The sequence below is a fragment of the Adiantum capillus-veneris genome, chromosome 12 (genome assembly GCF_014529385.1).
Source record: "Adiantum capillus-veneris isolate H3 chromosome 12, ASM1452938v2, whole genome shotgun sequence".
Taxonomy (NCBI): Eukaryota; Viridiplantae; Streptophyta; class Polypodiopsida; order Polypodiales; family Pteridaceae; genus Adiantum; species Adiantum capillus-veneris.
The window spans coordinates 30,221,242-30,293,330 of record NC_140942.1 but is presented as its reverse complement, the minus strand read 5'-3'; the positions used below and the strand labels follow the sequence as shown (position 1 = coordinate 30,293,330).

Below are 72,089 nucleotides of genomic sequence, written 5' to 3'. Positions count from 1 at the left end.
GTGATGTATGAAGTGAACCACATTTAAATACATGTCGACCAAGGTAGTGAAAAGCACAACATTGCAGCCTGAAAACAACTCTGATCTCCTTGGCCCTACCCAAGACCATTTCAAGAGAGACAACATCTCAAACAGGAAGCCCCTAAAGCACTTTCTGTGCTTTATGGAGTGCCCCACATTGGCATACATGTCAACCAAGGTAGTGCCAAGCACGACATTTTCTTTCAACAACCACTGACTAACAATATCATTGTGAATTCTTTTGCCCATATCAGCATCTTGTGTAATGCCACATGCCTTCAAGGTGCAAGTGTACGTGATTGCATTTGGAAAGATGCCCTCTCTTTGCATCTACTTAAAATAGATCTCTCTTTTCCTGACCTGATCCTGTTGGACATATCCTACAACCAATGCACTCCTTGAGACAACATTGCATCTGGAGAGATGCCCTCTCTGTGCATCAGCTGAAAATAGCCCAGAGCATATGTGTTTGCATCTAGAGAGACACCCTTGCTTTGCATTTGTTGATCCTTGACCCTGTCCAAGTTGGGCATAGCCCAAAATCAATGCATTCCAAGAGACAACATCTCAAATAGGAAGCCCCTCAAGCACTTTTTGTGCTTTATGAAGTACACCACATCTAGCATACATGTCAACCAAGGAGGTGCCAAAAGCACAATGTTTTCATTCAACAACCCTTGACTAACCATAGCAATTCTTTTGCCCATATCAACATCTTGTCTTTTGTTATGCCACATGCCTTCAAGGTGCACTTGGAGAGATGCCCTCTCTCTATATTTATGCATCCTCTTGTAGGCTCCTTTGCCATGAAGGATAGCATGTTGTTAATTGGATAATATAGTGGACATGGTAAATTGAACGAAGGCTATGGAGGTGGAGGTGGAGGAGGAGGCGATAACGTGCTGTGTGAGCTGAGAGAGGAAGAGATGGTATGGGGTAAGATGTTCATATCAGCATAAGGACATAGATAGTGGGTAGAAGACTGACAAATATCATTTGGAGAGATGCCCTCTCTCTACATATGCTAAGAACACCTCTCTTTCTTGTTGGTTGTCACCCTATTGGATATATCCTGCAATTGATTTACTCTGTGAGACAACACTGCAAAACAATTCTCTCTTCCTTACTTGACCCTATTGGACATGTCCCCTCACATTGCATCTACTAAAAGAACCTCTCTTGCTGACATGACTCTGTTGGAAATATCCATCAATCAATGCACTCCATGAGACAACATTACATCTAGAGAGACACCCTCACTTTGTATGAGTTGAAAATAGCCCAGAGCATATGTGATTGTATCTGGATGACTTTGGTGAAAGGAGCCCAAAAAGTTGAAAGGCCCAGACAAACACCATCTTCTAGGTGTTGAAGCTAGTGAAAGGAAGCCATCAGACAACTACTACTTGGCATTGATAGAGACAACTTGCAGAGCACGTGGAGGGAATTTAGGGATAGTCACAGTGAGGACTCCATCTCGGCATGCAATTGAGATGTTCTTCACATTTTCATCACTTGGAAAAGTGAATTTCCTCATGAATTTGAGAGTTCTCCGCTCCATTGATAAGTACTTCACATTCACATTTGTTTGTTCATCCTCCTCCTTCTCCTTCCGCTCCCCTAAGAGCAAGCATGCAAGTGAGATGTTCTTTACATTTGCATCACTTGGCAAATTGAATTTCCTCATGAATTTGAGAGTTCTCTGCTCCATTGATAAGTACTTCACCTGTACATCTCCTGGTTCCTCCTCTCCTTCCACTCCCATGAGAGAAGCAATACATTTCCACTCTCCACATAGTCACCTTAATGTCTGATGGATTGAGGTCAGCTATGAATTGGGGTAGTCCTTCATGTCAAAAACTATGCTAGCCATTGCATTGTGCTCATGCAAGTAAGCTCGGGTAAGCGAGGGATCAGAGCTACATATAGGCGGCCACATCTCACATGCTTCACAATAATGAAGTAATCACCTTCCATTGTATATTATGGACAACTTAATGGATTCTTTTATGCATGCTATGTAAGAGACCATATCATCACATAATTACACACACATGGCTATAACTGCAAGGTCCACATGAGCACATGCCACATACACAGTCTCTAGCATAAGCTATAGCTCTTCAAATTGCAAGTCAAGCATCTGAAAGTGCCAATATATCGTCCAAAAGTCTTGTCAAAAAATTCTCAAAATTATTAGCATCGGCTCTTGCTGTAACCTATCTTTTTTAGATTGAGCAAGCATGCAAATTGAATCATCAAGGGTGGTCTTCACATGAATGCAGCTAAGTCTAGCGATCCCACTAGCAGATTTTTCCTCAAAATGCTCTCTCTCTTAAATCCAACACTATACTTCCTATTCTCTAGAGATTTTTTCACTATACCACACATTAAAGTTGTAGTGCTTTGTTGCCCACTCATCTAGCTCCTCCCTCAATATTTTATCCTCCTCCATTTTGTTCGCAAACACCAAATGCTGGGTGAGCTGAGAGAGGAATATATGATATGGGACGAGGCAAAGATGCTCGTGCCAGCATAAGGAAGTAGACAATGGGTAGAAGATAGCGACAAATATCATTTGGAGAGATGCCATCTCTCTACATTTGCTGAAAACAACTCTCTCTCTTGCTGACCCTGACCCAGTTGGACATATCCTGCAATCAATTTACTATGTGATACAACATTGTGGACAGGGTAGACACCCTTGCATTGCATCTATTGAAAACAATTCTCTCTTCCTTACCTACCCCTGTTCGACACCATTGCAGTACATCTACTGAAAACAACTTTCTTCCTAACTTGACCCTATTGGACATGTCCGCTAATCAATGCACTCCATGAGACAATGTTGCATCTAGAGAGACACCTTTGCTTTGCATCAGCTGAAAATAGCCCAAAGCATATTTGATTGATTTTGGACAACTTTGGTTAAAGGAACCCAAAAATTTGAAGGCTTAAACGAATGCCATCTTTTGGGTGTTGAAGTTGATTAACCCTAATTCCATTTACACAATGCCTTATATACCTAGGGTAAAAATATGCAATGTTCAAGAACCCAAGACCTTTAGGGCTCTACAACTTACTAAATCTACAACCTACGCACACTAACTGACCTATTCTTTACAGCTTGGAACTCTCATTAAGCCCGTAACACATTACAATTATTACAATGGCTTGAAATAAATCGAGAATTTATAATATATAGCCATTTTGGGAAAATGTGGAAATGTTTAACCCAATCTTTATCGCTTCTTTGTATTCATCCTTGATGTGTATTTGCAAGGCTTGGGCCTTTAGTAGCTTTTGTTAATTGACATCAACTTAGTTAACATTCCCCCATTTTAATTTTAGTGCCAGTCCTCAGTTCTGTTGAGAAGTGTCCATGGAGGCTACAAGGTTGTTGATTGGTTGTTCATGGGCTGATTGTCTTCATTTGTTGATGAGGTTCATTCCACTGTAGCATCTTGAATGTCCAGGTTTGTCTCTAGTGTGAGAGATGATGTCGCATTGTCCATTGTAGCAGCATACTGGCGAGGTTTGATATTTATTTATTAAGGTATGTACAAGATAAGTAGAGAAATGAGGATCTAAATTAGGGTCTAATACCTAGATGACAAAAGAGAAAAAACCTATTGGGAAAAAAGTGCATTTGGGATATGCGCATTATTGGAGTACTTATTATGGGATGGGAAATATTAATTAAGGATTGATTATTTGCTGATGGATATAGAAATAAGAGGGTAGAAAATTAAGGATAGCATGATGGAAAGTTGGTTTTCTTGTTGTAGGCCACTCAAGGTGCATAGGTGGAAGCAAAAAAGAGTGTCTAATGCATATATCCAATGATGGGACATCCTATATGCATACATAGAAATGCATGGAAAACAATATGCTGTGAAAGAAAGATTTGTGAAGGGTTCTTAAAAAAGTAAGGTGAAGCTATAAAATCATATGATGTGGCTTTACAAGCTAGCACCCCTTTATAATGGATTTTTGCCACCGAGGATATGTGCTCTCATTGTATTGTGCATTGTGCGTGAGTGTTGGATTCTACGTCACTCCACCATGATTAAGTTAATAGACTTTGAGTCTTATGCTCATCTCATCCACAATGAGCGACACAACTTTCATATGCTCAACTCTCCTAGCTTGAGCATAAGCCTGATAACTACGACTCTTAGCACAAAGTTTATTAAGACTTGAAGCTTTGGAACTGACGCTTTACTCATTTTGTGGCTCAGCAACCCGACTGTGAGACTATGCCAAAGAGTGTTTTTTGCACCCTGGCAACTTGACTTTTTATATTCTTGTGCTTACTACAAACAGAATCCTCCAAAAAATGGATCAGTAAAGGACCAAGCTAGCATAGAATGTTCCTTTTGTCATACCATCATCTTTGAGTCTGCATTTGTGTCGATTGAGTTGTCCTTCTTTGATTTTGAAGACTCCATTGTTTGTTTGATTCTCCAGTTAGGCATGTTGTAAGGAGTCTTTAATGTTGTTGTACGCCTCTGTTGATTGTTGACATCTGACTTTTGACTAGGAGCATTGGAAGATTTAGGAATCCAAATCCTTCCATCACCTTTGTAGCTTCCTTGATGGATTTGTTTGGCACTAGGTCTGGTTGAGCTCTTGATAACTTCATGCAGTTCTGTCTCAATTGCAATTGGCTTGTGGTTGAATGGTAGCCACATCTTTATATAGCCTGTGTAGAATCCTTGTCCAAGAAGAATATTCTTTGGAGTCTATGTCTACTTTGTATCTTCTTGCAAATTGTGGTTGACTTTAGCAGCATTAGGTGTTTTCCTTTTGTATTATCTCTTCTTAGGTGTCATGGGATATTGTGGGCCTTTATTCTTGGGAGGGTCTTGATTGCATTTCATATTGCATGATCTTTGGTTTTGGTACCCATATGTGTTTATTTCCTCTATCGTACTCTTGTTCTTCTAAACTACATTGTGATGCTATCCATCCCATGTGTTTGTATTTATGTGTTGATCTTCCATCTTCAATCCACACTGGATCATTGATTGTTACTAGATTGCTTGGAACAAACACTTGTTTGAATTTCTTTTACTTTCTTGAGTACTTGGGTTGATATGTCTTTGCTTTTTTGGATAGCTCCCTAGAGGTTTTGTTTGGGTCAGCAATTGACTGGGAGTTTCTAAAGCTTGACTGGCTTGAATGAGCTGATCCATGAGGGTTCTTTGAAGTCGAGGCATATGTTGTCAATCTTTTGTGCTAGTTGGTTGTAGGTCCACTTTAGCTTTACCTTTGTCTGTAAGATGTGTCCTTGATTCTTGTTACATGTGCAACTTTGATTCCAACATTAGTGGTACTTGTAAATGTTTCTTATTACCTCTTGGGAAGGAGAGTAATAGAATTATATCTTCTCTATATGCTTTGTGTTGTCCTAACCACTGACGTCCAAGGATCACATCTACATGCATTTATTTTGAAGGCTTTACTTGAAGCTTTACATGCTCTTCATTCTTTTGGATGCTAAGGGTAGCAACTATTTCTCCTTGACATGTAGCCATCCCCATGATTTCCCTGCTATTCTGTTTGCATGGAGTGATCTTCAGGATTCTTTTAATGTTATCTAAAACCATATTGTATTTTTCTTCTTTATCCAGTAGAGTATTGCATCTAACACTTTCTTCATTTGCACTGTTGAGGATTATAGTCGTTCTCATCAGTGGCTCTATTGAAGATCCTTGTTCTTTTTTTACGATAGTCTTGTACTGATCTAGGTTGGTCTATGGAAGGTGACTTGAGACTTTGGGTTCCACTCTGACTTACATCTGTTGATTAAAATTGGCAATGAGTGCTTGGCCCTTGGACTTCATATTGCTTCTTGGTTGTCTGCAATCTTGATCTCTCTTACTTCTTGTCTTGGTAGCTCTTTCTGCTCAATAGCTTTTGTGGTTGTTGTTTCCTGTGTTGAATTGCACTTGCTCTTGCTTGATTTTCTTCAAGTTCTTTGGGTTTTTTGTTGAGTAGAGACAAATCATCTTAATAAGCTTGCTTTTGCATTTGCTCTTTGTTTGAGCTATTCCTGAGGATTTTGTGTTGTCTTCTGTGGGTGACCAGTGTTGGTCTCCATGCTTGGTTGTCTTTGAAGACTTCATCTTATTTGAACTTTGTATCTTGTCATTACACCTTTTCCTATTATCACATGGGATTGAGCTATGAGGGTGTGTGAACCTATTTGAATGGTAGTGGAAATGATTCCACAACATTCTTCTTGTTTGTTTCCATATATGTTTAAAAAATCAGGAGCATCTTCCAGCTGTGGTTGGCCACATTATTTCCAAGTGCAAAAAGACATGAGGTTCTTCTCTAGCTAAAAGTCTAGCTTTACTTTGCTTGATAGCTTTTGTTCATCTTCACTAGTAATGTTGCACTTGATCTTCTCATTATTCTTTTTGTACTGACTGCTCTTGTTGTGGTGGCATCCTTGAGTTGAACTTTTTCTACATCTTCTTTGCTTTGACTACATGCTTTAGTGGATGTTGCTTGTTTGATATTGTACCTTTTTCTTGCAATTGTGGTGCATTATCTGCCTAACCTTAGAAGATCCAATGTACTTTTTGGCAAACTCTCTGTTTGGAGGAGATTTTGGTGGTGACCTTTGTGTAAGTTTCTGAGCTCTAGCATATATTGATTTTGAGCTATCCTTCACAAGTTCTGGCATCTTGCGGTTTTGCATCAACTTGAGAGAGTCTTTGACTTTAGTTTGGCCATCCATTTGGGTTTGTACAAGGTTGTGGACTTGTTGGTATCCATTGCAATCTGCATCTCAATATGTATATGTGATCTTGGTCACATGCAATTGCTTGAACATTATGGGATTCATTGGCTTTTGACTTTGAATTATGGAAAGTAGCTGAACTTTTGTCCTTGATGATCTTCATAAAAGCATTTGTCAACAACAGATTTTGAGGGAATTTGGGTCAACTAGGAACTTCCAACAACCATATGGTATTCTAATGGTTTTTGCTTTGAAAGGTTCTAGATAGAAGTTCTAGGGCTTCTAACTAACATTGTGTTTCCTGGTACTAGAGTTGAGCTGGCTGGATTTGTAGCTCCCCCTTCCTAGGATGACCACTAATGCTTTCTCCATGAGCTGGACTCAAGACTGTTTGACCCTGGTTTGATCTCCCCTTTTGAGACTATGAAGGCACACTATGCTTAGCAACGTTAGTGTTTGGAATTTGTAAACCTTCAGCATAGTTTCATATGTAGCTCCATGAAACATGACATATGTTTCCCCAAGTCAAGCTATAAATTGCATTATCTTCACCTTGATATTGTCTATCCGGAGGGTCTCCTATGACATGATCTTCTCTGGTTTCAAGACCCAAGGCATCATAGACTTTAGACTCTTGTCTATATATACGTCCATTTCGATCAAAGTATCTGCTCGTTTGGTCACAACGTTGAAGCTTGACTTCCGATGTATGAGAGTTTGGCTTTTGACATATTTGTGGGTTCACTCGGGTAATTTCATTTAGATCTAGAGAGGATAGGCTATAATAGATTCTTTCTGTTGAGATAAACAATCCTTCCTGATCTATCACTAGTCATAATTATATGAGTTGGTATGTAGGATTCTCAAACACTGGTCAACTCTTTTTGTACAATTGCCCCTCTCAGTCTACATAGTGTGCATACAAATTATGTGTGCCATACAATGCTAGAAGCATTCACTTTGATGTATCCCTTAGACTCAAAAATGATTGCACACTATTTTTTTGTAGATGCAGAATCACTTGCAAACCTAACACTCTTTTCAATCTTCGGTGATAATTGGAGACTTTGACTAAATTCATGCAAGAATTTGTTGTTGAATGGTTTCAATTTAAGCTTTTCAAGTGCCCTTGCGTCTTCATGCAGAGAACTTGCCATGCTCTTATTGGTGTTTCTAGTGGTGATGCTGAAGAATTTGAATGCATCAAAAATGATGCGTTAGATGTACTTACATCGGAATTTCTTTTTGAGTTTGCTCTCTATCGTGCTTGGCAATTGATATGTCCCTATTTTCTAGGTTCCTTGTACAATCCTCCAAAAATTGTCCACCTTTTCTTCCATAGTCTAAGTAATACACCATTATGAGTGGTATGTCAACTGGCTTGTCCATCTCAAGCTCTTGTTCAGAAGTTTATGCCTCTGTGTTGGCAAAGTTGTCAACATTTTGTTTTAGGACACTTAGCATAAGGCTGTAAACTGCTCCGCCTTGACCTTTATACTGCCTTTGACTTGGTTCTCTAATAAGACTTTCTTCTATTGGCTACTCTGTTGGGTCTTCTATCTATGGCTCTCGACTATAGATTTGACCAATGTAATCCATGTACAATGATCCTGATTGCATATGCACCAACTGATCTAAGTTCAACACCATGTCCTTGTCCAAGTAATCATGAAGTAGTTTGTCCATCCACCCAATGTCGGTCACTTTTGATGCAAGGGTATGCCCTTTCTAGTGGTTTTTTACTACATATCTCGTATGGTCCTGTTCACTCTATGCACACCTTTCTGAGATGGAAGCATGGTTACCCAGTCATTAAGACAAAACTCTACAGGTTTCCAAGTCCATCTTCTCTTATATTGTGAAAAACACAAGAAGATGGAAAGTAGGAAGAAGCCATTGCAACTCAAAAAACATAGAGAGAAAGAGGGAAAAATATTCAAGAAAACTAAACGTTTGAAAAAATGGAGGGTAATCAAAAAGACCTCTCTAGTTTATGTTTTCTTGTTAATGGTCTAGTCTTCAATGCCTTTAGTAGAAGACTTCGCATCTTCAAGCACCATCATATCCGATGCTCAAACAATTTCTAGTCCTCAAAAATGTAAAAAGTACCTTTCCACCCAGTGCTTAAGCTTTCATGTTATCCTTAAAAAATTGTTAGTAATTTGTGCCTCATCCCACACCATGGAGCTCTCCCCTTACTCTACCTTGTCTAGATCTAGTGTATTTGCGTTGCATTAAGGTCTTTGCATAGTAAAAGATTGGATTGTTTTTTGTGTGTGTAAGTGAGTATTGTGCCCAACTTACCCTTTCGTTTTTTTAGCTTTGCATGACCTCGACCCCCTGCTAAACATGTGTGTGAGCATGTGTGTGAGCATATAATTTTCCCATATCTTTCATTTGACTCCATGCATGCCCAATTTGAGGCTCATTTGAGCTTGCCACTGTCGAGCTCATTGCTACAGTAAATTTAAAACATGTAAAGCTTAACTTCACCGACAAGAAGGTGAGATTGGCGGGCCGGCATAAGGAGGTGACTCTAATCTCGGTGGGCAGGGTTATGAGTTCAATGCGTACCCCCAATTTTGGGTGGAGCTTGGTGGCGGACGCAAGCAAGCTCTTCGAAACCACCTAAGGCTAAATCGATTCCAAAAGTGGGATTTCCCACGCCAATTTTGCTGCTTCGTTTCACATTCAAACACCGCTCCCCATCAAAAATTGCTCATAATATCTTTTGGATCTGAAAGCAAGTGTTCCCACGGGCTTCATCTCGCCCTAGCTGTGCACCAATTTCAACTCAACTAGAGGTCTCTCCCATGCTCTAAGCACTCGGTAGCCCTGCCCAGCTAAGTGGACACTCCCTAGAGATGCAGATCAAGTCTTAAACCACAATCATGTTGTGAGCAATTGGCAACAACCAACACAAGCGTGTGTTCCCACGTAGAGAAGAAGAACCTATTGACTTTGGTAGTAGGCAACTATTCCCAAAAAAGGCTTGATTACTCCCCTCTTTGTGCACATAGTAAATGAACCCTAAAAAATTTGTACCCTAATTCAAGGGATTGAATCTTGAGCCTTTAAAGTCTATACTTTGTGAAGATGTGCTCCACATAGTGGAGAGTGGCTTCACAAAGCTATCAATTTGTAAAATTGGTGTGCAAGGACTAGACACTGCCCCAAGTCAGGTAAGACCTTCCTCTCATGCACTTACAGCACACCATTCTTGGGGATACACCATGGGCAAGGATAATCTCACGGTTTTTGACGGCCAACAATTCCATACTTGGCAGATAAAAACCAAGGGGTATTTAATAAAGAAGCAAAGTGGTCCACTATCAAGCCATTGGGAGAGGGAGAGAGAGTCGAGACTAGAGGATCTCATGCACAATTCAAAGCACGAGACGAGCAAGCATTGGGGATCCTTCTCACTGCTATGGGGATAATTACATCCACTACTTAGATGAATGCACTACTTCATATGATGCATGGGTCACGCTTGAGAGACACTTTGGAGCCATAGCCAAATACTCCAAAATCCCTCTCAATATGCAGCTCTATGGTCTTACCATGGAACCAAGAGAAAATATTGCTTCTCTTGTCAACCGAATGATGAGCATATGCATCTAGTTGGTATACATAAAATGCACAATGGAGAGCAAAGACCAAGTAGCCATTCTACTCAAAGAGGTACCAGATGCAGAATATGGTCAAATTGTCACAGTATTCTTCATTGTGTGGTGTCACTTTGTTGGCTTGTGCAGATTTTTGGATAACCACTTGGGTCAATTTTTTGAACTTCTATCTGCACCTCATCTTTGAGCTTCCAATAGGTCTGGCTCCAATGAAATCTGTAAACATCTGGGGGTTTCTCAAGATTGGGCTTCACTCTGATTAGTAAAATATTGGCTCCTATGCTCCTTTTGTTGCTCACTAGATACCTATGGCCTTCTAAGTCTACATATAAGACTCCATTGTAGCCATGGAGTTGTAAGCTTTGCTATGTTGCATATGTGCATGTGTTACCAATGACTGGCTTTGGTTCATTTGAACTCTTCTCTCGACTTCAGTCAGCACTAGCTTTGTCTTTGAAAAGTTATCCTTTAGCAGATTTTGATGTCGCAAAGTCAAATTCCTAAAGTCAAATTCCTCCTGCTTGGGTTGACAAGATTGCTTATGCCAAAGCAATTTTGGCATTTGAATGCTTTCCAGACTCACAAGAGTAGGGAAACTCTAGCTCCATTGAGCCAAAGTTTACTATAGCCTTTGAAACGATGAACGCTCGGCCTCTGAATAGCCTAATTTGCAAACCAAATATGAATTGAGCACCTGGTTGTTTGATCCTAGGCTCAAATTGCAATGCAATTGCTTGCACTCGCCAATTTTTGGTCGACACAATCACTTCTAGCTTCTGGCGTTCTTTGACTTCCCAAATTTGGCTAGAACACTGATGTTTTTTACCAAAGCAATTAAGACCTAGTTGGTGATTTTACAATTTTCTAGGCTGAATGTGAAGCCCTTGCAAGTTTTACAACTCAACTTTTTCCAATTTTTTCCAAAGCGAGCTTAAATCTCAACCTCGAATTTGCAAATTTTGCTTGTAAACTCTGCCCTCACGATGACTGCATTTTACTGAAATTTAGTTTCGAATTGAGTTTTCGTGTGGTGGATTGGGTTTCAATAGTTCGATGCGTTTTTTAGAGACAGGTTCGATCTCGACTTTTTGACAAAAATTCTTCAAACCTCAACCAGCTCACGGCTCGTGTTGTCTCGACTTTTTGCTCGCTTCTTCTTTCTTTTTTCTGCCTACTTGGTGTATAACTTCCTCTGTGGGAATTCTTTTCTTTTTTGCACCTCCCCTCCTTTTTTTTGTCAAATGTTGAATTTTATAACTTTTTTGGGAATTTTGATTTCTTTTATTGTTTTTGAGTTTTTTTAGAATTTTTGTGAGCTTCTTGTGGTTTTTAATGATTTTTTGGCTTTTTTTATAGCTTTTAGGGTTTTTTTGTGTTTTTAATTTTTTGTGAGTTTTAATAAAAATTTTGGTGATTTTTTTCTCCTTTTTGACTTTTGTGTGCTTTTTTGGGTATATGAATTTTCTTTTTTTAACAAAAAAATCTCTTTTTTTTATTGTTTGTTTTTTGAAAAAAATCTTTTCTATGTTTTTAATTTTTTCTTTCTTTTCTTTTTTTATCAAATTTTTTGTGTGTTTTCCTTATTTTGGGGGGGGGGGGGGGGGGGGGGGGGGGGGGGGGATTTTGTTTTGTTGTTGATTTTCTTTGTAGTTTTTAATAAATAAAAACTAATGAAAAACTTGAAAATTGAAAATTAAATTAAACTAAAGGCTTACCTTGCTTACCTGAGGTGGCAGCCGGAATCGACGGTGTAGAAAATGACAGAGGCGGGGACAACGGGTGTAGGGCGCACTAAGAGAGAGTGAGAGAGATTGTCACGAGTCGGCGCCCACTAGAGCAAGGGAAAGGAGATAGAATAGAGAGGGCTCGGAGTCAGTGACTGCAGGCAAAGAGAATGAGAGAGAGAGTGTGTGTGTTTCTTCTCTCCCCTCCTCTCTTGCCGTGTCGGTGTGGCACTCCGCTCTAGGAGACGCATGTACACGTGCCCTTATGCTCTATCACGTGCTCTCTCTCTCTCTCTATTGGCGTATGACTTCTATTCTGTGCTCACGGTATTTTCCAGGTATGCAAATTAGTATGTTTTATGGGTTGCAATATGTTGTCTTTGGTATTTCACAGGGCCTTCCATTCATCCGTTTGTAGCAGTGGTATCAGAGCTTTGGTAGACACTTGGTAGCAAATAATCATAGAAATTCTAAACTCGATAACCAAGTGAGGTGTACAACCCAACTTGCTACTATGTGGACATATAATTCTAAGAGTACTAATAGAAGTAGAGAAGAAGCGGACGAGTAGGAGTACACAAGTCTTAATATCTTTGGAAAAATCCTCCTTTGACGATCTATTGAACAGGCCCTGAATCCAAGAGCTAATACTTCAAGACTCTCTTTTTCTATCTACTTGGTTGTAGCCAAAGCAAAGAAGGAAGCCAAGAGGCAAGTACCATAGTAGTACTAATCGTTGAGAATGCGGCAATGCAACAACATCACCTCCACCAATGATAGCATCACTGGCAGTAGTGGCTGACGGAGCAAACTAGGGTATTTGTGTCCCTGGGATATAACCCTACGAGATTCCAACTTGCGGGGCAATTTTCAAATTTTATTAATGACAACCAAAAATAGTAGCAAGACTGTAGGGTGTGAATGCCCAGTGATGAGCAATGCTATGGGAGGTGGAGGTAACAAAGGATGGAGAGAGTGCAGGCGGTCAAACCCGATAGTGACAGAGAGGGCTAGGAACTTCACATTTCCCTCATAATATTTGGTGAAAAGTGATGGTTGTTGGGGTTGTTGATTCTTAACGCGTAGTTCTTGCTATTGAGCCACCATGCAGTGGGTGGTAGTCGCATGCCTTAGTTGGTACGTTGTCGCTATGTATCTCCTCAAGGATTATGGTTGCAACCCTTTCCCAACATTGCATGGAATTTGAGACAAGGGTGGTACTGTGTATGATGCATGCACATCCCCCAAATCATCAAATGACAGCCCACCAACAAATTCTATCTCTCTCTTTCATCAACAGATAGCCAAACACACACACACACACACACACACACACACACACACCTCACCATCGTTGACTGCACATGCTAGTGGTAACCACTGCATGGACCCCTCACAACACTCCAATGTGACACCACCTTCACTTACCCCCCCTGCAACCAACGTCTCCCACCCATGCGAAGGTCGCCATGCAACTTACTCTTGCGCCACCAATACCCAAGTAGGCACAATTAGCTCACCTTGTGGTGCTGTTGCAAGCAAGATATGCACTATCCTAGGAGGGAATAAGGCTTCAACCCAGTACAAGTTTGCACTTGATTGAGTGTGCTACCATTCAGCCCTTAAAGTGGTATTAGCCATTGCACATGGCTGCAGGGGCATATTTTAGAGTGCTCACCTCGCTCTGTCTTTCTCTCTCATTCTATGGGCTAGTCGAACACCCTTTCTCTCACTCTCTAGTTCACCATCCACCATGTAGCTCTCCTCGCCTTTATGGCGGTGGTCGCATCATCACCAACAAGCAACAACAAGCTTCCCTCTCTGCCTCTCATCACGCCTTGGAAGAAGCTTGGCAAGCAAAGGAGATTGAGTAGGAGGCCGAGAAGAGAAAGTATGGAGGCGCTCATGCAGATCATCAGCAGCATGAGAATTCTCCATTAACGAGAACTAAATAGGTCAAGAAGGGAAAGGTTAGGGGTGCTAATACACAATTTTTAGACCTTTTGACACTATTTTAAGAAGCTGCCTCTCATGTCCCTTTTGAGCCGTTCTTGTGATAAACATAGCACTGGAGGATACAAATTTTTTTTAACCAAAAGCAACACTGCAGGGAGGCTCGAGCAAGAAGGACGCTAAGATATGGTGATACAATTCTCTCTCTCTCTCTCTCTCTCTCTCTCTCTCTCTCTCTCTCTCTCTCTCTCTCTCTCTCTCTCTCTCTCTCTCTCTCTCTCTCCTGTCTGCTGAATCTAAGCCCAAACAACAAGTGGCAACCCCCCCCCGAACTGCTTATAGAAGTGGACATTGACGATTTCTTCATCGACTGCTCCAATACTTTCTGTGACAACGCCCGTTTTGCAGCGCATCCTCTAGCATCGACGATGAGGATGATGATTTCTTTAGTCTTTCACTTTCCATTTTATTTGGTACCCAAACATTGTATTATATCCATAAGGATTGTATGTGTTTGGTCCATACGCATTTTACAGATGGTTAATATAACATTTCATTTCATTTCGCTATCTCTCTTCCCCCTCCCACTATGATTACTTACATCGACGAACATTGAGGAAGCTCTTCGGCGGCCAGTGCCATACTTTCTCGGACAACGTTTTAGTCTTTCCCATCTTTCACTTGACTTCATTTTATTTTTGTACCCACGCATTGGTTTACAACCACAAGGATTTGGTCTCATAGGTAATTTTGGCCTTTTGATGATTGTTAATATAACATTTCATTTCATTTCTATCTCTCTACCCCCCTTACCTTGTGGACCATGATTAATATCAATATTGCAACCAAGATGCGAACCCTACCTTTGTATTTGATTGTCCCCAACCTCGCAAGTCGATGACCTCTTGCCATTTACACACACTCACTCGTCAATTCCAATGATATACACATACACATACACACACACACACACACACACACCCACACACACACACACACACATACTCTGAGTGTTCCACATGGTCTTTCATAGCTTGGAGTTAATGTTCGAATCATTGTCAAAATAGTGCAATAATACAACAATTTTTTGCTAAGGCTTAAGTTATTAGGTTCTATCAGAGGATACTCACGATTATTTTCTTCATGTTTAAATTTTTTGTAAAGCAATAGATATAAAGTTGATAGACTAAATTCTCTTATGGTTCTTTTGGTGTCACGTGTGAGGTACTCACGTACTATGGCACTCGGATTTACGAACACATCTAGTGTAAAGTGTTCTCTCTTTTTCTCTCTCTCTCTCTATCGTTTATTATGACATCTATATCATTCATTTCAAAGAGCCACACTGACACAATCTGCACCACTCCTGTGAGTGACATCACTCTTTACAATTTATGGCTTACCATATATAGTGAAAGAAGGACACATTTTGGTCGACAATCGAAACTTCCCTCACAAATTGACAAGTCCGCTGGTCAAGGACACATGAACATGTATCGAGTTTTTTTAGTTATTCTTTGATATATTACCCACACAATATCTAAGGGCATATGTCACCTCTACATAATGAGATGTTTAAAAGCTTAAATTATACTTTTAGCATCTATGAATTGCTAAGTATATGTCATTGAAATGTATTTTCAATAACCTTAAATATTTTGTGCATAGTCAAGATGTATCAGGCCTAAGTATTCTAACAGGGATGACCATATGAGACCTTTAACTAGATACACTTCTAGCTACCAAACCTTAAAGTGACTGCTATCTCGATTACAAGAATGCAGATCCAATTATGTAAGCAACTCTATACTATAAATGAGACAATTACTCTATCATCACTATTTGTATTTTACGGCATTAATTATGTAATGTAAGATTATACCCATTAGCAGTGATGTAGTGGAATTCACTTTTCATGTGCAATTTTTGTTCCATATTACTTGATAGAGTTTCATTTATTTGCTTCTGTATGGCATCCATGCTATTGTTTCTAGAGTCTTACAAGATGACGAGCAAGTTTTTCTGAGCAACAAAAGAAATGAGCGAGTCCTTCAATAAAGTTAGTTGTGAATTAGAGAGATTTAGGGAAAAGAGATGGTCGTAGAGTATGACAAACAAATAGAGATGGTCTGTACGTAGAGATGTTCCTCTGTCCACATGTATGTGGCTACCATTCCTCTCATCCACACATGGAGCCACCTCGGACACTATGTGAAAAGACACAAGCTCAAAATTAGCTTCTTTCCTACTAGTTGTCTCAACCCAAGGTCTATACTCTCACTCTCATCAACAATAAACATGATTATCAGAATCATCAAAATCTTTGATGACAGACACTGAACTGACTTGATCATTATAGAGAGGATCATGAGTCAACAAAGCCCTTCCCCATCTTTGAGAACCATGACCAATTATTGGACTACATAATTAAATGCCCTCATTGTTTGAGTATTCAATTTCTATGTATATGAGAAATACACTTTGAACTGGCCAATAATGTGGTCATGATACTCTCGTAAACGCTAAAACACATCTAGACTTTTCTTCACTGAAACCACAACAATTTTTTTAAAGAATGTATCAAACTTGAACATAGCTATATTAAATATATAAAAAAATACCAAAATACCCTTGAAATTTGTGGAAATTCTCAAAATACCCCTAAAATTTTAGAAACTCCCAATATACCCTTGCATCATTTTGGGATGTATTTGCCCCAATTTTAACACAGTCTAATGTTTATGACAATGGAGATCTATTTATAGTGTGTTAGACAAATTTATTCACCAATAAGCCCACAAATAGAGGCATTCGCCTCCATATCTGATGAACGATTTCATCTGAAGAGGCCTCAATACCATCTTAAATCCTAAATCTATCATCTTTTATTGAGGAGAATCAATCGTCCTATACAGAATTGCGAAAAAAAAAATATTTTAGAGATGTTTGAAAGGTTAATCAGGGAATTCTGGTGGTATATTGAAAAAAAGCCTCTCATGCATGTTGGAGATGCCAGATAGAATGGGTCCACGGCACCGCAAACCAATTCTAGTAGTCGTCCAATCCCTCACATTTACCCAAAAATTCCCAAAATGTCCTTCAATTGTGCCGATTTGATATAAAACATTAAAAAAAATCTATAACAAGAGCACACGCCCCATCGCACTAGCGCTTGGATCTGCCATCACTGGCGATGGTAACTACCCATGTTGTCATAAAATCTAATATCTAATATCTAACCAACCCAAATGATTCTCTCATATTAAACTGATCACTTAATGTGGGAGAATAAACGGGAATAAGGGTTAAGATATAGACATGTGCTTATAGATCCATCTCAACACGGGGCCAATGGTAAAGGGGCCCAAATGAGAGATGGTCTATCGAAGAGCAAGGCTAACCAATGGAGCATAAGACCTTAGGGTTAGCTTCATTGAAGACCTCCAATAATGTGTGTAAGAGTCCTTTGACCTTAGGTAAGCTAGGGTTGAGCTTGAGGCGCGGGAACCCGACCCACCAGCTCGAGGTGCTTGTCCTGCTTGTCATGCTTGATGACTAAGGTGCTTGAGGTGCTTGATGATTGAGGTGCTTGAGATGCTTGACATGCTTAATGATTGAGATTCTTGAGGTGCTTGACATGCTTGAGAAGCTAGGGTTGCACTTGAGGTGAGAACCCAGCCCAAGCTTAAAGTGCTTAAGAGCCAAGCTTGTGGTGGGAATTGGGCCTATGCATGAGGGGCTTGAGGTGTCAAAAAGTCAAATATTCAATCCCTACAAGGAGGGGGGGAGCCGTACATGAGGGGGGATGAGAGAGAACACCCACACACTCACACAAGGCATGCATGGTATAAAGAAAGCAAAAGGGACACTTGTCAAGTTCCTCCTCATGTTGCCTTCATAGTGTGCCTGAAGCCTATTGGTTTGTTACCCAAGGGGTCCAATGATAATTTAGGATATTTGATTAATTGATTTTGCATTTATCAAGTCCTCTCTATCAAAGGGGAAAGGGGGACACTTGTCTCAAGGCTACCCTTGCTGCTTGTAATGCCTCCTGCTTGTGATTGGCTAGGCCTGGAGGGGTCCAATGAGCTTCAAGCGTGAGCTACAAGGGGGGGTCAACCCAAGCAATCTAGGGGGTTGCTTAGGGGTATACTCACCCACACACACTCACAAACACTCTCATTGTGTGCTATGCAAAGTGCAAGAGCTCCCTCTCCTTCTCCAAGCAAGTAGAGGTTGAGAGCCTACACCAACACTCTTGGCTATGGAGTGCAAATCCAACCAAGAGCCATGCTTCAATGCTTAATCTTGCCATCTCCTTCTTCTTCATTACTATGCTATTATGTATGCTAGCAACAAGAGTTATGATAAGTGAGAAACTAATTCTTTCTCCTACAAAATGTTTCTTCTTCCTCTTCCCTACCCTCATTCCCTGCTAGCTCTCTCCACCTTCGAAGGTGTTTGAGGTCTTGGGACTGAGGCTTGGGATAGTTAAAGCTTTCTTCAAGTTTATGTTATGTTTGTGATGCATGAAGCTTTCCATCTTCATTGCATCACCTAGGTCACAAGGAACACAAAGATTGTATTGTAACAAGTCTCTCTTAATGGGAGAAATCATAATACAAATGCCTATTGGAAGGGGGACCGGCTCCACATAAATCCGGTCCTCAACTGTTGTCATGTTCTCTAAATTCTCTCTCTTGCAAAAGTATTGTTCATGCCAAGTTAACTAATTGCTATGATTATGTTGCTATCTTCAATTATGTTCACCCGCTATGCTCACAAAGTCATTTCTCAAAAGTATTCTCATTAATTTCCGCTACTCTCAAATTAAATAGGCCAATTCCATTACATTGGTATCAGAGCATTTGGTTTCTCTTTTCTTGCTTAAGAAGAGAGGTCTTTAAGTAGCCTATAAATGGTTAATGTTGTTAATTACATTAGTGTAAGTGGAACTAAGATCTATTATCGGTTTTGTTGAGCCCACTATGTGGGGGATGGTGCACACCTCGGGAGCTTTGGACTTAATATGGAGTCTTTTTAGACTTGCCTACGGCTTTACCATTATTGAGCCATAAGAAGTCCGAAAGGAGCTAGCCCTCGTCAACTCTGCTATGTTAGACCTACTCCTCTACTCTCTATAATTAACCACCTCGAGCCGTGGGTGTAGATACTTAAGAGCTGATTTTCAAAGGCTAAGATGAGTGGCAACTAAGGTTTTGAATTGCCAAAGCATACACTAAGTACATACATAAATTTTGTTAACATGGTTGACAATAATCAAGAGAGTAGAATGAACATTGATAGCTTTGATTTTACACATGAAGGTGCTATTGATGATGCTCCCATGTTTGTGAATTATCTCGTCACTAGGTTGCAGCAAGCTATGGGCAACCCTGCTTTGCAAGCCGAAGTTACTCAACAACTTCGTGCTTAAGGAATTTCCCTTCCTCTCCAAGAGGAGTGAGAGCTTAGGAGGCCTCTTGAAGAGACCCCCAAAAGAAGACTCTCTCCCATTCGAGAGGAGGAATCCAAAGAGCAAGAAAGTAATGAAAGTTTAAGTTCCTCTAAAGATGTGGCTCCACGAAGACGGCAGTCTAGACGATCGCCCACTCCTCCCAAGAGGAAAAGATCAACACATAGTCCTTCTCCTCATCACTCTGAAAGGCAAGAGAGGAAACAAATAAAGAAAAGGGTTAGGAAGAGGTCACCCTCTTCTCCTTCTTCTTCACCTTCCTCCTCTTTCGACGAAAGTTATGGCTATTCTCCTAGAGAATACAAGAGGGGAGGACATCGCAAATCATTTCCTGCATGCTGAAGGTCACAAAAGCTAAAGAAGTTCAAGGAGGGAGGAAAGAGTATCTCTTTTCTCACCTATGATGGCACCTTTGGTGCTACCGACAAAGTGTTGGCCTTCATTCAGCAATTTGATGCGGCCTTTGGAGACGAGGGCTTCACAGAGTCCTCCAAGCTACATCATGTAGCTATGCACCTTCAAAAATCAGCTCGTCAATGGAGGGCTAGCCTTCGTGGCAATGGTGAAGCCCCAAAGACATGGAAAACTCTATGAGTTTCCATCATGAAGCAATTCCTTGCAAGCGATGCAAAAGACAAAGTGCTTACTGAATGGCGCAGCTTGAAGCTTCTCTCTCATGAGTCTATCCACAAATACGTAGACAAGTTTTGGGATTTACATCTCAAGGCTATTGTCTTTAAAAAGATAGACTTTGTCGAGCAAAGGCAGCAATTCTGTGCGGGATTACTTGAAGATATGGCCGAATACATCAACTCTCAACGGCCTGGTACTATTAGCGAAGTAATCCATCACACCATTGTTGCTTCACGCATCAATTTTCATCAAGGGGCTAGACGTAATGTCAAGCCCATGGAAAACAAAGAAAAAAATGATGCAAAGGGGAAAACCAATGTTCAAAATACTTCCCAAGTCACTTCCAACAACAACAACAATCGGTCCAAGGAGAAGGGAGTTTACAAAGGTAAAAACAAACTCTCTCCTGAAGAGCTTGAAGCTTTTCGCAAGGACTATAAGTGTTTCAAGTGTGGGGAGCAAGGACATGTCTATCGTTCTTGCCCCAAGAAGAATACTCGCAATGAGACTCCTAGGGCTTCCACCATCGAAGCTCCAAAAGAGGATGCTCATTGCAAAGGATCATCACTTTCCTATGCTTGGGGAAAGGTAAGAGAGCATGATGCCTTCATCTTGTTTGACCCTGGCTCTACTGTGAACTTCATATCAATGGAGTTGGCCACCAAGTTGGGCATTCAAGCTTTTGAGATGGGAGATATGGTAATGGCTGACGCAGCTTTCAAGGGATAGAAAGCCTCTGTTACTCCCTTGATTGGGAAGTTGAGGCTTCATGTCCAAAGCTATGTCGACAAAGAAGACTTCTTTATCTCTCCTCTCCAACATGAGGATGCCATCCTAGGGGCACCATGGTTTGATCGCATGGCTGCCAACATGAAGTTCCCTGAAAGGAGAATCTACTTCACCTACAGGGGAAAGAACATGTATATAGATGCTAGTGAGCGAGGTCACACTATTCCACTTGTAAATCCTCTTGCTTTTGATAAGTCAATGAAGAGCTCAGTTTTTGCGTACATGATTTTTGTCAAAGAGTCTCTAAAAGATACTAATGTTTCATCAAATGTAAATGGTAGGAATCAAGAAGAGTTAGATTTGTCTAATTTTCTAAAAGGATTCCAAGATGTGTTCATCGATGATATCCCCATGGACTTACCTCCAACACGAGGGGATGATGACCATCACATTGAGCTCCTTCCAGGAAGCTCACCGTCTAACAAACCTCCTTATCGAGTCTCACAAGCTCAACAAGAGGAGATCATGAGGCAAGTACAGGAATTGGTAGACAAAGGGATGGTGAGGCCTAGTTCCTCTTCCTTTTGTTCTCCAGTCCTTTTAGTGCAAAAGAAAGACGGTACATATTGTATGTGTGTGGACTATCGAGCACTAAACCATATACTATCAAAAATAGATTTCCCATGCCTCGGGTAGAAGATCTGTTTGATAAGCTACAAGGATCTACCTACTTCAGTAGTATTAACCTTAAGAGTGGCTATCATCAAATAAGGATAGTGGATGAAGATATCTTAAAGACCGCATTTTGCACAATGTTTGGTCTTTATGAATATCTAGTCATGCCTTTTGGCTTGACTAATGCACCAGCTACATTCAATTGTCTGATGAAGAAAATTTTTAGACCATACCGCAAATTCACTGGAGTGTTCTTTGATGATATCATCATCTACTCCAAGTCTTTGGAGGAACATAAGCAACATCTCCAAGTGATTTTTCAAGCATTGAGGGAGAACAAGCTTTTTCTCAACCAAAAGAAAAGCGATTTCTTCCTTCAAGAGATTCAATACCTAGGTCATATTATCTCTCACGATGGTATCCTTATGGATCCATCAAAGTTAGAGGTAATAAAAATCATGGCCTAACCCAAGAAATCTACATGAGCTAAGAAGCTTTATTGGTATGTGCGCATACTATAGACGCTTCATAGCAAAATTCTCTCAAGTAGCAGGACCACTACACGGCTTAACTAAGAAGAACGTTAAGTATGTATGGACTGCTAAGGAGCAAAATGCTTTTGATAAGATCAAAGAGAAGCTTACTTCCCAACCAATCCTCGTGCTTCTGGATCTCTCAAAGCCATTTGAGGTCCAATGTGATGCTTGTGGTGATTGCCTTGGAGCAGTTTTGCTTCAAGAAGGGCATGCCATAGCATATGAGAGCCGAAGGCTCAATACTGGTGAACGATTCTTGGGCATTTATGAGAAAGAGCTTTTAGCTGTTCTACATGCCCTAAACACATGGAAGCACTACCTATTGGGGACTTCATTTATCCTACGAACCGACCACCAAAGTCTCAAGTATTTCATGACGCAAACCAAGCTTTCCGACAAACAAATGAGGTGGGAAAATTTTCTTTCGCAATTTAATTTCCATATTGCTCACATAGCTCGTAAGCACAATCAAGTGGCCGATGCACTTTCACAATGACCAAAAGTTAATGCAGTGTCTATAGCTACTCACAATGATCTATCATCTATGATAGATGAGTATGCTACTAACCCTGACTTTAGAGACATAATGTCAGCCCTTGCTTTGGGGAAACCTTTCAGGATGGTTATCTTCTCCACGGCAATAGGCTATGCGTTACCCATTCCCTTCGAGAGAAAGTTATGTATGAATCCCATGCTCCTCCATACGCAGGGCATAGAGGTATTCAACCTACTCTCCATTGTGGTTGGAGCTAGGGAGCCATGGCGGTGCAAAGAAAGACGAGAGAGAGAGAGAGAGAGAGAGAGAGAGAGAGAGAGAGAGAGAGAGAGAGAGAGAGAGAGAGAGAGAGAGAGAGAGGAAGTCGGCACTGCAAAGAACAAAAAACACGCTATATTAAGTTTATTAAAGGAAACCTTTACATAGCCTTTGGAAGGTGATGTCTACCTCACCTTTTCAACATGCAAACTCAACTAACTAATGGTCTATACCTGCATGCCTTGAGACTTGTTCTCACGGGCTGACCAATAAGGGCTTGAACCCAACAATCCCCCCCTCAATCCCGAACTAGACAAGCAACTCATGATACCTCGAGTTTTTGGTGTACTCGTCAACTGTGAGTTTTAGGTTTTCTCACAACCAAGGATTTCTAGTGTATCCATAATCTGGTGCTAGATGAGTAACCCCCCCGCCCCCTTGAACAGATAGGGTGTAGGCCAAATATGTAGCTACCAAAAAAGAATACATAATATATTGGAGATTCAGTGTCTCCCTCAACCACATGAATTTGAGTTTTACCTTTTTGAAAGCACTTATTTGACGGATGATTTGTTTTACCACAGTGAACACAAGGATTCTTCTTGAAACAGTCTTTCGTCTGATGATTGTTGCGCCCACAAATGGCACAAGTTTTGGTTCCATTGAATGGTCGAGATGAAGCTGCTGTAGCAGCACATTTAGTGATTGCACTGGAAGTATCAGAAGAATTGGTGGGGGATACGACATTCGAGACTGTATATGCACTGGGAATGATAGTAGAATTGGTACTAGGTACCCCGCGTTCTTCTTCCTGCAATGAATTGATGATACCATCTAAGGAGGGCAGTGGATCTTTCTCTTTTAAAACAGTAACAATCTTATGAAATTTGTCAGTCAAACTTTTTAACAAAATGGCTATGAGATCTTCTTCTGGTACTAAAGCTTCGACATAAACAAGTTGAGTTCTAATACTCTTCAGTCTATTGGCTAAAGCTGCAATGTTTTCATCTTTACGCATGCGGATGGAATATAATTCCATTTTTAAACTCATTTTTGAATACTTAGCTTTGGCACCGAAAAGCTTCTCTAACTCTATCCAGGCACAGCACTTGAAGAATCAACATCGTCCAAATAATGAATAAAATCGTCTTCTAAGGAGGTTAGGATAATACCAAAAGCTTGTTCGTCTTTCCTTTGTAGCTCAACAGATAATGCCCTTTTAACTGCAGCGGATGTTCCAGATTCGTCGGCTGCGAGAGGCTTGACCACGTTCCATAAGTTTTTGCGCATCAAATAGCCTTTAACTTTGATCTGCCAAGTGTGGAAGCCGGATCCATTGAACTTGTCAACTTTTGATGCCATATTCGATATGCAAAGGATAGTTTGGTCGTGTTTGTTATGCTTGCGAAGAATGATCGTCGATCTTCGTTAATGGAATTTCGAAGTACCTTTTAACATATCAGTGGATCCGTAGCATAAAATAACCAAGAAGAAATGGCAGCACAACTGATCTTCCAAGGAGAAACTTGGACAATAGTGACATAGCCTTCAATGATTGCAATTCCGCTTTAGAGATTAAAATCGCCAAAACAAAATGCTGGAATCTTTGTGTGCACTTGGAGTTTGCTGTAATGAATCTTCAACTCCGAATTATTCGTCATGGTAGAAAACCCGCTTTCATTGTCCTTGTCGATATGAGCTTAATCGCCACCGTCGTCAAGACCTTGGTCAAGTCACACACCGTCTTGGGAAGAGTAGGATGGTCCTCTCAATTATTTTCCAAATGGTGTGAACACCCAAGAAAAGGAAAAATTATGTGTTCTCTGTAGCAGTAGTCGACGACAACGCTTGTGGACAGTTTCGCTCACAGCAGGCTCAAGAGGCCGATTTAGGAGATGATGCAATGTCGAAACTTTCTCAGACAGCCAGGGCGAACAGCCTGATGTTGTTTTTGTGTGTTTTCCAGTAGGACGATTCCGGGTCCTTCCTCTCTGCAGGTAGCGCTTCCCACAAGGCAGCTTCTTCGAGTCGAGCCGAGACCGGGGGCAGGCTCTTATGGCTTTGATACCAGTTATTGTGGTTGGAGCTAGGGAGCCATGGCGGTGCAGAGAGAGAGAGAGAGAGAGAGAGAGAGAGAGAGAGAGAGAGAGAGAGAGAGAGAGAGAGAGAGAGAGAGGGGGGGGAAGTCGACACTGCAAAGAACAAAAAACACGCTATATTAAGTTTATTAAAGGAAACCTTTACATAGCCTTTGGAAGGTGATGTCTACCTCACCTTTTCAACATGCAAACTCAACTAACTAATGGTCTATACCTGCATGCCTTGAGACTTGTTCTCACGGGCTGACCAATAAGCTAACCAATAAGGGCTTGAACCCAACACTCTCCGAGGAGTAGAGACGTACTTCTATTGGCCTACCATGAAAGTGGACATACAAGAGTATGTTTCAAAATGTGTAGTATGCCAAAAGACCAAGTATGATAGAGGGAAGCAACCTAGATTACTCCAGCCATTGCCTATCCCAAATTCACCATGGGAGAGTATATCCATGGATTTCATCTTTGGATTACCCAAGTCTATCCATGGGAATACAGGAATATGGACAATAGTCGACAGGTTTAGCAAGCAAGCACATTTTATTCCTGTCAAAAAGACTATTAAGGCACATCAAATGACAACTCTCTTCATATCTTATATTTCACCATGGGAGAGTATATCCATGGATTTCATCTTTGGATTACCCAAGTCTATCCATGGGAATACAGGAATATGGAAAATAGTCGACAGGTTTAGCAAGCAAGCACATTTTATTCCTGTCAAAAAGACTATTAAGGCACATCAAATGGCAACTCTCTTCATATCTTAGATTTTTAAGCACAATGGATTACCCATATCCATTGTGTCAGATAGAGATCCTAGAATGACCATTAATTTTTGGAAAGGTCCCTTTAAAAATCTAGGAACAAGATTGAATTTCTCTTCGGCCTATCACCCACAAACGGATGGCCAAAGTGAGATAGCAAATCTTACGATACTCGATCTACTCAAGACTTATGTTACTGAAGTAGATCAACTCTCACAATGGGAAAAGTACTTACCTCTTGTAGAGTATGCCTACAATAATACTGTACATACTTCTATAGGAAAAGCACCTTTTGAGATCATTGAGGGAAGACCTAAAATCCCTTGCTACTCAAAGTACATGGGAAGATCTTCTCCGCCAATGAGTATAGCCGTGACCTACAAGAGTCTTTTCAAAAGATTAAGGAGGCTATATCCATCTCTCAACAAAGGCAAAAAGATGATGCTGATAAGCATAGAAGAGCCTTAATGTTCAAAGAAAATGATTGGGTCTTACTCAAGTTTCCTAAGGCTCGATTAAGGCAAATGACGGGCCATCAAAAGTATTATGCTAAACTAGCAAAAAGATACTATGGTCCTTTCCAAATCTTGAAGCCCATCAATGAGACGGCTTATCAACTCAAGTAGCCCAACCATTGGCTCATACACAATGCCTTTCATGTAAGCCTACTTAAGCCCTACAAATGAGAGCCACCAACTGAACCAATTATTGAAGACCCTCCCGAAGTTGAAGACCAAGAAGAGATGCGACAACCTGAAGCTATCCTTCAGCATGAAGACAAGGTACTACGACATGGTAAGATTATCCGATGGTATCTTATTAAGTTCAAAAATTATCCTTTTGAAGATGCTAGATGGATGCAAGGAATACAGATTAAGGATAGTATGAATCTTGTCAATGCTTACAATGCTACATTAGAGTAAGCAAATGTACAAATTTCTTTTAAATGACTCATGTTTTTGTCTTATAAGACTAGTCCTCTTTTTAATTGTGCACAAATTTAACTAGTATGCATGCTTACAATCATGTTTGTGATGACGACGTCTCTCAAACACCAAGCATAATTTGTCACTCTACTTTGGGAGAATGAAATGGACTAAAGAGCAGACATGCTTGCGGAAGCTATGTCTCCCAAGCACCAAATGGATTAGTCATCCATCTTGGAAAGATGTCCTAGGGTAAAAAGGGATCCTCTACCCGCTAAGTAAAACTAACTAATGACTAAGGATTTATCTCTTCTGCCTCATAGTTGAGGATGATTATGATTTCAAGAGAGAGGTAATGTCAGAAAATCTAATATCTAATATCTAACCAACACAAATGATTGTCTCATGTTAAACTGATCACTTAATGTGGGAGAATAAACGGGAACAAGGGTTAAGATATAGACATGTGCTTATAGATCTATCTCAACACGGGGCCAATGGTAAAGGGGCCCAAATGAGAGATGGTCTATCAAAGAGCAAGGCTAACCAATGGAGCATAAGACCTTAGGGTTAGCTTCATTGAAGACTTCCAATAATGTGTGTAAAAAGTCCTTTGACCTTAGGTAAGCTAGGGTTGAGCTTGAGGTGCGGGAACCCGACCTAGCTCGAGGTGCTTGTCATGCTTGATGACTAAGGTGCTTGAGGTGCTTGATGATTGAGGTGCTTGAGATGCTTGACGTGCATAAAGATTGAGATTCTTGAGGTGCTTGACATGCTTGAGATGATAGGGTTGCACTTGAGGTGAGAATCCAGCCCAAGCTTAAAGTGCTTCAGAGCCAAGCTTGTGGTAGGAATTGGGCCTATGCATGAGGGGCTTGAGGTGTCAAAAAGTCAAATATTCAATCCCTACAAGGAGGGGGCGACCCTACATGAGGGGGGATGAGAGAAAACACCCACACACTCACACAAGACATGCATGGTACAAAGAAAGCAAAAGGGACACTTGTCAAGTTCCTCCTCATGTTGCCCTCATGGTGTGCCTCTTGCTTGTGATTGACTAGGCCTGGAGGGGTCCAATGAGCTTCAAGCATGAGCTACAAGGGGGGGTCGACCCAAGCAATCTAGGGGGTTGCTTAGGGGTATACTCACCCACACACACTCACAAACACTCTCATTGTGTGCTATGCAAAGTGCAAGAGCTCCCTCTCCTTCTCCAAGCAAGTAGAGGTTGAGAGCCTACACCAACACTCTTGGCTATGGAGTGCAAATCCAACCAAGAGCCATGCTTCAATGCTTAAGCTTGCCATCTCCTTCTTCTTCATTACTATGCTATTATGTATGCTAGCAACAAGAGTTATGATAAGTGAGGAACTAATTCTTTCTCCTACGAAATGTTTCTTCTTCCTCTTCCCTACCCTCATTCCCTGCTAGCTCTCTCCACCTTCGAAGGTGTTTGAGGTCTTGGGACTGAGGCTTGGGATAGTTAAAGCTTTCTTCAAGTTTATGTTATGTTTGTGATGCATGAAGCTTTCCATCTTCATTGCACCACCTAGGTCACAAGGAACACAAAGATTGTATTGTAAAAAGTCTCTCTTAATGGGAGAAATCATAATACAAATGCCTATTGGAGGGGGGACCGGCTCCACATAAATCCGGTCCTCAACTGTTGTCATGTTCTCTAAATTCTCTCTCTTGCAAAAGTATTGTTCATGCCAAGTTAACTAATTGTTATGATTATGTTGCTATCTTCAATTATGTTCACTTGCTATGCTCACAAAGTCATTTCTCAAAAATACTCTCATTAATTTCCGCTACTCTCAAATTAAATAGGCCAATTCCATTACACATGTTGAAACCGGTCTGCACCACCGTGAATGGTTTTGAATTATGATTATGAAGGCCATATGGACTCCTTCTGAAATTGATATTATTTAAAAAAATAAAAAAACCTTCAGAGTAGCCTGTAGGTAGCTTTGAAAAGCTACCATTGGAAACTGTTGAAACCAATCCGTGCTGGCGCGGTCTGGTTTCGACAGGTTTTAGGCAAGGTGAGTGGAAAAGCTTATTAGCGCTAAGGGCAGCCGTGAGCCCTCGTAGTGGAAGCATCGTTAATTAGCGCGAGAAAGATGCAATCCAAATATGCACACACCAGCTGATAATCGTAGCGCTCCAGCATCTGCTATCTGACCTGATTAATGGCATGCAAATGCAGGTGTGCCTCCTCACGCGAGGAAAATGGAGAAACAAACCATGCATTTGTGAAATAAACATAGCACTTCACCTCCCATGTCTTCTGCACGTAAGAAGCAGAAATACATATCCTTTCCTTGCTCCATCGTTTTCATGAGAGATAGCGGTGTGTCACTGTGTGGATTTCTACGTGCATGTGCTCTTTATGCGACTATTTCCTTGGTAGTGCTTTACTTGACAACCCAAGGCTTGTAAGAATGGGTGGCTCTACGTTCAACAGCAGAACTGAGGTTCTATACTTCGCAAGTATCGGTTGTCTCATGGGTCCTCTCGCAAGCGGAAAGAGAGAGATGGGTCCTCTCGTAGAGAGAGAGAGAGAGAGAGAGAGAGAGAGAGAGAGAGAGAGAGAGAGAGAGAGAGAGAGAGAGAGAGAGAGAGTGAAAGAGATTGCGCTCCTGCGGCACGATGCCTTCCCATAAGCCCTTTATTATCAAGAAGAAGCTCGTAAAGAAGCAGAGGAAAAACCGTCCCATCTTGCACTGGATCCGCATGCGCACCGACAACACCATCAGGTACAAGGCCAAGTGAAGAAACTAGAGAAGGACCAAGCTTGGTTTGTAGAAATGCTGCGAGCTAAGTCACAATTTTGACAAATGTAGTAATTGCTTTGTTTCAGTGGGGGAATCTGTCCTAGGGGGTTATGTTTCAGCTTGTACCTCCTGGCAGGGTTCGGCCCATGATGACTAAAAATGTATTGGGATTGAGAATACTTATGTTAGTGATTCGGCTGTCAAAAAAAAAAGAAAAGAGAGACAGAAAGAGAGAGGAGGAGAGAGAGAAAGATGGGTCCCATTGGTTGCAGGTGAAAAGAGGCGAGATCAAAGAAATTCGTTTGCAACAACTGCATTGTGTATGGAGAGAGAGAGAGAGAGAGAGAGAGAGAGAGAGAGAGAGATGGCGAAAGAGGAAGTAGGTGAAGACCTTGCAGGCGGCGTAGGCTTCGGAGTAATTCGAATTAGATATCTTACATCTTCATAAATTGGAATATGAATACAAAATGATTTCAGAAACTAGAAATTGTTATCAACAAGAGAGAGAGAGAGAGAGAGAGAGAGAGAGAGAGAGAGAGAGGGAGAAGAAGAAGAAGAGAATTTTAACGTTATATGAAACTATCCCAAGAGACCTTAAAGATCTATCTAGAGAGAGAGAGAGAGAGCTTATTTCTAATGAGGGAATTTTCACTCATTTCCTCACACCGGGATGACAGTGTCTACATTGACTTTGGTGGCTTCTTTACCCGAATGCCTCGACGTGTCCACGACCAACTGTGGGACACTAGTAGGGCCGTCATATATGCCCATTGCCTCTGCTAAGCAACTCACTTTTGACCGGCCGGTTAGGCCCTTCTTTGACTCCTACTACATACTAAACTGAGGAATACAAGAGAATAGTCTTCTTGAGGGAGTTCCATCGATGACTTTCTACTTTGCAGACAAAGATAACCACATACCTCCCCCAGAGGTCGGAGCTTTCTGGCAAGCATATCTGCATAAGCTTCACTCTAGCCAAAAGCTCCTCTCTCACTTCTATCCTTGGCAACATCCACCAACAAGGTGTTCAATTGACCTTTGACGTTGCCGATGACAGAGTGGGATTCACTATGTTAGGTGGAAATGAGATGGCAACAACTATGAGACATGATTGTTGATCCGCCGTGACTAGCACCTGGAACTTAGGTAGTGACTGAGGGCACTAAACTACATCCATCTGAAGTTGAAATGTTGCAACACAATTGGTTTGTTCTTAAAGACACTGATGTAAGCATAGAGTGCAACCGCAATGTCAGAGCTAGTGAATCTGTAATTAGTGCATTTCACCCCAAGTTCAAGGATGGTAAGGAGGTTAGATGGAGATAAAAAATAACATGAGATTTTCAAAACAAAATTGCACAGGGAATAAGCGTGCATGCCACATTGGTGCAGGAGGTAATCATGGTCCCCCATGCATCACATGTGTTCCATGTCACTATAATTGGTTCATTGGAGAAAGGGGTAGGTTTTGAAGTTTGAGATTTTGAAGCCTCTGCTGCTTTGTGGTAATTTTAGATGTGCGACTCTTTTGGGTGAGGTGCTACTTGAATCCAACATGACATGATTATCTTCTTCAATATACCTTGTGCTCACATAAATTTGTCAAGGGTGTTGTCCATATTTGCTCGGAAATCGGTTTCACTCGGTTTTATTTGCTTGTTGATTGGAAACCCCCTTGTTTCTATTACTCATATGTAGTTGATTAAGGTACACCATGATGAATATAAGGTCATATAGCTGGAATGAATTTTTATTTTATTTTTCCAATTTTATTTTGAAAATAGTCTAAACAAAAGCCCCATTATTAGTTTCTTAATTGAAACTACTATTTGACCTTTGTATTGTTATCACACAACAATAATCTCCGTTGACTCCCATCCCTACATTGTAAACAATTCTCATTACAAACTTTTAAAATGTTAATATAATTAGTGTGTGCTCTAAAAAGTTTTACTGCTTTGTCTTTGAGAATTACTATTGCAGATAAAGCTAGGTGCAATAGTTTCACATCAGAGAACCTCCAGGTATAATTTTTTACACAAACCCTTGGTCACACTACCCAGCACACTGGTTGAGACATGGTGCATTGTCAAGCAAAGATCTTATGGGTTAAACTAAATTGGAATGACAAAATTTTTACAAGAGCTCCTATGCTTGCAGAGGGTAGGACTCTCCGCTCCACATCTTGTTATGAAAACTTATGCTTAATGACACATATCTTAGAGTGCCTACATCTCATGAGGCAGGACTCTCCGCTTTGCAATAATGTTATGGAAAATTTATGGATGTCGATACATGTGTACTAGAGTGCCTACACCTGGTAAGGCAGGACTCTCCGTGGTTACATCATATGTGGAACTGGTCCACCACACTTGGTATGGATTGATATGACAGGATATGATGAATTGCTATGGCATGGTGGAAGGGTGACAGATGGTGGTCTATTTGGAACAACATTCCTTACCAATGTTGCAATCCTCACTTATGCACATTTAATTCATTTTATGCACTCCCATCACACCATACACATGTTACACAATTTTACACTTTTAAATTGATTCCTACTAATCATTGCTACTCTTTTGGTTTTTAGCTACTCATTGTGCTATGCAGACATGTACACAGCATCTTGTACCTCACATTGGACCTCACCACTCATTTACCTTGCAACTAAGGGCAATTGCTTTTTCAACCCCAGAGTATGTTATGGATAAGGGATATGTACATTTATTACTCAAGTGCTCATTACGAGCTAAGCTCATTTGTGCCGGCCATCCAATGTGTATTCATTTGAGCATTGAAGAATCTATAAATAATATACTTGCAAGAAAGAAATGCTCACTCTTGCACGGGGGGAGATTGTACCGAGTGCTTCTCTCCCCTGCTCTCTTCTCTCTTGTCGTGCCGATGTGGCACTCCACTCTAGGAGGCGCATCTGCACGTACTCTTCTGCTCTCTCACACGCCCTATCTCTCTCTGTTGGCATACGACTTCTATTCTCTGCTCATGGTATTTGCCATGTATGCAAATTAATATGTTTTATAGGTTGCAGTATGTTGTCTTTGGTATTTCGGAGGGTCTTCCACGCATCCGTTTGTAGCACAATCTGCCTATGAAAAAAAACAACAAAGTTTTTATAGGTTTTTTTGACTAGCAGAGAGTGTTGTCCACGATGCACATGTATTAGAGAGAGGAGAATCCTGTTACCTGCCACCATCACCCACACAAAAACAAGAAAAAGTTAGTTCATAAGGTGGAAGGCAAGTGTCATAAAATGCTCCTACTTGTCATGGATGTCACCTAATAAAAAACGCATGAGAAAAACAAGAAAAAGTTAGTTCATAAGGTGGAAGGCAAGTGTCATAAAATGCTCCTACTTGTCATGGATGTCACCTGGTTGAGAGGGTCCATGGGTTGTAAGCTTAGAGTTTGAGGGGGGAGCAGCTCCGTGAGATAGAGCGATTTCCTCTAGATTGAAGTCTTGTGGAGCTTCACCTTTTCATAGGTCTCTCCAATCTTGGTTCCCTCCAAAGAGTCTTTAACCATGCGAGGGAGCTAATTATTTAGAGGGGAGGTGGGGTGAGTTAGTTATGGGGTATCTCATTAAAGCCCCCCTCCTCAAGAAAAAAACTTCCACGTCCCCTATCAAGGGGGTGCACATTTTTGCTTTTTTGTTCTTTGTAGGGGGGTCCTCTAGGGGTGAGTTCCCAAGCCAAGATTTGTGGGGTGCTCTCGTTGCACAAAGGAAGGAAGGGGAGAGAGAGAGAGAGAGAGAGAGAGAGAGAGAGAGAGAGAGGTGGGGATGACAACAAGGGAGGACATAGAGAATGTGAAGATGTATAAAGATAGTCACACACACATATAACTACATACACACATATATACATATATGTATACATATACACTTAGGTACGTACACACGAATATCCATATTTACATGCATACATAGATGCATGAAAACATTCAAAAGGGAAGATAGAAAGATAAAAGAGATATAATGTGAGTGTTTATATGTGTGTCTATGAGTAAGCTAGAGAAGATTGACCATGTGAAACCATTGATAAGAGCGGGCGAGACCCGCCATAGGCCATCTCGTACTAGAGAATGGAAGATGCCTTGGAAGTTGGAAAGCTCATGTAGATAAAAGTGTTTTGTCCGGACGCAGACTTCACCAACAAATGCTTCACTATATCCCTTTTTCATCCAGCCTGCTCCTTTTTTCGCCCTCTGTGTGCGCACACTTCGGGGGTTCCCATGACGAAGGCTTCCTTGAAGACGAGGTATGAGCCCTCTGCGCAGGCCGCCTCTGCTACTCTTTCTGTTGGCGTCGGAGACCTCAAGCTCAAAGCGTCCTGCACAGATCGCACCCTCGAAGATGGCCTCAGCCTTGCTGGTGTCTCTCTGGGAGTCGAGAAGCCTGGTCTTTTCATCATGGACTATGACCTTCCAAAACAGGTACATTGTGTTTGTGAGAGAGAGAGAGAGAGAGAGAGAGAGAGAGAGAGAGAGAGAGAGAGAGAGAGAGAGAGAGAGAGAGAGAGAGAGGATCTATGGAGGACACTCTTGGTTAATTCGACTGCTTTGTATGGTTGAGAGGGAGGGAGGGATTTTGCATTGGAAAATTTGTTTGCATGTCAATCAGAAAGAGGAGTTTGAATTTGCATTTTGTGGTGCCAATTTCTGCTCATTGCTGCGTGAACTTCTCGGCACTAGGATAGAAGGTTACAGAAATGGTGAGCTATTTAGACATTTAATGTCTTTGTGCTAGTCTGCGCACCTTCATTTGCTGGTCCTAATGGTAGAAGGGGGACATTTGATAACACCTACAAATGCCATTTAATAAATATAATGTGAGCATTGGTGTGTTAATTTATTGTATATAATGTGAGGTTTCAGGAAATATTGTGTTTGTTAGGATATTAGGATTAGCTGTTAGATTCCATAATTAATCTCCACACAGATAGCAAGTGAAGGACTTTTGTTGTTTGTTAAAGTGAGGAGCGACATCTTATCTGTATATTTCTTCAGATTTTCTGATATTTGATTGTCAAAGATCATGCTATTTTATTAGCAGATTTGAGTAAGTTATTGATCAAAGCTGTGCTTTCAAGGATATTTGTAAAGGTGGTATGCTCACACGGAAGAAAAAATTCAGTCAGTCAGGAGTAACTGTTGTTTCTTTTTATGTATATGTATGTTGTCTCTAAGTTAGTTTATTGATTCGTGAATTGGTCTTTCTTCATGATCATCTTTTTGTATGTGTGTTGATTGTGTTGGGTGCAAATGTTTTATCCCCTCTTTGAGCTCATAAGTTCAAATTCTTCTGATTTAATGGAAATGTGTATTTCTTTACAACACTATTTGATGTTATCCTTCTTGTTTGTGCTTGCAACACATTGTTTTTTTTTAGTTTTTTGGTCCTTGGCTTGACTGAGGTGATTTTTATTGTGGAAATAATTTTTAAACGTGTGATTTTATTTTGTTTTTTATAGCACACTTTATTTGCTTCTCATGTTAGAGTATTCTTATCATTATGATATCTTTATCTTCTCATTTCCATGGCCAACTTGAAAGAGTTTGAAATGGGATGTTTATGTGTTGTTCTAGTATGATTATGTGCCAAGGAGTAGGTGAATGCATAACTTGAGAATCATAGTGCTTTAATTTATAATCTCTACGTCAACAATACCTATCCTACATACTCCACGTGTACAGGTAGCTATGGATGGAATGGCAACTTTTGTCAGACCTGCAAAGGCCAAGAGTTTCAGTGATCCGGCCTTGTGGGGCTAGTCTTCAATGCATGTCCCAATATTGTGTTTGGATTGATCATAGCTACTTGGTGCTTAATTTATGGGCCAATGACTCTTCAACTTTTTCGTGGCATTTTTGGGTTGTTCGGCATTCTTTGAGACACAATCAAATAGACATGTGACACCCCCTTATGTAGGGAGCTTGGGGATGTCAAAGGGGAGATAGACGGTGTCACAAAGTGATGATGTGGCATGACCACCCAATGGACACAATATGATGTGGTATGTACAGACCAGGAATCATGGCAAGAATTGGTAATCCATGGTGGAAAATGTTGGCCTACGTATTGCTAAGGTGGCAATTGTGCTGTGGGGTTGCTTTTTGGCGTTAGTTATGAAAGCAATTGACTTTGACTTTTTGGGAGCCACTTTCGCTTTACAAAGCTTTTGTGGCGTCTGATTTTAGCAGAGTTGCTTTTGGGCGACGTGCCTTTATAAGGATGGCTTAAGGGCAAGTCTAGTTGATTAGTGCATGGATGCATAGGACGACTCCGCGGCATTTGTACTCTTATGATTATGAACTTAAAAAATGTACGGAAAAGGACGCCTGACTAGGGATCAATGCTGTTTAGAGTGGAAGCCCGCTACTCCACGTCTCTTATTCAAGTTTAAGTGTTTTTTTGTTTCGGTTTAGTTTGGTAATTGTTGTAGGGATTCTCTTGCCTTGCAAGAGCTTGACGATCATAGTGGTATTGTGACGGGTTTTAGGGTTAGGATCTTTGCATCGAGGTCATAGACGCATCGGATCAATGCGTTTGTCTGGCCCACCTGAGACTCACTCCCCCCTAGAACAGTGGTCCATGCTAATCTCTTGGTAAAAGCCAAACTCCTTTATGCCATGATCAATTCTCTCTATGTGGAATGTGCATCTAAAGAAATCTACATGATGGTAAGAACATCTGTGTGACCTTCGGGTCATGGACTAACTTGACTGAGTATTGTAGGAACCGGCTAAGCCTAGAAGAAGGAGGAACATAAGAATTACCAACTTGTGAAATCTAAAAGTTAGTAGTCCTGTCGAGTGGCCTAAATTTAATAAGAGGTTAGGATTAAAAATTTATAAATTCAATAAGAGGTAAGGATTAGAAATCCTAACCCCCAACCTAACTTGTTGGAACTTGCCAAGGGGACCAAATAAAGCACTCACACACTTACGTAGAGGATGACTCATGTGAGAATTGCAATGACATGCTAATGTGGCAATTGTACGGAAATTTCGCAATTTGCGTTGGCAGATGACGTGGCCCTGTTGTACAGATTTTCGCTTTTTACACTGGCAGCCTTGGGTAGATTTCCACATGAGCTCTCTAAGGAACAAGTCCTTTTAGGATTGATGCTTTGGACTGATTCTTTTGGGACTCTGCATTTCGGCATCCCTTGTAAGTTTACAAGTGCCCTACGGCCACCTCCTTGAGAGCATCGAGATAGAGTCTTGCAGAGGGTCGGACCCTTGGGAGTTGTACTTTGCAAATTGAAATAATAAAAAAATACTGAAAGGGGCGCTAGTCTTTGGGTCTAGTGTGTCACAACATAGCAATATAAAATACATTCGGATAAATAGGATTTATCACTTATTAGTGAAGCCAGAGGATATACAGAGAAATAGATAGAGAGAGATAGAGAGCGAGAAGATCGACACAGTATTGGGGACCAGAAGATGGGCTGGTCGCCCCCCCCCCCCCCCCCCCTCTCTAATAGTATCTTTATTACCGAGAAGAAGTCTATACAAGCACTTGAACCGAACGTATTACCACGTTCTGTCTAGAATAAGAATTGATGGTTCCCGGAAGCCTCAGCTTTTGATTCCTAGGGCAAAACCCTATTCCGTTCCTTATCCCAAATCCTCGAGAATCAAGGTTCTTGCCTCTGGATCTCACCTTCCAAACTCAGGACATGGCATCCCTGCAACTCTCTTTTCCCACTCTGTTTCTAGAGTCCTCTTCCCGCAGAATAACTCTGCTTTCCTGAACACGAAGTCCTTACTTGGGAATCCCAACTTCCAGATCACAATTCGAGAGACTACCTCTCTCCGATCTGTGGATCTACTTCCCAAACTTGGGTACGAAACCCTTGGGCTGATCTGGCTCTAGTTCCTCAGAGCGCTTTCTCCTGCAGAGGCTCATGCCTTCCTCTGCTCCTACTCCCTCACTAAGAGGAAGTACACCTGCAAACAAATAGTTAGAGATCATAACATGGAAATCTTACCTTTAAAGTCTCGACGCTCGAAATGCAATTCGGTTCTCGAAAAGCAATTCTCCGGAAGAGATCTCTACAGAGAAAATCCTCTCTTCCAATCCTACGCACAAAAGAGGTGTTTTCTCGGGTTCCTTCTCGTAAATCAGCCCTGTCTACGACGTTTATGGTCTGAAAACAGAGAAAAACAGCAGCTTGTCGCGATGGAAACGCGCTCCGTAGGCACTTCTTCGTGGGGGAACTCTCGCACTGGGTCTTGGCGACATCTGGTACACTTGAGGCAGCCATGGGCATCACCGGCAACGTCTTCTTTGCGGATAAAATCTGCAGCAGCATCTTCTTCTTGCAAGAACTGATCTCCTCCTCTGCGTGAGGGCACGTGATGCTTTTATAGCTCCTTGGCACGACAAAGATAGCAAAGCATTGGCTGCTTACGTAGAGATCGCGGCCGTTTTTCGGTTTTTTTTTGTTTTGTTTTTGCGTTGCTCTGCCAGACAAAGAGAGAGAAATCGTTGGCTGGTTTTTGCTGCTTAAATTAACCATGGGCTGCTCACTTATTAAGTGGTTGGCCGGTCACCTTTAAAAATGGTATGAATCTACCCAAAAACTCAATAAAACCTTATAAGTTAAAAACAATGCTTTCACAGCACTTCCCAAGCGTCCTTGGATGCAATCACACGCACAGTTGCAATGCAGACATAGACTTCCTCGCGGGAAAGCATTTGCTTTCTCGAAAAGCAATCCCGCTTTCCCAGAAAGCATCTGTTTTTTCTCAAACTTTTCTACGAACCCATCTTCATTCAAGTGCTTGCTTTTCCTTGTGCACAATTCTAACACAGTTCGGAATTTCCTCTTGACTATGGATATCCCCTTTCCGATGCACCCGTCACCCACCTTTTGACGCATCAGGAATATCCATCACCTAGTCACTTCCTACCGAACTTACGGTACAATCTCCTTCGTGATGCTTTATGTCACCCATCTTATGACGCATCAGAGATGTCCGTTCTCGGATGGTCGGATACTTCTTCCCGATGCTCCCTGTCACCCATCCGATGTGACGCATCAGAAGTACCCGTTCCTGGTGGACTTACAGATATCCCGTTCTCAGTGCTCCGGTTGTTACTTTGAATGACGCACTAGGAATACTCTGTACTTGGATGTCTCCAGTGAGAAAAACCCTCTCACTTAAAATTTCAATGATTCATTTAGAATTATTTTTCCGTCAGATAAAGCAAATTTAGCAACATCCCTCCCACTTATAAATAGTTGTCCTCAATTGTAGAGATCCAACTGAACTGTTGGGGAGAAACCGGAAAGATTCCAAATTTTGCTCAATGGTGAGTTGAGCTAGTCCTTTCTCAAAAGAGAACTTAAAATTAAATTACTTAAAATTTCAATAATTCAATACTTACCTTACCGGTTGATGTCCTTTCTCTAGTACCTCGAGAATATCCTTCACCAATCATCAAACTTACGAGCCATACTCGTCATTCGCGTCTTTCCAACAAATCGGAAGTTTCCTTATCCGGAAATTTGTTAAGTCAATTCCGCCTTCTCATTCCCGAGAAGAGTTATCCTCCTAGAAGTCAAGCTAGGTGTCTGTGCTTGCGCATAACCTTGCGCTATTAGTCCTGAGGATATTAAACCTCTTGTATCCTCCCACATAGGGCATGTCGAGAGCATTAAGCTCATTTTAATCTTCCTGTGGGCAGACAAAGTGTGCCATCTTCAAGGTGGAAAGGTACGTAGTGTACGACATGCTTTAGGTACGTATGGAACGTACTTCCGTACCGAATCACCTTTCAGGTACGTAATTGGTACGTACATTTGTAAAAAACTCATGTTTTAGTGAAAAATTCATAGACTCATAAACAGATTTACATTACAAATTACAATGTTGAAAATGAACATATTGACAATTGGACTGGCGTTATGGTACTGGTATGTTGGATCTCACAATACTTGCATTGTCATAAGCGCGTGTCGGAACCTTGCTGGGAAGCAGTTGTGACTATGCTCAACACATTAGTGTGGAGCTGCCAGTTGGGGTTGGTCTTGCGTGGCATGATGAATTTCTGCGAAGAGTGCAAACACATGAGAAATAGAGGGAGGGGTGTCGCGAAGAGTACGCGCAACGTAAGGAGAAAGAGTGGGAGGGGCAAGAAAGAGAGCAGAGCTTACCTTTCTATGCGGGAAACGACTCCTGAGTCCTGTCTGTGAACTTTTCTACAATCTCTGCAGTCTCTGTTTCTCTCTGGAAAGTTACGTGCAGTGAGTAAAAGGCATACAGCCTTTGGCTATTAGCCTATTAGCATTCTAGACCACCAAAAGGCCCCAAATTGGCTCGCGTTCTAGGTCCTCACACTAATGCTGCACTTTCGGATTTTTTTTAAACTGTTGCACCGTACGGTACGGTACCTTACGTACCTTATCGTACCGTACGGAAAGGTAAGGTACGTACGTACTTACGCAACCTTGGCCATCTTACCAAAGTAAGTTCTTATTCTGGGCCTTTGCTTTGGGTAGGCCAATTGTTCTGATCTGAAGATCCATTGCCGCACGTCTTTCCGCGTTTTTCCTCCAGCGGGTTGTTACCACCTGCAGTGTTTTCTTTAGGCTGCTTGCGTCTATTTCTTGCGAAAATCATCAAGAAATTTTTACTTAGCAAGCATCTAGGACTGCTCGCAAAATCTTAGGCAGATAGAAAATTCTAGCCATACCATTTTGTGAACATAAATTCAAACTCGGCCCACTTAAGGGCGAACCCGCCATTGAATTTCTTCACCTTTCCTTCCTCAGAGAGGATCAAGAGTGGAGCTACCTTGGCAAGAGTGAACCACTACTTGCTTTGACTAGCTCGTGTTCCTATTGGGCAAACCGATCCCAATTTTTTTGGATGCCTTCCTCAAAGCGTAGAGGAAAAATAATTTGCTGGAAAATTCAGCCTTGAATTGAATCCAAGTCTTGTTGTTCCTTGCAGAGCTTTGGTATACCACCAAGTACTTGCAATCCCCTTGAGGTGTTTGGTTACATGCCTCATCTTCGACGCTTCTCAGAAATTGTCGTTTGCAAAGGCACCTTCAAACTGTTGAATGAAAGCGGTAGCTTTCGGGACATCTTTCTTTCTGTCAAAACTATCAAACTTGATTGACTGTCATGAGGTCTAAAGACGACCTTCATATCCTTCCTGAAAATACGAGTTTTCTTGGCTATGGTTTTGGGTTGGTGTTCTTGGATATTTTCTGGATTCTGAAACGTTTTGAGCATTCCGCTCCTTGGACTCTCTAGATTCTTGAGCATCATGCTCTTGTTGCCTTCTCACTTAGGGTTCTGCCTGCTTCTCTCTTGGCTTGCCATGGCTTCTTCCCGTATCTTCCCAGAGTTGTCCTCCTTTACAGAGAGAGAGAGGAGACCATGCTCTGATACCATTGTCACAAACGGGAGCGCATAGCAATATAAAATACATTCGGATAAATAGTTTCACTTATTATTGAAGCCAGAGGATGTAGAGAGAAATAGATAGAGAGAGATAGAGAGTGAGAAGATCGACACAGTACTCGGGACCAGAAGAAGGGCTAGTCCCCCCCCGTAATAGTATCTTTATTACTGAGGAGAAGTCTATACAAGCACTTGAACCGAACGTGTTACCACGTTCGTTCTAGAATAAGACTTGATGGCCTTAGCTTCCGATTCCTAGGGCAAAACCCTATTCCAAGGAACTTCTGTTTCTTATTCCTAATCCTCGAGAACTAAGGTTCTCGCCTCTGGATCATAGTTACCGGGGAACGCGTTCCGTAGGCCCTAGAAGGCCGGAACGCCGTTCCCTCCCCCTCTGCCAAGCTGGAACGCCCCGGAACGTTTTGCCGTTCCGGGTGACCACCTGATACCGGAACGGCCAACTCTCAAAAATGGGAAGAAATAGGCAGTTTTTTGCAAATTTGCAGTGAAGATTAGGTGTTTTTTTAGTGTGCAAGGACTCAAAAATTAAAATGCACCCCCTCACACCCATTCCCTTCTCAAGCATTATTTGGGTGTTTTTTATGCCTCCCGTACCCCTGGCCGTTCCCGTTCCGGACCCCTGGCCGTTCCCCCGTTCCGCGAGGGTCCCCGTCGCCGTTCCCGTTCCGCGTTCCGGGTAACTCTGCTTTGGATCTCACCTTCCAGACTCAAGGCATGGCATCCCTGCAATTCTCTTTTCCCACTCTGTTTCTAGAGTCCTCTTCCTGCAGAACAAATGTGCTTTCCCGAACACGAAGTCCTTACTTGGGAATCCGAACTTCCGGATCACAACTCGAGAGACTTACCTCTCTCCGATCCGTGGATCTACTTCCCAAACTTGGGTCCGAAACCCTTGGGCTGACCTGGCTCTAGTTCCTCAGAGCCCTCTCTCCTGCAGAGGCTCATGCCGTCCTCTGCTCCTACTCCCTCACTAAGAGGAAGTACACCTGCAAACAAACACTTAAAGATCATAACATGAAAATCGTTACCTTCAAAGTCTCGACGCTCGAAATGCAACTCGGTTCTTGAAAAGCAATTCCCCGGAAGAGATCTCTACAGAGAAAATCCTCTCTTCCAATCCTACACACAAAAGAAGTGTGTTCTCGGGCTCCTTCCCGTAAATCAGCCCCGTCTACGACGTTTATGGGCTGAAAACAGAGAAAAACAGCAGCTTGTCACGATGGAAACACACTCCGTAGGCACTTCTTCGTAAGGGAACTCGCGCATTGGGTCTTGGCGACATCTGGTACACTTGGGGCAGCGATGGGCATCACTGGCAATGTCTTCTTTGCGGATGAAATCTACAACAGTATCTTCTTCTTGCAAGAACTGATCTCCTCCTCTGAGTGAGGGCATGTGATGCTTTTATAGCTCCCTGGCCACGGCAAAGATAGCAGAACATTGGTTGCTCGCGTTGCTCTGCCAAACAGAGAGAGAGACATCGCTGGCTGGTTTTTACTGCTTAAATTAATCATAGGCTGCCCACTTATTAAGTGGGCGGTCGGTCCAAAAAATCTGCCCAAAAACTCAATAAAACCTTTTAAGTTAAAAGCAATGCTTTCACAGCACTTCCCGGACGTCCTTGGATGCAATCACATGCAAGATTGCAATACAGACATGGACTTCCTCGCGGGAAAATGCTTTCTCGAAAAGCAATCCCGCTTTCTCAAAAAGCATCTGTTTTTCCTCAAACTTTTCTATGAACCCATCTTCATTCAAGTGCTTGCTTTTCCTTGTGCACAATTTTAACACAGCTCGGAATTTCGTCCTGACTATGGATATCCCCTTTCCGATGCACCTGTCACCCACCTTGTGACGCATCAGGAATACCCATCACCTAGTCACTTCCTACCGAACTTATGGTACAATCTCCTTCGCGATGCTCTATGTCACCCATCCTATGACGCATCAGAGATGTCCGTTCCCAGATGGTCGGATACTTCTTCCCGATGCTCCCTGTCACCCATCCGATGTCATTAGAAGTACCCGTTCCTGTGCCTTACAGATATTCTCGTTCTTAGTGCTCCCGTCATTACTTTGAATGATGCACTAGGAATACTCTGTATTCGGATGTCTCCAATGAGAAAAACCTTCTCACTTAAAATTCTAATAATTCATTTAGAATTATTTTCCTGTCGGATAAAGCCAATTTAGCAACATAGTGCGTCTTGGCTCAAAACTCCGTCGTGCCGTGTCGTCTACTCTCTCTTTCTTTCTCAGTTATTCAAGTGATTTGAAGTGCAAAAGGGTCGTCAAGTCTGAAGATTGCAGTTACCTTTGTGTTTCCATCTGATCCGTCGCCGAAAGTGATTACAGGTATCAAAGCTCAAATGATTGTTCTTCTCAGAGCGATCCAGCCCAGAACTGCATCAATTGACTGTGGAAGCGAAGCTTTCCATCCTTGGCAATAAGAAGAAGAAGAAGGGAAGCAATAGGAGGACAAAGATTATGACAATAGAAGCTTTTTGAAGAAATTGCATTTTGGAGAAATTTTTTGGAAGAAGGTGCTTCTGAGCACTTGAGAAGAAGGTGCTTTTTGGAAGAAGAGGTTGCTTTTTGACAAAGCCGTGGAAATTGACGAATTGGAAAAGGGGAAAGTAGTTCCAAACTCGGCAAGGTCTACTATCGAAGTCAATGAAAGACGGAAAAGCATTGGTTCTTATGCTTTTGAGAGTCTGCGAAGTGCCCATTTAATGGGAAGACAAGAAGTACAGGACTGACAAGCAAAGAAAAAAGAAGGCATAAATTGATTTGGTGTCTTGGAAGATGTGATAAAAGGGATTGATAGAATTTCTTGAAAGGTTGCAGTGTTGCAATAGCTTTTCAAACAAATTTAGAAGGGATTGGTTGAATCTCTTGGTTTTGTGCAATGGAAAAGTTACAATCGGCAAAGACTTTGTACATAACAAAAATTGGACACCATATATACATGTGTCGGTGTGTGTAATGGATGCGTGTTGGGGTAGTGAGCGACTTACCGTGGGAGATTTAGAAAACAGATTGGTAGAATTCTTGAAAAGTTGTTGTGTTGCTAGAACTTTTCAAAAAGATTCATAGAGGGATATTCTGTCACAAACTGTCGACGTGTCAAGCCACTAAAGAACGGAGCCAACCTGCAGATCCCGGACGAGAGGCCTAAACCCTAAGTGAAGAAGCATAAGCAGCATAAGAAGTTTTACCAACTTTCAAAGTCTTGCGAGTGGCCTATTATTCTAAAGAAGAGTTCCCACCAACTTACGGGACCTCGTTCGATGGGGCCCAAGTGACCTGAAGGCATTAAAATAAAGCACCCAGAGTGGAGAACCGATGACGTGGCAACCTATATGGAATTCTTGGAATTCGCGTTGACATGATGACGTGGCAACTGTACGGATTTTTGCAATTCGCTCTGACATAATGATGTGGTAGCTGTACGAATTTCCGTGATTTACGTTGGGCAACAGCTTTTGAGGCCAGATCCTTTTGAGTTTGATGCTTTTCATGTTACTGCTTTTCAAAGGCCAAGGGTCTTTAAATATGTGCAGAGGGCTCAATCTCTGGCACGTTTTTGGGTGAGCAGTTCAGTTGTTATTTAAAGTGCGTAAAGTTGTTCAATCTGTTCTTCTTTGTTGGCACGTGGTGCCCGTCCCGGCGACATATTCTAAGACTTCTATTGATAGGAGCTATGGAGCTTTTGGAGGTTTGGATTTGAAGGAGGGCAACCTGGTAGCTAACCCCCGAAGGTGAAATGTAACAGGCTTGGACACTCCAAGTCAAGAATCGACCGCGACAGCACCAAATAACCACTTCAAAACAATTCACAGATCACAATAGATTTGCACTGGCGCGGTGGAGTTCCGTGCCTAGAGATATTGGCCCCAAAGACTGGCGCCCCTTTTGGTATTTCTTTTTATATTAATTAGATCAAAGTACAAGAGAGTGGTTAGGGTTTCACTCTCAGACTCTGCGTCCAGATGCTCTGAGAAGTGAGGCCCTCACCACTAATTTAAAGGTTACAAGGGATGCCCAAAAGCAGAGCCCCAAAAGCTTTTAAAATCAAAAGCATTAGTTCTCTCTCTCTCTCTTAGAGAGTCTTTTTCTCTTTTTTTATAAAAAAGAGCAAAATTCGCGTCGCTCTTCAATTTTTTTTAATAAAATTATTATTATTATTATAATAGCCTCCGCGATTTCCGGCAATTAGGGTTTTTGCTGTCCGCCACGTCATCACTTTGTGACATACCCCCCTCTTGAAAGCATTGTAATCGACCGCGATTACGCCTGCAAAACCGACAAAAGCCATAAACCGTCTTAGCTGACACTGACTATTAGTACCTACGTACTAGGAACACACATCTAGCACGTGTACAAAATCGACAGTCACATCACACGACATCATAGGACATCACCAGACATCACAGGACATCACATAACATTCAACATTCATTCGGATCTTAGACCATGATTTATCGGCAATGTAGCTAGCAATCACATCTAGGTCCAATCGGGACCTCATCGATGTCCGATTGACTAACCCCTATTGCAACCATGTCTATTCGAGATCAATCAGACCAAAATGTTGCAGTCATTTCGTCTATCAGTTCCTGCACTCACAAGAAGTCAAGAACAAATCAGTATCATAATCAGGAATTCCATTTCATAAAGTCATCCAGTAGAATACTGTCAGCTCTCAGTATCCTTGAAGCTCAAAGAGACATCAGTGACTTTAGTATCAAAATCAAGGCATCTGTTGACAAAGGAGCGGAGTAACTCCCCTCTTGTGCATCCCACTGCACCAGATCTTCGGCCGATCTTCGGCCAAGCTGAGTTTTTGGGTTCCGTTTGGAGTAGACTATGCTAAACCAAAACATCGAGGTAAAGTTTCACAATCTGAGGAGTATCTGCTAGGTCCTCCTCCTCCATCCACTTCGCATCAAATGCAGGAAAGTTCTTGAACTAAACCAAGAACCGCCTTCGGACTTTACCTTTCTTTGTATCGTTATGTGCCAAAACCTGTTCAGGAACAAGGATCTCCTCGTTTTCTTCCACTTCGGGTTGCTCATTAGGCTCCCTATCATCAGGCACGTCACCCTTAACAGGGTTCAAGAGACTCACATGCAATGCATTGTGAATCCTCCAAGTATCTGGCAGTTTCAATCGGAAGGAGACATCATTTATCTTTTCAGTAATCTGGAAAGGTCCGTAGTATCACATACTAAGCTTTGGAAAAAGCCTCTTCTTTCCCTTTTTCTTTCTTAGGCGCGCCTTCTCAAAAGTAAGAGCACCCAATCATCCTCCTTCAGATTCAAGTCGCGACGATGGCGATCCGCTGCCTTTTTCTGTCGTTCTTGAGACTCCTGCAAAGTCTCGCGAACCTTGGCAAAAGCCGTATCCAAATCTCGCGAATATTCATCCGCTTCAAATATCTAATCTTTCATGCTCAAGAAGGATGGAACCTTCGCAACACTTTCAACAATCTCACATGGCGTCTTCCCCGTCGAAGAGTGTATCGTGTTATTGTAGGCAAATTCCACCAAAGGTAAGTTCTTTTCCCATTGAGTCTTCTGATCCGAGATACAAGACTTCAATAAATCTAAAATCACTAAATTGGCAATCTCAAATTGCCCGTCAGTCTGCAAATGGAACGATGACGAGAACTGCAACCGCGTGCCAATGTTCTCCCAAATTGCCTTCCAAAACAAACTCATAAATCTGGGGTCTCTGTGGGAGACAATCGTCTCAGACGTGCCATGTAATCGGAAAATCATCGTGATCATTCTGTGTTCTTGGGAGATCAAAAATGAAATCCATTGCAATACTTTCCAAGGGGTGGGTGGGTATGGGTAAAGGCTGTAACAATCCCTGTGCCTTATGCCTGTCAAACTTGACCTTCTGGCATACCAAGCAATTGCGCACAAACTCTTCCACATCCTTTTTGAGTCTCGGCCCAAAGAAGTATCTCTCTACCCCCTTCATGGTGGTAGCAATGCGGCGGTGACCCGTAAAAGGTGGACAGTGGCATTCAGTCATAACCCTTTCCCTCAACGGCTGTGTAATGCACAACATAGTCTTTTTCATCAAGTAGCCTTCCCAAAGGGAGTATCCAGCTACTGTCTCCCAATCCCGTATCCGTGTGAAAATATCTGCAAAATCTATATCTGTGGCATACTGATCGACCATATCCTCGAAGCTCCTATGATGTATCGCGGAAACAGCCAGAACCAACGGTTTCCGAGACAAAGCATCTGCCACCACATTCTTCTGTCCCTGCACATGGACAATCTGGAAGTGGAACTGTGACAAGATGTTCGCCCACCGCATCTGCTTTTCCGAAAGCTGCTTCTGTGACAAGAAGTAGCGCAAACTTTGATGGTCTGTAAAGACAGTAAAATCCGCTCTGAGTAGGTAATGCCGCCACTGAGTAAGAGCATGGATAACCGCCAAAAGCTCTTTCTCATAGATCTGTGCTGTCATCTCCGGCCTAGAGAACAAACGGCTCTCGTAAGCTATGACATGGCCTTCTGGCATCAAGACCGCACCCAGACTACGACCACAAGCATCACAATATACTTCAAATGACTTCTGCAAGTCTGGCAAAGTCAAAATAGGTCCCGTAGTCAATTTCTCTTTCAATGTCCGAAAGGCAGTCACCTCTGTGGGTCCCCACGAGAAAGGTACTCCTTTCTGAGTCAAGGTATGCAAAGGGGAAGCAACCTTTGCAAACTTTCGTATGAACCGCCTATAGTACGAACACAGTCCCAAGAAGCTTCTAACTTCATGGACATTCCTCAAATCGGGCCAATCACGGATAGTCTCTATCTTGGCCGGGTCCATTTGCACTCCTGTTGCTGACACAATGTGTTCCAAAAAGTGTATCTCTGGTAGGAAAAATTCACTTTTCTTTGCATTAATCACTAACGTGTGATCTCGTAATGCCTGAAAGATTTGAAGCAGATGATCTCTGTGTTCTGCCTCATTCTTGGAGAAAACAATGATGTTGTCAAAGAAAGTGCCAACAAATAGCCTGTACTCTCGAAAAATCCAGTCCATCATCCGGTTAAAAGTCGCAGGAGCATTGGTTAAGCCAAAAGGCATCACCAAAAACTCAAATAACCCAAAAGTCGTCCGAAAAGCTGTCTTGTAGACATCTCCTGGTGCTATCCTGATCTGATGATATCCACTCTTCAAGTCAATCCTGCTAAAGCACGAGGATCCCTGTAACTTGTCGAGTATATCATCGATCCTAGGAATTGGAAATCTGTTCTTGATGGTGATTTCGTTGAGAGTGCTATAATCGATGCACATTCTCCAAGATCCGTCTTTCTTCAAAAACCAACAACACTGGAGAGCAATACGGTGAAGTACTAGGTTGGACAAGACCCTTTTCCAAGAGGTCTTTCACTTGGTTCATAATCTTTTTATTCTGTACTCGGCTCACACGGTAAGGTGGCCGATTCGGTGGCGTGCTTCCAGGTATCAGATCAATGGTCTGACCTTCAGGCCCTCTGGAAAGCAATCGGCATGAGTGTGGAGAAAAATCTTGGCGTTCTTTTGATCAGGTCAAAAGATATTCAACCTTTATCCATTGTTCAGTTCTCTCCCAAAAGAATGAGTAAGAAAATGAAGTTCATCAAGTACAATCTCTAAGCCCTTCATTTATCAAAGTCGCTTTCTCGGCCCGGTAGTCAACCACGGCGTAGTTCTTGTGGTACCAAGGGATCCTGAGTAGAACGTCACTCGCGTGCCCTGAACACCCCTGTCATTGCAAACGAAGTTTGCCAATGCTCGGTGTAATGGCAACATCCCATCCGGGTGCCAGTCGAACTACCTCTGCCTGTGGCGTCAGTATGTCGGGCGTAATTCCAAATCGAGCCGCCAATTCCAAGTGAAAAGAAGTTGGCCTTGGCTCCTTCAAAAGAGCTTCCTGATCCTTCACTTTGCCCCAAAAGCGGCAAAGTTTGTACTTTCATTCATTAGATTCCGTGCAGGTCCCACGCCATGTGGTATCAGTTCTGCTTTTCTATCTGCCTTTTCTGCCACATTCCTCAGTTGCTCTTGAACTCTCAGACCTGTCGTCGTCTTTATCATTCTGTTCTTTCTGTGCCTTTTTAGGACACTTCGCGGAGATATGTCCATGTTCCCCGCATCCAAAGCACTCCCCCTCTCTGATGAAGCGAGCTCTCTCCTCAGGAGTAAGCTTGGGTCGTGCATCATTTTTCTCTTGGTTGCTCTTTTTTCTTTCTACTTTCATTCCCAGAAGTCTGTTCGGCTCGTTGTGTCATAGCCTCATCTGTGGGGTAGGTCAGACTGCCAGAGTGAATGGCAAAGCCCCACGTTGCATGACTCATCAACTCCTGAATAGAAGTTGACTTCTGTTCCAAGCAGTGATCTCGGATCTCTGTAGGTAGACCCAAAGTAAACCGCTCAATCTGTTCTCTGAACGAGATCTTCTTGAATGAAGAGGCGGGTAGAAAAGAGCTCCAGAATCTTTCACAATAAGAATTCATTGTATCGCTCTTGGTCATCCGGAGATGGTTCCAAGCAGCTCGTATATCTCGCTCAAACTCTTGAGTCAACCAAGAAGAAATAAAAAGCCTCTTGAATTTCAGCCGTGTAACTGGCACAGTCTTGCTTAATAGAAGCGTGGACCACCAAGTACGAGCATTCCCCTTAAAGTAAGAGGCAGCTCTCCGAATCTTGGAGTGCTCTGAATAGCGTCCTCCTGCGAAAGCGATGTCAAACTGCTGTATAAAAGACAAAGCCTTCGAAGCATCGGAGTATCCTGAAAAGTATCAAACTTGATCGAGTGGCCACCTTCCTTAAACTCTCGGACTTTCTTGCTTTTATCTTCGAGAAAGTCATACTGGTTGGCTTTGTAAAAATTCTTCTTGTTCGCATAAAACTTTCCGTCATCGGAATCTGAGCTGTTAGTAGACGAGTCCTCAGTAGAACTGTCAGTCTCTGGGCGAGATGTAGCCTTCTTTGCCTTTTTCTTGCCCTTTCCGAAGCTTTGTGTCTTGCTTCGCTTTTTGCTTTTTCCTGTCTTCTTCGCTCTAATCCGAGCAGCTAGAAGAACTGTTAGAAGAAGAAGAAGAACTGGGTACTCCTTCAAATCGAACACGCTTCTTCCGTTTCTTTGCCTTGTCAAATGTCAACCGATGACCCAAATATCCCGGGAAGTCAGTGCCTTTCTTCTGCTTTTTGCCTTTCTTTTGCACGTCGAAAAGCTGAGCAATCCGTGCATCAACCACGGTCTCTAGTTCCTTCTCTGTATATTTCTTGGAGGTAGAAGGTTTCTTGAGAGCGGGTTTCGGGAGTGGTGTTGTGGTTCTCTGCCACTCCGTCTGTACCTCTTCCAAAGAGGTTTGGTTCATATATTTTGCCATCTTTGGGTCCTTGGCAAAATTGAGGATCATCTTTGTTGTATCGCCAATCAATTGACGACGCTCCATCTCTCTTTGCTCCGACTGAGTAGGCCGAGGCGGGCCCATACTCTTTGTCTGAATCTTTGTTGTGATCCCAGCCCGCATCTCCAGATGCAGAGGGAGTCGACTGATCATTGCCTGGAGCCATAGGTGTCGCGGAAATTTTTTTTTCGGGGATCGGATTTCCCGTAGAAGAGAAATCAGCCGTGCTTTGATACCACTGTAACAGACTTGGACACTCCAAGTCAAGAATCGACCGCGACAACACCAAATAACCACTTCAAAACAATTCACAGATCACAATAGATTTGCACTGGCCCAGCGGAGTTCCGTGCCTAGAGATATTGGCCCCAAAGACTGGCGCCCCTTTCGGTATTTCTTTTTATATTAATCAGATCAAAGTACAAGAGAGTGGTTAGGGTTTCACTCTCAGACTCTGCGTCCAGATGCTCTGAGAAGTGAGGCCCTCACCACTAATTTAAAGGTTACAAGGGATGCCCAAAAGCAGAGCCCCAAAAGCTTTTAAAATCAAAAGCATTAGTTCTCTCTCTCTCTCTTAGAGAGTCATTTTCTCTTTTTTTATAAAAAAAAGCAAAATTCGCGTCGCTCTTCATTTTCCTTTTTAAAAAAATTATTATTATTATTATAATAGCCTCCGCAATTTTCGGAAATTAGGGTTTCTGGCAAAAATTAGGGTTTGCAGGAATTTTAGGGTTTCTGGCAGAAATTAGGGTTTCTGCTGTCCGCCACGTCATCACTTTGTGACATGAAAGATCTTGTCGTAAAGTCTTCAAATGTGTGGAGCTTGTTGGTGTAGAGCTCATGTATTCAACAGTTGAGTCTAGTGAAATGCATGGTGCGTGTGGTGAGACTTTCCACTCTCCATAACAGATCAACACGATTGGAAAGGGAAATGTTCTCATGTAGTTCAATAGTCGAGTTTGGTGGAGTGCCTCGTGGGTCTACTTTGTGCATATGCATAATGCAACATGCTACCTGTGACGATTTTGTTCTTTCTGCTCTTTCTTTCTATTGAAGTATTCTGTTGCGATTCCTTGTTTTGCTGCTTAGTTGTTTGCCTATTTGTAGGCAGCCTTTTCTGTATGTGTTTGCATGTGGTTGTGGGTGTTGCCTGTGCTTGGGGTGTGTGAATCTATATGTGTTTCCATGTGAGAGGGGGGTGTGAGTGTATGCTTGTTTGCTCTGTTTGTTTTGCTGCTTGTTTATTGTTCTCTATTTTCCATAGCCATAGGGAGTGGCCATGTTTGGGTCCACCACACCCGTTCCTTATTCCCATTTCCCGTTCCGGTCACCATTACATGTGACTATATAGTCACAGGCAATGACATTTCATGCGGTCCCCCGTTCCCAATCCCATTTCTTGCTCCAAGTGACTCTGCTATTTTCCCCATGTACTTCATTGGGCATATGGTGACTTGGTGGGATTGGTGGTTGGTTGTTGGGTAGGGGTGAGCTTTAGACTTGTCTTAACTTGGTTTCTCTAAATGCTTGATGTTTCATTAGGTTGTTGGAGTCCATAGCGCTGTTGTCCAGTTAGGGATGGCCTCCAAGGTGATGTGGAACCTTCATCTCTCCGCAAATACTCAAGAACTTCAGTAGCGATTGTCCTTTGAGTTGTGGATGGGGGTTCAGCCTCAAGAGCGGTGTGGCCACTAGTTAGTCCAAGAAGCTCCACCTTTAAAATATTGCATTGGTTGAAGATTATTGTCAGGTGCAGCGGAAGAGAATAAGGATTTGCTTGGATCTAGTACTCCACACACAAACACAAGGGTTGCTTTACTTCACTTGAAAGAACTGAATCGAACTGAAAGAAAGAGAAACACAAGAGAGAGGAAAGAGACGACACAAGGATGTCGGGTCCCAAACCCTCAAGGGCCCCCTTGCTCTGTTGCCAGAGCAACTACTTTCTTTATTCTTGCACAAATGCTGCTACAATGATGCTGATGCTAATGGGTACTGATGTTGGGGACTGGAGGTACTGTGTCGACGACGATAACGATGCTGACGACCGTCACGGACACGATGATGTCGCCGCCGTGACAACGACGATGACGTGAGGCTAGGGCTGAAATCTGAAAATGCTAGGTCTAATTGCTGTTGATTTGCAACAGCTACGCCACTACTGGGCTGATTTGCAACCATCACACGGGCAAGGCTGGAAATGCAAAAACGCTGGCAGATTTGGCTGAATCTGCAAAATGCTAGGTCGATTTGGGGCTGAAAACTGAATGCGGCAGATCTGCAACACGTGGGACTTGCGGCGAGGATCTTCTACCGGATCGGGTCAGATTTGACGAGGCTATGGGCTGAAAGTACTTACGCTGGCAGATCTGGGCTGAAATCTGCAAAACGCTAATGCTATGACTTGGATCTGCGAACTGCCACGGGCTTGGGCTGATCTGCAAAACGCTAGACTGCTGGCTGAAAAGCGTTGAGGATGGATCCACAAACGTTGGCCAAACTGCTAAGAAAACACTGCTGGAGCTGATCTGCTGCACGGCTAACTTGTGCACTTCAGTTCCCTTTTGTCTTTTGCTTCTAATGAGTGCCCAATGGGTTTCTTTTATAGATTCTTTGGCAATTTTCCCTACCTACTTTTCCAACAAAAGTCACTTATTAATATATAAGTGAAAAATGTGTACTTTGGCAAAAAAGGGTTCTATGCTCTGGAAAATGCTCATGATGGGATAATTGTTCTGTGCAAGAGGGTATGCAACTATGACCGGCTTGGACATGGACGTCCTGCTAGAGGCTCACAAGGTGCCAGGCTAGGTCCTACGCTAAGACTGACGCTAGACTGTGGCAGAAGCATGTCCACGTGGCGGAAGTGAAGTGCGCATGTGACAATCATGCTGGTTGTTTGGATATCGTGTTCTCTCAGCATCATTGTATCTTTTATCCTGTACAGAGCCTTAACATTTTTCCCCTCAGCTTTGTTGTCCCTCAAGAACTTGAGGGTTTTTCATCTATGGTTATATCTTGTAATCTGGATTCGGCTGTGGTTTGTAATTTTGCATTTGCCTGCTGTGTAATATGAAGGCCGAATTTTTGAGATAGAGATAAATAGGTTTTATTGTCATCCTCGGATGACCTATGGGACAAAAGAGACATGCGATGTACTATGCATGGAATGAGAGAGAGAGAGAAAGAGAGAGAGAGAGGAGAAGAGTATTTTAACGTCGTAGGAAACTAACCCAAGAGACCTTAAAGATCTATCCCACGAGGAGAGTTGAACTCAGGACTTGTTGAGAGAGAGAGAGAGAGAGAGAGAGAGAGAGAGAGAGAGAGGAGGAGAAGAGTATTTTAGCGTCGTAGGAAACTATCCCAAGAGACCTTAAAGATCTATCCCACGAGGAGAGTTGAACTCAGGACTTGTTGAGAGAGAGAGAGAGAGAGAGAGAGAGAGAGAGAGAGAGAGAGAGAGAGAGAGAGAGAGATGCCCTTGGACTGGTATCCAGGAACAGATTTCATTGTGCAGCAAAGATGAACGGAAATTCAAAAAACTTTGTCTGTGTTATTTGATGGGTTCAGAATTTCTGTTCTTACAGGCTGCCAGGTTTCAATTCATGAACTCGGCCAAAATCTATGGAAAACAATTGAAACTCACATACATACATCCTCAGAAAGCAAATGCTACTATTCTTGAGAGCACATTGGCTTTTGATCCTGCAAACAAGCTAACTAGCAAATACAGCTTCCACTCTGGAAAAGGGTCATTGAAGTATTCATATGTGCACAATTCGGGTGTCACGCTGGAACCTTCTTATGATTTCCATTCAGAAGCGTGGAGCTTTGCTGCATCTCAGAAGTTTGCTGGTGAAAATACATTAAAGGCCTCATACGAGACTTCAAAGAAATTGGTGGGTTTGGAATGGACACGTGAGTCGAAGGAGACTGGGTTTTTCAAGGTATTCTTCCTTGCACCGTAGCTCACCGAGGGGTGTCGAGCAAATTGCAGTAATTGCCACAATACCAAAAATTTACTCTGAATGTTAGCGTGGCACCCATGTCGATGATTTTAAGAGAATTTTACTCATCAAGCTAAGCTTCTGTATGTTTTTGGATGCAGGTAATCTGCAGTTTCAATGCAGATGAAAACAAGGCACCAAAGGTATCCTTAGAGAAGACATGGAATATAGAATTTTGAAGGTGGAGGATGATGCCTCCCTCCCAAAAAAGCTGCTAAACCAACACCTTGCGGCTTGTCAAATTTTTTGATTGGTCAATAATTCTAGTTACTCTTTGGGCAGGCCATAAATGAGCAGAGCTCCTCTTTTTGTGAGCTCAGAAAGTCCCGGGTGGTCAGTTTATGAATTCTCTGTTGTTAGATTCTGGTTTGCGTCATACTTGTGTGCATGTCATGGTGTACACATACTTTTTTGCAAAGCTTGATCAGTAACTTCATGGAGCCCGCCCTATGTTACAAGTGGCAGATAGATCTTGAAAGAGTGTCTACGGTTGATAACGCATTACTGGCCCTTCTACCATTGGCAAGGCCGTCTCTCAGATGATAATTTCTAGGAGATGATTTCAGGTTCTCGATGGCTTGACTTTTCAGCAGTGTTATTTTTAGACTCGTCATCATTCAACAAGGTATGACTGGAAGTCTGTGAGGTCATGTGCTTCAAAAATATCTTTTCGTGAACGGGGGGTCGGGGGGATGAGAGAGAGAGAGAGAGAGGTCTGTTGTGTCCAAGTGACAAGAGACATGAGAAGATAAGGACACTAAGAGCACGTAGTTTGCTCTTTTTTCAAACAATTACTAGCTATGAACTTCAGTTATTTGCTTTGTAGTAGCATCAAATGGCTCCAGTGAGAATCTGTGCTCTAGTGCTCAATATTGGCTTCATGCCAGTTGAAGTACTATCATGCTTATGACCTCTTGGTATAGACATGTAAGGAATTCGCCTCAGGATTATGAACTCGTAAGCACTTAGTCTTATAACAAAGAATGAAACAACACTAGTATCAAACACCATATTTTGACACAACAAACTTTGGGGCAATGTTTGGGAAAAATCATTTTCATAAGCATTATTCCCTTGGTCCTGAAAGCATTATTCAATTTTCTCTTGTTTGGGGAAAATCATCTTCATAAGCTGAAATTTTCCCTTGCTCCTGACTCGCATTATTCAATTTTCAAGTGGCACAAGAGTAAGCTGAGACTGTGTTTTGGAACACTGCATGGGGGGTTGCTAGTATGGGGTCCTCCTTAAATTGAGATCTGCGAAGCTGTGCAATGTGTTTTTTTTTGACAAGAGGAGGTAGTTATATAAGTTGTTCGAAACCAAGGTATCCTTCCAATCATTCGAGCTCAACTTTGTAATGCAGAAAAAGTTTTAAGGTCCCTAAATGTTTTTGGGTCTCAATGTAAGACCATTTTGTGGAAACCTTGCAGTAAGCACGGCACTAAGGTGGGTGATCTTCTAGGAAGTTGTGCCCTCATGGCATATTAAAACTGCTGAGAGCCTAATGGCTTAACAAACATGCTTCTTATCTTTCTAACTCGGTGTCTTTGTGACACCCTAGGTGGAGATGGGCCACATTATCCTCCTAGAATCAGTCCAGCTTGTTTGTCCCCCCCCCCCCGCCCCCCTCTTCCATTTGTATTTATGGTTGTTGCTCACCTTGATTTTTCACTGTTGAGCATTAGTGGTCTCTTCTTACAGCCATTTGGCTCTTTGTTCTTGTTCTTTCCATGCTTGGCTAGGCTGATGGGTGGCTTGGGGTTTCCTTGCCTTTATATTGCTTGCACTCTCATGAAGCACTCCCTCTTTTGATTCAATAAGTAGGTACCTTCTGGAATGGTGTCCTACTTTCTTTAAAACGTGTCAACTAGGAATGTTACAGACTCCTTATGTTGGAACTCATGTGATAAAGTGTACAAGTTTGTGACCCCCCTCCGCCCCCAACGACAATGGTCTTGCTAGTTCTCCCTTCTGGTGTTTTGGGTGCTCTTAAGCCCTTTTAAGGTCTACTCCCCACATTGTAGTCAGAAGTAAATTTGCAATCTAATGTATCCCCACAAGTATTTGGCACTCTTAGGTTTGATTGATGGATAGCCCGTGTTTGAGTTAGTATTTCCCTTACTTTCAGCTCGAAAGACATGTCTGTCCACTATTGTTATCACTTTCTTGTCAATGTAAGGATAATGAACTTGGCAAGAACTCACAAGAATCTTAGTGCTCACTAGCCTAGAGCATTCTCAATCATGACAACTAGTCAATGCTTTGGTTGTTATCCTCAATCTAGCTAGCATTGTTTTACTCCACTCTTATGCTTGCCCATCAATGATAAGCAACTTATAATGCTTGACTTTTGTAGTCTAAGATATTAAATGTTCTACAGGATGGAACAAAAAGAACATGATATCACAAGTAATAAAACTTACCCATAACATATTTAATGAAATACTAGTTGCTTCAAGTTTTTGCATGGAGCACTTGAGGTCGGCTCAAATTTTCAGAATTTTAGTTGAGAAACTTACCTTCTCAAATATGGTTTTCACCTTCTCATAAAGGGATGAAAAGGATTCAAAGCTAGCTTTAAAAATCATTTTCGTAGTGAAGATACTATCAATTTAGGAACTTTGTGTGGTCCAATTTGAGGAGCTATCTTAGAATCTTTTGAGTCTAATGCTTATAGGCCTAGATAATCAACATTGAGCATGATTGCCCCTTTGAATAGTTAGATTTCTTTGTAGTGAGTTATTGTGAATCAAGAAGGGTTTGCAACATAAATTAAAGAATCTGTTAGCTTGTGGTGTAACTTCCACACAAGCTACACCTTTGTGTGGACAATGAAATGCCTAAATTATTCTTCCCTTTCTCGTGTAGGAAAATGTGGTTGTGATGGGGGTATGTGGTAATACCCATACTAACATCCCTTAATGCAAAGGGCGTATTTTATGTTTTTGCAATTATGTCTCTGTAAGGTTGTGATTAACATGTGTGATGGACTAAAGTGGATATGGAGTGCTGATGCTACACAATGTAATTGTTTTGTTATATGTTGTGATATGTGTGTGAGGTAGTATAGTCTTAAAACTTTTGATACACTCCTTAGAATAGGGTGACCAAGTCTAAATTTATCTAGACATCAAATTATCCGTTTGGTGAAACCATAAGGAGATTCCATGTTTCACAATTGGAGTCTTACCATACACCAAGTGACATTTTTTTTGAGCAAATCAAAATCCGAGCAAATATTGATACTGCATGGGCCCATGTTGTCCTATGTGGTGTGGTTTGAGCACCATCCTCAACATCAAGGATGTAGTAAGGGGAGGCATGCCACCTAGGAACCATGTCTATTGTTTTCTTCTATATTCTCTCTCTCTCTCTCTCTCTCTCTCTCTCTCTCTCTCTCTCTCTCTCCATAGCATGCATAGAACCTCCTTCAAAGCAATGATCTATGTGTGTTGTTTCTTGTCTTCACGTCCTTATTCAAGAGATGTGACTCATGAGGCTTTGACTCCAAGAGCTATAGGGCATAGACATGTTGCATGTTCTCTACCTCTTCTCTTGCATCCCCTTGCTCTTTCTCTCTTGCTATATATGCACTCTCTTCTCTCTTCGATCGTAGCGCACAAGACCGTCTCTCTCTCTCTCTCTCTCTCTCTCTCTCTCTCTCTCTCTCTCTCCCCCCCCCCCCATATTGCACATCTGCTCATGAATGTAGGCTAAGGTGGAAGCTACTAGAGGAGCATGGCAAGCTCCAAGGTGAAGTGTTGCACAAGCTAGGCGAGGCATACATGTGGGTGAGGATTATTAGTTAGGCAAAAAAATGAGGGAGAGAAAATCTTTATAGTATCTAACTCTTATAATTGAGAAAGACAATAATGAGGCCCTGAGAAGAGGGAGAATGAGGGCTTGAGAAGTGCCATATATCAAAAGCCTAATTACTAAGTGATATTGAATTTCAAAATTCACCTAAGTGTAACATTCCTTGAGATGGTGTCTATTCATATTTGAGACTCTTAAAATTGTCATTAGCCTAATTGTTGAGCCCTATTCTCTACAAAAGAGAGAGAGAGAGAGAGAGAGAGAGAGAGAGAGAGAGAGAGAGAGTTCATAGTACTCTTGAATGAAAAGAGTGTTTTGTCTTAAGCCCATGTCACATTAGGGTAGGGAAGCAAAGGCCATGCGGAGGTGGCAACCAGTCACTTGCAGATGAAAAGAAAAAAAGTGTCCTCCATGCCTTATCAAAGGAATGGCCTCGTACTCCCTGCCAAGTTCTCCAAGCAACGACAAACTGCAAAGAGTGCACACGAGTGTTCATTTTAGAGGTGTCGGACCCTGACAGATAGCGTCTAAGCTGGAGGTTTAACCACCTGAGCTTCTCCCATTTGTTGAGAAAAATGTGTAACTTTTGTTTTCAAGTTTAGTGTGACAACAATGTTGACAACCATCTACAAAAGGAGGGTGGGGCAGGTGCCCTAGTGTGACAAGGAACTTATAAGCCATTCTAAAATACAAAAGTGAATGAACCTTTTTATTTTGAAACTCTCCACTGTATTTTAACCAACTGAAATTGTAAAATATGGACTAGATTTTGAGCTTGCTTTTAAGAAAATTGAAAAATTTACACAAGTTTTAATGTAATTACCAGCAAAAGCTTCAAGTTCTTACCTAGAAATGAGAAAAAATTCCAAGTTGGCCCTTATTTTCACCGGTTAGGAAAAAAGTATTTTTCTAGCCTTGCGCTCTCTCTCTCTCTCTCTCTCTCTCTCTCTTTTTGTAGTAAAAAGAAAAATCTTGCTCTATTTTTGTAGTAAAAAAAGAAATCTTGTTGAAAGGCCTTTATGGGAGATTTAAGAAAAAACACATTGAAGAGATTTTAACAAGCAAAGTATAAACAAAGCCTCCCTAAAGATTACAACAAAAAGAGAATTTTTTTTGAAAAAAGAAAAAGCCTCCCACGTGATCACAACAAAAAGAGAGAGTTTTTTTGAAAAAAGAAAAAGTCTCCCACACGAAAACAAAATGATACCACCCTACTCACTCGCTACTCGCTACTGGGTTTACGCACATTTGATTAATAGGAATCTTTGGAGATTCCATCCTGTTTGCTTTGTCAAGCTTGATCGCTTTCGAATGCAGGGAGTTCCCACCCCTCTCGTCACACGCAGGCACCACTGTGCTGCCGTCCCTTGCTTTTGCTGTATGCAATGTAGAGAAGGCCTCCACATACCCCCTTTACCTCCAGGTTCTGCCACGCCCTTGTGATCTGCCCAGTAGTTCATCCCCTTTGTCTGCGCTGCTTTGCCCATGCCTCAGTGCATCCCCTCTGTCTTTGCCCCTTCACTAAAGGGAGAGGCATCCACTACCTCGCCTGCGATGTGGAGAGAGAGAGAGAGAGAGAGAGAGAGAGAGAGAGAGAGAGAGATTGTCTCCAAGAAAGGGAGCTCGGCTTGCATATGTTCCCGATGAGCTCCCTATCCACCTCCTCTGATTCCTGATTGCGTCGTTGCTCTTCAGGCAGTAGCACGTTTTCTCCTCCTTCATGCACTTCACTCTGCTCGGAATCCAAGCCCCCCCTCCCTCTTCAGGTAGCTAGTGACTCCTCTGTGTTATGCCGCTAACCTGGAGGCTGTGTGAGTAGCGACAACGAAAATCTCTCTCTCTCTCTCTCTCTCTCTCTCTCTCTCTCTCTCTAAATAATCAGCGATTGGTATTTCAGTGTCGCCATCTACAGATGTTGAATTTTTTCGGCTCTATTTCCAAAGCACCCCCAATATTTTGTTTCGTCTAAATTTCCCAAATGCCAGATTAAATTTCTCTAAAGATGAAAAAGTTTGTAACTTTTCATAAGAGACTGATTGTCTATCAATACAAGATGCTAAAACTACAATTTGAGATGGTTATGCAAGCATTCGAGTCGAGTCGAATCGCTTCTTTATTTTTAGGTCGCCTTTTTTCGCAAGATCTGAATCGTCAAAAAGGAATAAAGATTATAAAATCTTGAACAATCCGACCAAATTAATTAGATACAAAGGTATTTTGGTAAGGCTTTTTTTCTTTTCTCTCTAATGAAACTCAAAAAAAAAAAACGTGTTGCCCCCTTTTTTAAATATTCAAAAGCCTCCTTTCCCCTTCCCACTCTAATCGTTCTAATGCAAACGTTGGTACTACCTATTCGTTTTGCTTTAGTTTTCCAAATGGCATCCTCCAACGATTCCCTCAAAACTATTGAATCCAAAATTGGGCACGCCTATCCCTCATTCTTCTACTACTGGGTCTAAATTCTGAACACTCAATTAATTTGTTGCTAAGATTCGTTGCTAAGATTCGATGCACTTTAACTTTCCTAAGCTTCCACAATGCTCAAGCCCTTGTTCCCACCACCCTACCATTAGGCATCGTCGTTCGTCGCCCCCACACCCAAGTGAGCTGTTTCCTCTGTGCAAGACAAGAAGATGAAGATTGCGCTGGTCATTCCCATTCCAGGCGTGTTCGCCATGCCAAGCAAGCAGAGAGAGAGAGAGAGAGAGAGAGAGAGAGAGAGGTCTCTGTTGTCGTGCGTACTCCTCATCTCACCCCCCCATCTCCAGTCTCTTGGTGAGCCATCCGAACTCTCCGCCTGGATTGCAACTGTAGCTGCACAGAAGACCGCCATGGCCCCCACACCACCCCCCCCGCGTGCAGGCCCTCTTCAGTCATGCTTGCGTGCAAGGCAGCAACGGATCTCCTAATCCCATAGACTCCATTCGATCCTCCGTGCTGAAGCCACGCATTGTGCAGGCCTCCTCAGTGACGAGCTCTCAACGACTGCAAGAAAAAAAAATCGACGCAAACTCCCTCCAATTGCCCCTAGGCGTCCACCGACTCTTGCTCCACCTGTCCCGTCCAAGCCCAAAAACAATAAAATCTCTGAGTCTCTCTCTCTAACGTGTCATCTGTCCCATTTTTCTCCTCAAAGACCGTCTGGGCATCTAAGTAGATACCCACTAATCAACCCAAAAAAACTCGTTTTGGTCTCCTACTAATTCACTCGCTCCATTAATTTTTGCCTACTCAGATTGTTCCATTTTTACTAATGCGCTCTGCAGATTTTCTTTCCCTCTTTGCAAAGCAAACACGGAGCCCCAACTCTCGCCTTTGCCCCTCTTCCCTCACCTCCGTATCCTCTTGGTGATGGTCTTACTGCATCCTGCAACCCCCTCTACTCACCCTGCCTCTCTATACCCTCCTGCTTGCAAGGGAGCCTCCCTTGCTTCAAGTGCGGCCATCCTCCCCTCCTGCGAGACCTCCTCAGTCATACCTCCACAATTCCCTAAGCTCCATGTGTTGAGCACGATTGACCTGTTGAGTCCCTCCCCTCACTCCATCCTCACTTTGACAAGATTGCCCTCCCTCGCGCTTGCAAATAGCCCTGGATTGCGCTCTCACCCTTGTAACGCGTGCAACCGAGCAACGGACGAAGACAAAGAGAACTATGCTGCCTGTTGACCACCTGAAGAAAGAGAGAGAGAGAGAGAGAGAGAGAGAGAGAGAGAGCGATGCGTCTACTGTGTGTGGATCTAAAGAGTGATATAGAGAAAGAGAGGGACACAGCCTACCACCTACGAATATGTGGAGAGAGAGAGAGAGAGAGAGAGAGAGAGAGGTTTTTTCTTTGCTTTTGCTTTGCCAAAAGTCATTTGCCAAAGAAAGGGCATCGTCAATCCATTAACGTCGGCACACTAAAGCCCATCACCGTGCAACAATGTGTAGAGGGCTCATGCATGCAGAGTGAGACAAAGCAGGCACGCAGAGACACGCCATTGGCCCATGGCCGCAAAGGGCATGCACAGGGAGATGGTGAAAGGATGCACAATGGTGTGGATTCTACAACCTCCATGGGCTTCTGCAACATAAAAATCTCTCTCTCTCTACTTTCCCCCTCCCTTCTCTATGTGTCCCCCACCCTTTGCCCATAAAAACCCTCTCCTCCTCTCTCCCCTCTATATATCCATGCCTTCCTTTGGCCACCTACTCACTTTTTGTATTTACTAGCAAAAGAATTTTGTATTTACTAGCAAAAGAAAGAGTTAAAAAAATAACAAAGCTTTCCTAAAGGATTCATTACAAAAAGAGAGTTAGAGAAAAAAACAAAGCCCCCCTAAAGGATCTAGGCTGAGGGAGGTTTTCTTGTTTGTTTTGGATAGAACTCACAATAGTGAGTATAATGATTAACCAGAAATAGAAAATTACATTAGAAGCCCTAATCCAACATCCGAGCCAGGGCACCAACCTTACCACAACCACAACCAACAGATACAAGCCAATAGTTACATAAAAAAGAGACATATGGAAACTGGCTGACAAAGGAGCCACCCTATAGATCCATCGGAAGAAGGAAGCAAGCTTACCTCAACTGCCACGGAAGTAACCCCAACTGCCACTTGAAAGCACTTCCTCTCAAGAGAGCCACCAATAGAACCGCAGTATGCAGAGGAGAACGAGAAGACAATAGAGCCGAAAGGGCGCGGCCCAAAGTCCCCATCACTAGAAGATTATCCGAGGGCGATGCCACTGCCATCGATATCCATGAACCCAAGTGAGCCGAGCAACATCGCCAAAAGCAAACCACCTCATGGAGGAACCACCGAACCACCATGGATGAAAAACCACCCACCTGAACACACTGAAATAAGGAGCCACACCCTAGCACAGGTCGTCGCCTGCTGCTGCCACAGAGAACCCCTCCAACTGCCACTTGCAGAAGCCCTCGCAGACATCATCAAATGGATCCGGCCACCCATTGTCTTCCCCAAGAGGAGGCAGGAGGGGCGACAACTCCCAACCATCCAAAAAGAAAGGGTCACTAGCATGGGAGGAGCTAGGGCCTGCAGCTTGCATCCTCGCACCGCACTCCCCAGCGACCCATGTCTCTCAACTTGCCCTGCCGCAATGTCCCCTTCGAGCCTCCCCCTCCAAGAACTCGCAAGCAACAAGCAGAAAGAGCGGCCGCTCCTGCAAACCCTATGCTACCTATCTTTTTCTTTTTAAAAATTTTAAAAACTTTTTTATTATAGTGAATCTTTAGGGAAGCTTTGTTTTTTATAAACTCTTTCTTTTAATAGTGAATACAAAAAGTGAGTAACTAGTACCATTTTGTTTACATGGGAATCACATGAGATCCTTGTTTTTGACGGGGAAAAAAAGGGAAACATTGCTAAGTCGCCATGTGTTTGCTAGGTGGCTTGGAAAGTCGTAAGGCAAGCAGGGACAGAGGATGACACGTGGCATGGAGACAACACAAGGCCACGTGCGTGGCTGCAAGGGGACAAGAGCGAAGACGACAACAACAACATAGCCACGTGCAGATCGATGAAGGAAATGGAAGGACCCACGAATGCACAAGGGGAGGTGCAACTGCATCATTGTATAGGGGCTTAATTTTGAAAGCAATAGTTTAAATGGAATCAAGGAAAAAGGGACACCTGAGCTGGCTAGGAATCGTGCCAGGTAGGACGAGGAAGAGAAGGGCATGTTTGGGGGGGACTTTGTCTGTGGTGGAAACGAAGCTAGAGATGTAGTTTTAGGAGAACCTAGAGCGATGATAATGGTAGCCAAAACACGACAAATGCAACCATCTTAAGTGACAAAATGTGTAGCCAAAAAGTACAGTGGGTTGGGGGATCCATATGCACATGTTTCACTCTTTAAGCAAGTCTTAAGAGCTGAGCAAGTAACGGATTTACGCACTCACTATGAGGGATTTGGGTTAACTTTGGAAGGAACAAAATTGACATGGTTACAACCACCGAATAGTAGAGATTTCCAAAATATCGAGAAACGCATGTGAGATTTTGCAAATGAGTTCTCAAAGAGGGGAATCAAGCATGACACAGCTTCCCAAAACTATGCCTTTAAGCAAAATGAAAACGAAAAAAGGTGAAGGAAGCTTTGCTTTCAAGCAATACATCAAGACATGTCCTATACAAGAGGTACCGCAAGATGAATGATTATCAGATCTCTTTATAGATGGCTTGGGAAACAAAAATCTCAAGAAGTATTTGCACTTGAACGTGTGCACCACATTTGAGCAGGTCACTAGAGACGCGATGTATCTAGTGGACAATTGAAAAATTTATGAAGAGTTAGCGGAAGATGCAAACACTAATACGAAAGGTACGTCTTCGACCACCGATGAATCATCAATGAAACGTAGTGCTCCTTCTTCAATCACATCAAATGTTGATTGTGGTTGATGAAGTTATCTGAAGGATGAACCAAACCTATCGATGAAATCCAAATCTACAACAACAACCGCCACAAGTAGCAAATGTACATAAAGCTTTGAAGTGGTGTGCAATCAAGCAGAAATACGCCAACCATGAAATGAACGAGTGTTTTACAACCAAAATTACGTGAGGAAAGTCCATATGGATCTTCAGGGATGCAAGACAAAGAAAAAACCTAGAATGTTAAAGACCTTACCTGTCTTTTATAGGGGTGCATGAGACAAAATTAGAGATAAGGGTTGTACTCTCTCAATGGAATCACAAATGATGGACACAAAGAGCCTCCCTGAATTGATGTCATTCTCCATACCAACCATCCCTCTCTTAGAACTCCTATAGATTAGATCGCATATATGGGGCTAGATGGACAAAAAATTAGAAAGGATGGGGTTAAAAATCCCTCCTCAAGATGTTCTTAGAGATGAAATCAAACTCCACCAAAGAAATCAAAAGATAAAAATGTGCCAGTAAACAAAGTGGGTGATTACAGCAAAGATGAAGAAGGAAACACCACCTTGCCACTAAAGCACCAGGGAGTGAAAACCATAGCCATACTTGATAGTGGGGATGAAATGGCCAATAGCTACAAAGGAAATCTAGTAGAAGTGGGGAAGATTAGCTCTCAAGAAAACACAAATGAAGTCGCAACTTGAAGATGGGTTTGTAAGAAGTCCTTTGAGTATGTTGGAGCAAATAATTGTATCCTCTTGTGGGATTGAATACGAGCGTACTTTTTCCATAGTGAAAAAGCTACAAAATGGAAAAGTGTGGTATGCTCAAATGTGTCACAAAGTAGTTCAGAATTGCTTGCCAAAATGGACAAAATTTTCCAGCAAAGCCAGGGTGGTCAAACAAGCTCCAAATGATCTGAAAATGGACAGACAGCTAGTCTTGGTGGAAAACTTCAACTTCAAATCATTAGAACTCTGAAATTCAACTCACTCTAGCCATACGGATCAATCCAAGTTGACACCAAAAATCCAATATGGCAAAGTTGAACAAATTTGGGTCATAGAGCTGGAAATTGGGTTAACTTAGGAAAAACAAGTTCAAACTTGAAAGATTTCACCATTGTGCTAGGATAGGCCATATGGACATGCTAGCCAAGTCCCATCCAAACGTGGTTCTTGAGCCATGTACGTTTTTCACTTTTCTAGGCCAAGACTAGCCATTAGCTTATAAATGCCAAGTACAACGTAATCCTAAAGTTTCAAGTCATTTGAACATCAAAACCCTAGCAAAACGTGTCAGATTCTTCAAGTCTATGAAAATTTTCAAAGTTTGGCATAAATCCCAAACCATTGATCCAAATAAAAAATGTTTTGAACCATAGCATCACCATAACATACTTTATGAGGTGGTTCAAACAGAATTCCAAAAGGTGTTCCAGCATGGATTGTGATCCATGTACCTCAGACCTAGAATTGACCTATAACCCAATGGCCTAGTATCCATAGTCAACCTAGTTGCACTAGTGAAGTTTGGTCAAATTTGGAGTTGTTCCAATCAACTTATGCTCACTTCTCATTTTATGGTCAAGTTTGCGGTCTTTTTTAGCTTTCTTGACAACTTTTCAACCAGTTTCTAGGCCTAAACAATTGATTTTTTGGTAGCAAATTCCTTGATAGAAAGCTTAGAAGGAGTGGCAAGCTGCTCCCTATGAGGTGATGGAGATCTTATCAAGCAAGAAGGCTCACATAACAAACACAGATCTAGCCAAAATCCCAACAAATGTGCTCATCGGCAAGTTCCAAGTTGTTGATGGCACTAAAGTAAAGACCACCACATTTCGAAGAGAGCTATGGACATTGCACTAGCAGAGGGAAGTGCTAGAGGGGACCAAGTGTTCACAACTGGATAGTTTTTTAGATTACTATCCCGGGGCACTGATTTCCAGAGAGCACATGAACTCATGAGATCTATTCAATAAAATGGTGAAGCCACACTCACAGACAAAGGCAAATCTATTGTCAAAGTAAGGATTATAGATGAGCTCATCAAGAAATATCTCCACCTACCTACCAAAAACCACAATCTGCTAAACAAGACCAAAGCCATAGATAACGACAAGGCCTTTGTGAAGCAGCAAGGCCACAAGCTCACAGACAGTTTCTTTACTTTTACCTAAGTATTGGGGTTATGTTGTGTATCGGATATGTGCACAGTTTAGTGGTGGGTATATTCCCTTTAGCACAAGTGGAAAGTGCAATTTTGTTGAAGATTCTGAGGAAGTAAGTTACAACTATGGGAATATATGTGCTCTTTTGAGTCTGTATGCAGTTTGGCATATTGTATTGGATTGTACCTACATGTTTGATCTTGGAAAATACAAAGAGGTGGCAAACATTTGGTTTGATCTTAGGGAGTTTGCTTGAGTAGCTAGGTCTTGTTTGACTCCGATTGCTTCTTTGGCAAACATGATTCTCAAGTGATGACCTTTTAGGTCTTCTTATTCTTAGCAATCCAAGTTTATTGATGGTGTAATTTTCTTTTGAGTATCGAGTTCTATGATAATTAGATTTTGCTAAAAAGAAAGCATTTTTACTCCAGGTTGTCTCAAATTTATTTTAGTGGTACTCATTCTGTTTTCTTAGAATTTAGCAAAAAGTGGGATTTCTATCTTGGGGGGAGTTCTCAGTTTTAGCTCTTGAGCTATGACCATGTATGCTCTATTCTGATGTGGGGTTGAGTTAGCTTGTTACCTCAGAGCATAATTTTGAGGATACTTCTCTCTTATAGGGAAGCTTCCAAGTTATTATCTTCAGTTGACTATAGGTGCGTACCATGCATGGTATCTTTGAGTTCTTAGTTTCCTTGCCCATTTCTTGTGGCTTTGGATGGTGTGCTTTAGCCCACAATGCATTTAGTCTCTTTGAAAAGGCTTTTTGGGCCATTTTGTTGTTGTGTTGTCTTTTGGATTTGTGGTGTGATGGTTGCTCATGATAGTGCATCCGAGCAATAATTTCACAGCAAGACCTAGTTTCACAACAAGACCTCAGGAGCTCCTAGATAATAAATTCCACTACTCTATTTTGTGCTCTTTAGTGTGTTCAGTATAGGTTGCGTGTTCAATAGGCATTGATAGCCTAGTATTCAAAGTGGCGGTGACGGCTAATTCCATGTCATGGTTTGGAAATGTATGCCTCAGTCTTTTTGTACAAAAATGGAAGTGTTGATGGAAGAGCTTGGTGGAATCCTCTATCAGTTTTTGGATCATGTCTGTGAAAGCAAGTGCAATAGTGTTCTTGGTGAAAATTCCTATTCTTTTCTTTTCCTTTGATTGCATAGAATCACCTTCTGTTGGTAAATTGAGTTCCTTTGCTACTATATCTTTGGTTATGTTGACCACGATAGCATGGTCGGTGGAGTTGATGATTCTGATTGTGCCATCTTCTTGAGCTGACCTGAGAAGCTCATAAGCGCAACCTATATAGGTTCACACCACATGGTTCCATCTTGTAAATGGTAAGAAGCCCAACCTTCTATGTGATTCTTAGACCTCTAGAGCTTGAGCTATGTCATATATCTCCTTGTGGAGTAGCTAGATATCTACTTTTTGACTATTTGTACTTCAAAATCTTCCGTGGAAGATTGCTACATGGTGTTTGTCTAGCTAGGCTTCTCTTGCATTGGTTTTCTTTACTACTATGATAAAATCTTCCTCCAATTGGTATGTGGAAACTCTTGTAGTTTTGGCATCATGATCTTCTTCTTTGCCGTGGCTGGGGAGCTTTGCATAGATCCCCTCATCTCTCTGCAAGATTGTGCAGTGTGAAAGCCATTGGAACTCTTGAATGCGGGTGTCGAAAGAAGGTCTTAAGAGATCTTCTTCAAAGGTCACTAGTGAGAATGAGACTCTAATTGATCTACTTAGACTATACATACTTGGGCTTCCCTACTCACTTTTCTTATAACCCTAGTTGGTCCCAATACATCGTGAAGTATACTTTTCTTTTGAAAATTTCTTTCTTTGGGATTTGATTGCCCCATTTTTGAAGATTTTGCAGAATCAAGCTTCATGGGTCTAATTTAGGTCTCTTATCACTGTCGTCGACGGAATTGAGCCAAATTTGACATGCTAGCTTACCATAGCTTCCTAATGTTTGTTGTATCTTTTGTTCATCAATCTGAGCCAGTTTTCTATTTATTATTTATTTTTAAGCCTTTTATTATAAAAATCAAAAGGAACTTGCAAAAACAATCTAAAAAATAGAAAAATTCAAACTAACATATGTTTGAGGATTGCTCCATTTTGATCACTTTTTTTGGCCAAAGCACAAACTTTTTTGATAATATATACACTATGTACACACACCTAGGGGTAATCATATTACAATTTCCCCATTATCTATTTTTTGAAGGGAATTTCACACATTAATATGTAAACACTTCAAACATTGCCCTCTTTTATGATAGTTTTTATATTTGGTCGACATTCAAATCGCCTCCCCCCCGTGTAGTACGAGTCGTGTTGTGCATGGGTTGAAAAGTCTTGTCTATGCATAGTTGTGATTGGCTCTACCATGCTTGTGATGTCAATCTATTTCTCTCTTTAGCACAATCATGAGCAACCATTTGAATTCAAAAGAGTCTACTAAGTATTTCCTTCCCTATTTCCCTCCACAATATCATCCAAATCTCCTATCTTTGAGTTCTCTCTGGTTCTTCCCTCCATAGCCAATATCCAAATCAAAAGGGTGCCTTGGGGCCACAACAATCAAATATCATATTTTTTGTCTTTCTTGATTAGCCTTATTGTAGCAATTTAGGTTTTCAAGGTATAGCATGATGATATTTTTGGATTGCTTTTTTTTTTTTTGAAGATATTTATCAGAATGAACATTGAAACACGTTTGTGATGCTAAATTTAGACCATAAATATTATAGGAAGGCAAACACCAATTTTTAACCAAGAAAAAACACAGTCTATCCGTCAAGAGAGAGCTCTGACTTTATAAGTAATTTGTCCATTTGAAGAAGTTTGCAACCCAAAATCTTGTCATTGAGAAAGTACTTGAAAAAGAAAATTACCAGTTAAATTTATATCCCAATGCTATAGATCAACTATGGAGCATTGGGTGCAAAGCAATCAATTTATGGATTGATGGTTATATTTGCCCTTGCAATCCTCTAACCAATGCATCACCACCATTTTGAAATGTGACTAAGCTATTGCGTTTTGAAGATGATGGAAAAGAAGGCCTATTTGGCCATTGTAGGAGATTGTATTCTATATTCTTTCATGAAATAGAATTAAGAAAGCAAATCTTTGCTACATACTCTACTCTCTAAGAGAATCATATCAATGACATACAAAAGGTCCAAGAATAATCCAATGAGAAGTCCAAGTAGTACAATGAAGGAATGATGAAGCTCACACTAAAATTAGGCCAACAAAAACAGGAGCAAGAGTGATGGCTAGACAATTATGTTCAACTCTAGCACATTGCATATAATATGCAACATTCAATTGATCATCTCACACACATTTCTCTTGACTTCCACATTTGCAAATGCAAGAGGCAAGCAATGTTAGTGATATCTTCAGGTGGTCATGAACAAAACATATCCAACAAATCAATTAATAGGCAATGCTATACACTTTTGACATATGTTATATAGTATTTACATGCTATTGATAAAATTTATTTCAACTGCTGGTAAATAAGTGACATACATAATGACGGAAAATGACTATATGACGTACACTACTACAACACATCATCAAGCCAAAGGAGCTTGTGGAGCTATTGGATGACCCATACAATGCTAGAGTTATCAAAGTTTTGTGCCACAAGTATTTCTTTGAATTGAAGAACATTGTGCCACCTTAAGAAATGATGGAGGTATAGGACAATGCAAGGATGAGTTTCAAATCATCCAAAGACTTTTACAAATCCATCATGCTAGGACAAAAGGCAAAGGGAATTGAGATTGGTATCAATACCTTACAATGTGAGCCTTGTAAAGAAATATGCCAATAATGATGTTGCCAATTTGTTACGTGGGTTTCAATATGTGGATGATGTTATGGAAGACAAAATTCTTCCACCACAATGAGTTCAACAATGTACCTATTGACTTGTTGAAGCTTCAAGGGTCAATGATCAAGTTTTATGTATTGACACATAAAGAGTGTAACAATATATCCATCTTCATTATGAGGCTTGATGAGTGCCAACTTGTGAAAGGTCAATGTCTTGAAAGGGTAGTCATTATCTTGATGAGCACGGACTTGGTGGGAAACGATGTTGAGCTAAATGCCAAAAAGAAGGGAAACACATGTTTTGAGGTTCAATTAAAGAAGAATATTGAGTTCCTATTAGCTTTTCATCTCCCGCGTGTGACATATGAGTTCCTTAGGTGATATTTCAATCACACTCTAATTGTTGACATTATTTGATAATAACAAGAAAGACTAAGATTGCAGGTTTTAGATTTGGTATATTCCAAGATGAATTGCACTTGGTTGGATACTTGAAAGATCTAAAGTGCATGCTAGGGTGCCAAGGTGCTATGAATTTATTTCCATGCATTTATTGTTGCCATAGTAAAGTCTTGAGGACCATTGAAGGCAAGGGTGCAAAGGCCAACAAGTCAAAGGGTGGAAATGGAAAGGGTGGAAAAGGTGGAGCCAACTTTTCAAAAAGTGTTCCTACTACACAAAAAGTAATTGGGACCTAGAAGACACAAATTGGTATTTTTAGTTGTGATGTGGGACAGGTGTCTAACCTCACTCCTATCTTATTGCAGATTTAGCTAGAACCACGATTAAATTGTCAATCCATGGGATAAATCGACTAGTGCATAGAGGCTACAAGAGGTTGTCAATCTCTTGGAAAACAACAAACAACTCCCATCTAACTCAAGCTACACTTAAGTGACTGAAATAACCAAAACCCAATCTCTCATCGACAAACAAATCACATCCGTTACAGCATCAAATGACATCCAAACGTAATGAAACTTCTAGGACATGTTTATAATACCTAATCACACATGCTTATGGTCTCAAAACCCACTTTAGGTCAAGTGAAAAAATCACGATTATTAACAGTAGTGGATTTTTGACCTAGTCGTTTTTGATCCAGAATGCACCTAAATGCTTAGCAATGATGCCCCAATATCCCGCCTATGCTTAGTTTTTGATTGTGAAGTGTAAATACCTAGTTATGATGAAATTAGGTCGCGGGTCGGCGATGCCAAAAGCTACAGAATATCGTAAAGTGTTTACGTCAATGCGTAGAGCTCTTACTTGCGGTTGCAATGCAACAAACGCGACTGCAATGTGACAACAGTAGAGGGAGTAGGAAGCACAAGAAGGAGAGAAGTGAGCACTGTTAGCTCATGCTGTGTATTTCAATGTGACAACAACAGAGGGAGTAGGAAGCACAAGAAGGAGAGAAGTGAGCACTGTTAGCTCATGCTGTGTATTTCATTATCCAAAACTTAATAATAACTTACAAAAATTACCTTT

The 72,089-nt window shown here is 41.8% G+C and overlaps 1 protein-coding gene and 1 pseudogene across 2 annotated transcripts; both read left to right on the top strand.

Moving 5' to 3' along the window:
* Positions 1-29,328: 29,328 nt before the first annotated feature.
* Positions 29,329-29,484, top strand: LOC147445509 (large ribosomal subunit protein eL39z/eL39x pseudogene; annotated as a pseudogene).
* A 4,155-nt stretch (positions 29,485-33,639) lies between these two features.
* On the top strand, positions 33,640-54,920 carry LOC147445508 (outer envelope pore protein 24, chloroplastic-like). 2 transcript variants are annotated; one of them, XM_086525013.1, is made up of 4 exons: positions 33,640-33,908; positions 53,931-54,290; positions 54,452-54,493; positions 54,633-54,920. In XM_086525013.1, exons 1-4 carry the CDS (start codon positions 33,708-33,710, stop codon positions 54,693-54,695), a joined length of 666 nt encoding a protein of 221 aa, XP_086381139.1. In that variant the 5' UTR covers positions 33,640-33,707; the 3' UTR covers positions 54,696-54,920. The 2 variants fall into 2 exon arrangements, with proteins under 2 accessions (XP_086381139.1, XP_086381138.1); XM_086525012.1 differs by having other exon boundaries at positions 33,641-33,908; positions 53,841-54,290; positions 54,452-54,920.
* Positions 54,921-72,089: the final 17,169 nt, after the last annotated feature.

Bases quoted from the DNA above. Each gene is read 5' to 3' on its own strand.
- LOC147445508 (XM_086525012.1), top strand. From the start codon at position 33,708: ATGACGAAGGCTTCCTTGAAGACGAGGTATGAGCCCTCTGCGCAGGCC. The intron at 33,909-53,840 runs GTACATTGTGTT...ACTGGTATCCAG, and splicing joins ACTATGACCTTCCAAAACAG to GAACAGATTTCATTGTGCAG. The intron at 54,291-54,451 runs GTATTCTTCCTT...TTTTGGATGCAG, and splicing joins AGGAGACTGGGTTTTTCAAG to GTAATCTGCAGTTTCAATGC.